General features: G+C 37.4%; 4 protein-coding genes and 1 non-coding gene across 5 annotated transcripts; 1 reads left to right on the top strand and 4 right to left on the bottom strand.

The window, feature by feature from the left end:
* Window positions 1-3,849: 3,849 nt before the first annotated feature.
* LOC110140538 (olfactory receptor 5AC1-like) lies at window positions 3,850-4,782 on the bottom strand. The gene has a single exon (XM_020899027.2). The coding sequence runs from the start codon at window positions 4,771-4,773 to the stop codon at window positions 3,850-3,852; it is 924 nt and encodes a 307-aa protein (XP_020754686.2). The 5' UTR covers window positions 4,774-4,782.
* A 12,441-nt stretch (window positions 4,783-17,223) lies between these two features.
* TRNAC-ACA (transfer RNA cysteine (anticodon ACA)) lies at window positions 17,224-17,295 on the top strand. Its single transcript has one exon. It is a non-coding gene; the product is annotated as a tRNA-Cys (tRNA).
* Window positions 17,296-19,662: 2,367 nt separating this feature from the next.
* On the bottom strand, window positions 19,663-20,592 carry LOC110128876 (olfactory receptor 5AC1-like). The gene has a single exon (XM_070455223.1). The coding sequence runs from the start codon at window positions 20,581-20,583 to the stop codon at window positions 19,663-19,665; it is 921 nt and encodes a 306-aa protein (XP_070311324.1). The 5' UTR covers window positions 20,584-20,592.
* A 10,723-nt stretch (window positions 20,593-31,315) lies between these two features.
* LOC139031098 (olfactory receptor 5AC1-like) lies at window positions 31,316-32,236 on the bottom strand. The gene has a single exon (XM_070455224.1). It carries the CDS (start codon window positions 32,234-32,236, stop codon window positions 31,316-31,318), a length of 921 nt encoding a protein of 306 aa, XP_070311325.1.
* An 8,538-nt stretch (window positions 32,237-40,774) lies between these two features.
* LOC139031099 (olfactory receptor 5AC1-like) lies at window positions 40,775-41,707 on the bottom strand. Its single transcript, XM_070455225.1, has one exon. It carries the CDS (start codon window positions 41,696-41,698, stop codon window positions 40,775-40,777), a length of 924 nt encoding a protein of 307 aa, XP_070311326.1. The 5' UTR covers window positions 41,699-41,707.
* Between the last annotated feature and the right edge of the window lie 13,775 nt (window positions 41,708-55,482).

A 55,482-nucleotide genomic window follows, 5' to 3' on the forward strand; every position in this document is an offset into this window, starting at 1 on the left:
CATACATAACAGCAACATGCCAGAGGTCTTAGATATCCAGATACCGCTTCCAAAGTCATTCTCTGAATGCAGATTGTTGCCGTGTGGCTTTTTAGTGGAGATTACTCTCTTTTGCAGTGTACAGGCTTCTCATTGTGGTGGCTTCTCTTGTTGCAGAGCAGGGGCCCTAGGGCACCTGAGCTTTAGTAGTTGTGGCACGTGGGCTTAGTTGGCATGTGGGATCTTCCTGGACCAGGGATCGAACCCGTGTCTCCTGCATAGTCCGGTGGATTATTTACCACTGCACCACCCAGGGAAACCCTCACACCCACTTTTCAGTGCAGCTGCATTCTACACAACACAGACTGTACCATACACAATTTTGAGATACTTGACATACAATATATTTAGGAACATTTCAGATCAGCAGTCAGTTTGTACCAACCCTGCCTAGAATCTAATTTATCCCAAGTTGATGCATCTCTTGAGTTGACATGACAAGGCTGTATAAATGTCAGTCCCCAGGGGGGCCATCAAACTGGAGAAAAATGCTGAAGTTTAACTTAACCTTTATTTCCAAGGTAATGTGTGGATTTTGTTGAAAACAATCCTGATAAAGCCGTGTATTACTTGTGCAGTTGTGAAGATATTAAAAGATATCATAATATATTCAGTAGTTACCCTTTATCACAGCTTCCATTACTTAAAGACAATGATGGTCTCAAAATATTAAATGATTCCCGAAATAACAATTCATAAGTTTTAAACTGTACACATTCTAAGTAGCATGATGAAATTTCACACCATCCTACTCCATCCTTCCGGGATGTGAACCATCCCTTTGCCTAGCATAGACACTATCATGCATGCTGTATACGTATACACTTCCCATCCCTAGTCACCTAGTAGCTGTCTGGATTTTCAGATTGGCTGTTGCAGTGCTTATGTTCAACTAACCCTCATTTGACTTAATGTTGGCCCTCGAACACAAGAGTAGTGATGTTGGCAATTAGGATTTGACAATGAAAAGCCATTAAGTGCTTCCTTTAAGTGAAAATATGAAAGTTCTCATAGGAAAAAATCGTATGCTGAGGTTGTTAAAATTTATGGTAAGAACGTTCATGGAAGTGTAAAGGAAGAAAAAGAAACTCTTGTTGATTTTGCTGTTGCACCTCAAACTGCAAAAGTTACAGCCACAGTGTATGATAAGAACTTAGTTAAGACTGGAAGGGCATTAAAGTTGTGGTAGAGAACAGGAAACAGAGTTCAGAACTAATAGCAGTTTCAGACATCCACAGGGGATCTTGGAATGGATTCCCCACGGATGAGGGGTGACTATTGTAGTTGTTTTTGCAAATACCTCAAATAAAACATGTTGTACCATGCACATTAAGAGATAAATGTATTTACCTGTACATAAATAATGAAAAGTATTTAAGATTTACTTTAAAAAGACCAATAGGAAATTATAGAAAAAATATTTTATTCAGAAAGAAAATTAAAATGTTAAGGAAACCAATTTAGTTTATAAAATGAGTTTTGAAGACTGAAATTGCTAAAAGTAACCTACAGGAACAGATACTTTTGGAAGTTTTTAATCATGTGGGGTGTTTTTTAAATAAGTTTTATTATTAGGGGCAAATTTGAAATTATCTTGAGACTATACAAACAAGTTGACTTTTTATAATAATATTTATATAATAAATTTAAATTATAAAAAAATTTACCACGTGCCCATATTTTAGATAATATTTTTGTATATTTATTGGAACTAAAGTGTTTTTAAAATTGAGATCGAAAGTGTTTTTAAAATACTAGAACAACAAGCATATCTATTCTTAAACAACTTAAACTTCATTCTCATTTTGTGTAACTATTTTTCCTAAATGAATGTGCTAAGAAGAAGCAGATTGTCCAAGGAACATTGTTTGCTAACAGAGGATTTGAATTATTTATGTCTATTTAATACTTTTGAAATAAACTGGAATATATATATTCCCCCCTTATCTGTGGGGAATCCATTCCAAGACCCCTGTATGTGCTTAGATACATATATGAACACATTCCAAATCGAAGTACATGAGTGGTAGGGAATTCACTGACACTAGTTTTCACCCGTATCTTTACGTACTAAACTAGGTTCTTATCTCTGATCTTGACCCCTTGCCTTCCTCCTAGTTAGCTTTACTAAACTGATAACCCTTATGGCAAAAAGTGAAGAGGAACTAAAAAGTCTCTTGATGAAAGTGAAAGAAAAGAGTGAAAAAATTGGCTTAAAGCTCAACATTCAGAAAACTAAGATCATGGCACCCGGTCCCATCACTTCATGGCAAATAGGTGGGGAAACAGTGGCTGACTTTATTTTGGGTGGCTCCAAAATCACTGCAGATGGTGATTGCAGCCATGAAAAGACACTCCTTGGAAGGAAAGTTATAACCAACCTAGACAGCATATTAAGAAGCAGAGACATTACTTTGCCAACAAAGGTCTGTCTAGTCAAGGCTATGGTTTTTCCAGTGGTCATGTATAGATGTGAGAGTTGGACTATAAAGAAAGCTGAGCACTGAAAAATTGATGCTTTTGAACTGTGGTGTTGGAGAAGACTCTTGAGAGTCCCTTGGACTGCAAGGAGATCCAACCATTCCATCCTGAAGGAGATCAGTCCTGGGTGTTCACTGGAAGGACTGATGTTGAAGCTGAAACTCCAATACTTTGGCCACCTGATGCGAAGAGTTGACTCATTGGAAAAGACCCTGATGCTGGGAGGGATTGGGGGCAGGAGGAGAAGGGACGACAGAAGATGAGATGGCTGAATGGCATCACCGACTCGATGGACATGAGTTTGAGTAGACTCCTGGAGTTGCAGATGGACAGGGAGGCCTGGCATGCTGCAATTCATGGGGTCACAAAGAGTTGGACATGAATGAGCGACTGAACTGAACCAAAACTGATAAAAACTGATAGGAATAGTAATGCAGCCAAGGCTGATCTCTTAGATTGCTTTTTATTGCACTGAAATATTCCTAAACTTTTAAGTTATTGAATATCATGCTATATTATGCTACAGGCAATATTCCTGATGAAAATAGTTATGTGGAGTTACAAGTAGGAGCTGTGGTTAATTTTGATCTTCCATTCTTTAATTCATGCCTGCTTCCATTTTTCTTTTTTTTTTTTCATTTATTTTTATTAGTTGGAGGCTAATTACTTTACAATATTGTAGTGGTTTTTGTCATACATTGACATGAATCAGCCATGGATTTACAAGTATTCCCCATCCCGATCACCCGTCCCACTTCCCTCTCCACCTAATTCCTCTGGGTCTTCCCAGTGTCCATTTTTCTTTCTAAGATCCACCACATTTTTAGAACCTTTTACTTTTTCCTAACTTTTATCACTAAACAATACATTTCTCCTCAGGAATGCATTCTGTCAAGAAGTAGACTTTTATCCATCTACTGTCGTTACTGTGTATGGAAGAGAACAGTGATGCTTTATTATCTGGCAGGGCCAGAGCAGTGAACTGGGTAAGGAACTTAGTGACGAACCCTATATTCCAGTCTCAGAGCTGTTTCTTGTAATCTGTCAATTACTATCTGGAATTTTTTAAGTCTCAGGAAAATGGCTAATTTGTGAAAGCTTAGTGTCTAGATAAAGATGGAGCACAGTGTTTCTAAATGAACTAGTTTTAGGTAAGTTACCAAACTTTCACTGGTCCCATATCCAAGTAAAAGAATAGTCAGAAGTTCACAGACCATGCTGACCTCTAGTTCTCTGATGAAATGGCAGAGCCATGGCAAATCTTTAGGAAAGGGGGCATTTTTAGAAGACAGTAAGAAAGAAACAGTTTAAAAACTGTCTAGCAACTATTCATTTCTTCATTATTCTTCTCAAAGCACTTATAACCTCTTTGTTTCTCAGGCTGTAAAGAAAAGGATTTAGTAGAGGAATTATTATTGTATAAAATAAAGAATATATTTTGTTGTGATCTTCAGAGGGGCCAGACCCAGGACGCACATACATGAAGAAGAGAGTGCCATAGAACAAGGAAACAGAGAGCAGGTGGGCACTGCACGTGGAGAAGGCTTTTCTCCTGCCCTTTTCAGACTTCTTTTTCAGGATGGCAAAGAGGACACAGGTGTAAGAGACCATGATGGTCATAAAAGTAGAAGCTTGTATAAACGCTGAAAAGATAAACACCAGAAGTGTGTTAAGTGTAGAATCAGTGCAAGAAATTTTGAACAGTTGTAAAATTTCACAGTAGAAATAATGTATTACATTGGTCCTACAGAAAGTTAATCTGAATAACAAACCCACATGAATGGCTGAATGTAGAAAACCAATGAAATATGAAATACCTATAAACTGAATACAGAGTCTGTTGGACATGACTACTGAATAAAGCAAAGGGTTGCATATGGCTGCATAGCGGTCATAGGCCATCACCACCAGGAGGAAACATTCTGTGGTGGCACTAGACCCCAAAAAATAAAATTGGGTCAGACAGTCAAAGAGAGGTATTACATGATTCTTTGATAAAAAATTTATAAACATCTTCGGAGTCACGGAAGATGAAGAACAAGCATCTGCAAAGGCTAAACTGCCTAGGAATGAGTACATGGGGGTGTGAAGATGGGGGTCCTTCCAGATGAGAAAAATCAGTCCAAGGTTGCCCGCCATGGTGGTGAGGTAGATGACCAGGAACACCAGGAACAGGGGGACCTGCAGCCCTGGGAGATCTGTGAGTCCTGTGAGAACAAACCCCGTCACCAGAGTCATATTTTCTTCTGCCATATCTGACCAGCTAATCACTAAAATGAAAGAATAAGTGAGGGAAAATTCACAAAAGAGTCATAATTGTTATGTTACTGACATATAAGACATGCTTCTCGTTTAATTAGTGATTCTTAATTTGTACCTTTACTTATCTACTTTATATATATATATATATTTCAAAATTATCTGTAATAATATTTTAAAATTAGATTAACTTAAACTGATAGGTAAATTTGCATTTACCAAATTTAAGTGCAAATCCTTTTCAATCTAGCATGAGTAACTTACAGTTTTTAGAATTGCTTGAACTCATTAAAATTCATATGGGAGAAAATAACTTCTCATTCTTCCCAAGAAAAATATAAGCATTGAGTAGTCAAGAATACCTTAGTTGATGTTGAACAATAATGTAGAGACATAGTAATAAAAACATTAAGATAGTGGCATAAGAAGAAGACAGAGGATCAGTGAAACAGAATAGAGAACTCAGAAGTAGTCCCAGTATAAATGGGAACGTAGCATGAAACAAATACGATACTTCAGTTCAGTAGGAAAAGGACAGCTGATTTAATGGGTTATGCTGACACTCTTTGCTATCTGTATGGAAGGATTAGTAAATAAGGTTAGTCTCCTACCCCACACCATAGGTATTGTCTAAGTAATAAGAAGACAATGATGTAACATAGGGAATAGAGAAATTGTCCAAGAGAAGGAAGCCAGCTTGAATGCATAGCAAAACAATAGAGTCAAAGGGTATATAATTAGTTTGGAAATATATCCTCCATGTATATGAAAGACATAGATTTATATCTATAATATAAAATAACAAGAATAGATTTAAAAAGGCAAACAATCTAATAGAAGAATGAGTAAATGAGAAGAATAAGCAAGTTTACAGATGAAGAAATCAAAATAACCAATAAATAAAATGAAAAGATGCCAAAATTTCTGTCACAAATACACACATGTGAATAAGAACAGAAACACAAAAATAGAAGGGCATTTCCTTTCTCATATATCAGAATAGCAGAAATTAAAATGAATAAAAATACTCAATGTTAAGTGAGAAAAGTGGTACTTTCATATGTTACTAGTGGAACTATGAATTGCAACAGCCTTTTTGAAAAAAAAATTACGCAATCCCATTTAAGTTTTTAAAATACATATATCTTTTCATCTATCATTTATATATATATACATATATATATATCCTAGAAATAAAAGCACTGCTATGCAAATGTAAATATACAAAGAATATTTACTTCATTATCGTTCACAGTAGCAAAGACCATGCTGTTCATGGGGTTCTCAAAATTGGAAAAGGAGTACATCAAGGCTATATATTGTCACCTTGCTTAATTAACTTATATGCAGAGTACCTCATGTGAAATGCTGGGCAGGATGACTCACAGCTGGACTCAAGATTGCTGAAGAAATATCAACAACCTCAAATATGCAGATGATACCACCCTAATGGCAGAAGCTGAAGAGGAACTAAAGAGCCTTTTGAGGAGGGTGAAAGACAAGCGTGAAAAACCTGGCTTAAAACTCAGCATTCAAAAATGTAAGATCATGGCATCCAGTCCCATCACTTCATGGCAAGTAGATGGGGAAAAAATGGAAACAGTGACAGATTTTATTTTCTTGACATTGAAAATCACTGTAGATGGTGACTGCAGTCACAAAATTAAAAGACATTTCCTCCTTGGAAAAAGAGCTATGACAAACCTAGACAGCAAAGTAAAGATATCACTATGCTAACAAAAGTTCATCTTGTCAAAGCTATGGTCTTTCCAATAGTCATTCACAGACTTGTGAGTTGGCATAAAGAAGGCTGAACACCAAAGAATTGATGTTTTCAAATTGTGGTGCTGGAGAAGACTCTTGAGAGTCCCTTGGACTTCAAGGAAATCAAACAAGTCAATCCTAAAGGAAATCACTCCTTAATATCCATTGGAAGGACTGATGCTGAAGCTGAAGTTTCAATACGTTGGCCACCTGATGAGAATAGCTGACTCATTGGAAAAGACCCTGATGCTGGAAAAGATTGAGAGCAAGAAGAGAAGGGGTTGACAGAGGATGAGATGGTTGAATGGCATCACCAACTCAGTGGACATGAGTTTGAGCAAATTCTGGGAGACAGTGAAGGACAAGGAAGGCTGGCATGCTGCAGTCCATGGGATAGCAAAGAGTTGAACATGACAGCAAAGACAAGATGCGTCAACAGTGAAATGGTTAAATAAACCAGAGTACGTTCATATTATGGAATATAATTCAATTATGAAAAAAGAGCCATTCTACCTAATTATAATTTTGGAATTTCCACAATGTATAATTATCTCAGAAAAGCAAGATCCAAAGAAGTGTAAAATCTATGGTCTCATCATTGTAAAACAAGCAATGTATTTTTTAACTCTCTCTTTTACATTGAGAAACATGAATAGACATTAAGTTTATAGCACTGGTTTTTCTGGAGTGAAAGTAGAGATGGTAATAATTGAAGTAGAGGAGAGTAAAAGTCAGAATAACAGTTCCATGAGAAAAGCAGCAAATATATATATATATATATATATCAGAAATTTTAATTGGAAATTAAGAAACTTAAGAAATACTTATCCTGCATAAATTGGCCCAACTCTTTTTAGAATCTCAAATAACTAAATCGTTGCTATCCTTACTCTAAGTTCCTATAATGTATTAATATAATTTAGACAAGAATAGTAATTTTTGTGAATTTTTTTCAAGAGTTAGATAGCACAAAGCCTTTTAAAGTTACCTTTAGTGACTTTAGTGTACATATTCATGATTCCATGAAATTAAAGAATTTTTATTATATATAATAAGCCTGAAGCCAGAATTCCCATTCTGAAAATTACAAGTAAGCTAACTTTAGGGTTCATAGCTTATGTCTCAATTTTTAAAACTTCGTATTTATAAAATAAACCTTGATTTTTTTTCTTATCACTACTATTTTTTCTATTTTTAATTCTTCTATTAAACAAAGTTTCTTATTAAGAAATATCTCAATAAATGTGTTATCTACACAGCAAAAATTCTAACAGAAATATTCATGTTTAGACAAACATTTACTTGCTTGCCCAGATTTTGTTTGCTGGCTTAAAAAAGGAAAAGGCATGTCTAGGGTTTTAATATCTTACTTAGATATTTTCTTATCATACAGACAAGTTACAAAGCTATAATAATGAAAATATGAAAATGTCTGCATCCTCACCCAACTCCTGTAAAATATGAAAAACTGAAAATGTGCTGGTTTTCTCAAAGTAACAAAAAAGGTACAGAAATGAAGCACAATTATGTATGCATTGCTTTTTCTTGGAAACACAAAACTGGAAGAATGTAACATTTCTGTCTCTTATTTGCAAACCCATTCTTAAAAAGTTTTGAAATTCCCTAATGCTTCCAAGGTTTTCCCAGTAGGTAAGATGAAGTCAAAGTTGTTCTGCTGGGCATTGTGAGCTAATCATCAAATCATCATACCCTTATAGTTATAACAATTAAAACTACTCATTGTGCCCTCAAGGTTCACTCTGGGACATGTTTAAAAGTATCACTGAACAGAATTTATAATAAGCTTGCTTTCCTTCCTCTTTTTTTTTTTTTTAATGCTGCTGTTCCCCAACTACCTACCTGACTTGCTCACTTGAAACTCCCAAAGGTACCTGAATTAACACGTCCAAATCAGAAAGTGTGGTCATCCTCTATTCCACCGTCAAATCTGGTATTCCTCCAGGGTTTCCTGTCACAGAAAATAGGGTCACAAACCAAGAGTTGCTCTACCAATGATGTCTTAAATCCAATATTTCTTTTTATGCAGTCAGGACTAAAATCTAAAATACATTCATCTCTTCCCTGGCTTATTAAATAACCTCCTAACTCTACTATCTGCATCTCCTAGCACAGTCATCCGATCTATTTTCCACACTGACACAGGACTGATTTTTATAAAATGTATACTGTTTCACTACCACACCATAACATGTGCTTGCCCCCATTTAAATGTTATTCATAATTTCTCATTGCACATAAAATGACAACGGAAATTCTTTTTTTAGCTTTTTATTTTATACTGGAGTATTGCTGATTAACAATGTTGTGTTAGTTTCAGGGATACACAAAAGTGACTCAGTTATACACATACACGTATCTCTTCTGCGGACTCTGGAGTTGCATAACTACACCCTGCAAATACTGGCTCTGCAACTGTGACGCATGGACTCTGTAATTGCGGCACGGGGGCTCGGCTGCTCCCAGCATGTGGGACCCCTGTTCCCTGCCCGGGGATCAAACCCATGTCCCCCCCATACTCCAAGGCAGACTCTCAATCACTGCACCACCAGGGAAGCTCCATCACCCATTTTAAATATAGCAGTGTGTACATATCCATCCCGGACTCCCGATCTAGCCCTCTCCCTGACCCCTAGCCCTCTGGTCACCATAAGTTCGCTCTCTAAGTCTGTGGGACTGTTTCTGTAAACAACTGAAATCCTCAAGCCTCATGTTCATGTCCCTCTACTGAGGAACAGGCCCAATAATTAGGTGGGTGCAGTTAAGGCATTTTATTGCATTGTATGTGTGTATTTTTTACAGTAACGTTAACTGAACTTACAGATATTTTTCAATATCTAAGTAAACTGACAAAATATGTTAATTTCTCATTCACGATAAATATAAATCACATGTTCCTAATTGATAGACTCTTTTACCCCAACTGATGATTCAAAGTTCTAGACTCCATCTTATCATTCAGGCATTTCCCACACATAAGTTTCAGTATTGCTTCTGCTTTAAGCCTTGGCATTTTGGCCACGAGGCGTGTGAGATCCTAGCTCTCCAGCCAGGGATTGAACCTGCATCCACTGCAGTGGAAGGTGAAGTCTTAACCACTAGACTGCCAGGGAAGTCCCCACACATAACTTTCTTCGTTGATCCAGTTCTCATCTGGATCAAGCTGGAAGGGGAAAATACACAGGGGATTCTGACTGTGAGGGGATTATGAACTAGAAATGTAAGTGATGTATATCACTTTCAATCCTAAAGTCGATCATAATACTGCAGTGTACCGAAAAGGGAGACTGTGTATCTAGGAAGAGAAGAGCATGGATTTGGTTATAGGCTAATTATTTCTTCAACTTTACTTTTTCTGATTATCATTTACCTTTTTCACCCTCCTTCTTGAGGCTCCCTCCATGGTTCAGCGAGTAAAGAATCTGCCTACAATGCAGGACACACAGGAAATCCAAGTTGGATCCCTGGCTCCGAAAGATCCCCTGAAGGAGGAAATGGAAACCCACTCCAATCTTCTTGCCTGAAAAATCCCATAGACAGAGGAGGCTTGTGGGCCACAGTCCACGGGTTCACAAATGTTGGACACAGCTGAGTGACTAAGATAATCACTGGGCAGCACCACATGGCACTCCTGAAGGGAGGTACCTAGTCCTGCGTATGGACTCCACTAGGTTAGACTAGTCTAGACCCTCCTTCTTATGTATAAAATACTCTTAGCCTTTCTTCAAGGCAGTCAAACCCAATTCTTACTTCGTCCCTAACTCAGTAAAAAGCTAGGATTTCAAGGTGATACTTTGTTCGCTCCATCAAACTAGCTATGGCACTTCCATGCATTCAGTTCAGTTCAGATGCTCAGTCCTGTCCAATAATTCACGACCCCGTGGACCACAGTCCGCCAGGCCTCCCTGTCCATCACCAGCCCTGTAGCTTACTCAAACTCATGTCCATTGAGTTGGTGATGCCATCCAACCACCTCATCCTCTGTCATCCCCTTCTCTCCTGCCCTCAATCTTTCCCAGCAACAGGGTCTTTTCAAATGAGTCAGCTCTTGGCATCAGGTGGCCAAAGTATTGGAGTTTCAGCTTCAGCATCAATCCTTCCAGTGAACAGCCAGGACTGATCTCCTTTAGGATGGACTGGTTGGATCTCCTTGCAGTCCAAGGGACTCTCAAGAGTCTTCTCCAACACCACAATTCAAAAGGATCAATTCTTCAGCACTCAGCTTTCTTTATAGTCCAACTCTCACATCCATACATGACTACTGAGAAAACCATAGCCTTGACGAGACAGACCTTTGTTGACCAAGTAATGTCTCTGTTTTTTAATATGCTGTCTAGGTTGGTCAGAACTTTCCTTCCAAGGAGCAAGAGTCTTTTAATTTCATGGCTGCAGTCACCATCTGCAGTGATTTTGGAGTCCAAAAAGATAGTCTATCACTCTTTCCACTGTTTCCATATCTACTTGCCATGAAGTGATGGGACTAGATGCCATGATCTTAGTTTTCTGAATGTTGAGCTTTAAGCCAACTTTTTCACTCTCCTCTTTCACTTTCATCAAGAGGCTCTTTAGTTCTTCACTTTCTGCCATAAGGGTGGTGTCATCAGAATATCTGAGGTTATGGATATTTCTCCTGGCAATCTTGATTCAAGCTTGTGCTTCATCCAGCCCAGCGTTTATCCTGATGTACTCTGCATATAAGCTAAATAAGCAGGGTGACAATATACAGCCTTAACATGCTCCTTTTCCCATTTGGAACCAGTCTGTTGTTCCATGTCCAGTTCTAACTGTTGCTTCCTGACCTGCATACAGGTTTCTCAAGAGGCAGGTCAGGTGATCTGGTATTCCCATCTCTTTCAGAATGTTCCACAGTTTATTGTGATCCACACAGTCAAAAGGCTTTGGCATAGTCAATAAAGCAGAAATAGATGTTTTTCTGGAACTCTCTTGCTTTTTTCATGATCCAGCAGATGTTGGCAATTTGATCTCTGGTTCCTCTGCCTTTTCTAAAGCCAGCTTGAACTCTGGAAGTTCACAGTTCACATATTGCTGAAGCCTGGCTTGGAGAATTTTGAGCATTACTTTATTAGCGTGTGAGATGAGTGCAATTGTGCAGTAATTTGAACACTCTTTGGCATTGCTTTTTAGAGATTGGAATGAAAACTGACCCTTTCTAGTCCTGTGGCCACTGCTGAGTTTTCCAAATTTGCTGGCCTATTGAGCGCAGCACTTTCACAGCATCATCTTTTAGGACTTGAAATAGCTCCACTGGAATTCCATCACCTCCACTAGCTTTGTTCGTAGAGATGCTTCCTAAGGCCCACTTGACTTCACATTCCGGGATGTTTGGTTCTAGGTGAGTGACCACACCTTCGTGATTATCTGGGTCATGAAGGTCTTTTTTGTACAGTTCTTCTGTGTATTCTGCCCACCTCTTCTTAATGTCTTCTGCTTTTGTTAGGTCTAAACCATTTCTGTCCTTTATTGAGTCCATCTTTGCATGAAATGTTCCCTTGGTATCTCTAATTTTCTTGAAGAGATCTCTAGTCTTTCCCATTCTATTGTTGTCCTCTATTTCTTTTCATTGATCACTGAGGAAGGCTTTCTTATCTTCCTTGCTATTCTTTGGAACTCTGAATTCAAATGAGTGTATCTTTCCTTTTCTCCTTTGCTTTTCACTTCTCTTCTCTTCACAGCTATTTGCTAAGGCCTCTTCAGACAGCTGTTTTGCTTTTTTGCATTTCTTTTTCTTGGTGACAGTGTTGATCCCTATCTCCTGTACAGTAGTTTGTATCAATTAATCCTATACTCCTACTCCTCCTCTACTTTCCCATATGGTAGCCATAAATTTATTTTCTATGAGTCTGCTTCTGTTTTGTATATAGATTCATTTGTATTATGTTTTAGATTCCACTTATAAGTGATATATTTGCCCTTGTCTGACCCACTTTACTCAGTATAATATACTCTAGGTCCATTTGTTGCTGCAAATGGCAAATTTTATTCTTTTTTATGGTTGAGTTATCTTCCTAAAATATGTTAAGTCAATCATATATTGATGGGCACTGTGGCAGTTATTTCCATGTCTGGACTATTGTAAAGAGTGCTGCTATGAACACCTTACCTGCCTCCTGAGAAATCTGTATGCAGGTCGAGAAGCAACAGTTAAAATTGGACATGGAACAACAGACTGGTTCCAAATGGGAAAAGGAGTATGTCAAGGCTGTATATTGTCACCCTACTTATTTAACTTATATGCAGAATACATAATGCAGAATGCCAGGCTGGATGAAGCACAAGCTGGAATCAATATTGCCAGGAGAAATATCAATAACCTCAGATACACAGATGACACCACCATCATGGCAGAAAGTGAGGAAGAACTGAAGAACCTCTTAATGAAAGTGAAAGAGGAGAGTGAACAAGTTGGCTTAAAGCTTAACATCCCAAAAACTAAGATCATGGCATCTAGTCCTATCACTTCATGGCAAATAGATAGGGAAACAGTGACAGACTATCTTTTTGGACTCCAAAATCACTGCAGATGGTGACTGCAGCCATGAAATTAAAAGACTCTTGCTCCTTGGAAGGAAAGTTCTGACCAACCTAGACAGCATATTAAAAAGCAGAGACATTACTTTGCCAACAAAGGTTCATCTAGTCAAGGCTGTGGTTTTTTCAGTGGTCATGTATGGATGTGAGAGTTGGACTACAAAGAAAGCTGAGTGCTGAAGAATTGATGCTTTTGAACTGTGGTGTTAGAGAAGACTCTTGAGAGTCCCTTGGACTGCAAGGAAATCCAACCAGTCAATCCTAAAGGAAATCAGTCCTAACTAGTCATTGGAAGGACTGATGCTGAAGCTGAAACTCCAATACTTTGGCCACCAGATGCGAAGGACTGACTCATATGAAAAGACCCTGATACTGAGAAAAATTGAGGGCAGGAGGAGAAGGGGACGACAGAGGATGAGATGGTTGGATGGCATCACCGACTCAGTGGACATGAGTTTGAGTAAGCTCCGGGAGTTCGTGATGGATAGGGAAGCCTGGAGAGCTGCAGTCCATGGGGTCACAAAGAGTCGGACACAACCAAGTAACTGAACTGAACTGAACTGATGAACACTGGGATGCACGTATGCTTTTTAATTGGAGTTTTCATCTTAAGCAGATGTATCCAGGAGTGGGATTGCTGGATCATATGGTACCTGTAGTGTTTTAAGGAAACTCCATACTCTTTTTCATAGTTGCTGCACCAGTTTACATTCCCTTCAACAGTGTACACAGGATTCCTTTTCTGTACATCCTCTCCAGCATTTACTGTTTGTATACTTTTTGATGATAACCATTTTGACCAGTGTGAGGTAATATTGCATTGTGGTTTTGATTTGCATTTCTCTAATAATTAGTAATATTGTGCATCTTTTTATGTGCCTGTTGACCATTCTCTTTGGAGAAGTGTCTATTCAAGAATTCTGTCCATTTTTTGATTGGGTTTTTTTTTTTCCAATATTGAATGTTTGAATTATTTGTATATTTTGGATAGTAACCCCTTGTTATTCACATCATTTGCAAGTATTTTCTCCCATTTTGTAGATTGTCTTTTTATTTTGTTAATAGTTTCCTTGTTATTTAAAAGCTTTGAAGTTGAATTAGGTCCCATTTGCTTATTTTTCCTTTCATTTCTTTTGCCTTGCAGAAATGATCTAAGAAAATGTTCCTATGATTTATGTCAGAGAAGGTTTTGCCTATGTTCTCTTCTAGATTTTTTGCGGCTTCATGTCTTTTTAAACAATTTTTTGATGAAGTCCCATTTGGCTATTTTTTCTTTAATTTGTTTATTTTGGCTATTGCATCTCTGTTGCTGTGCTAGCTTTTCTCTGGTTGCGGAGAGCACGGGCAACTCTCTAGTCACGGTGTGCAGGCCTCTCATTGTGGTGACTTCTCTTGTTTCAGACCATGGGCCCTAGAATGAAACTAATGGGCTTCATTGGTTTTGGCACGTGGGCTCCGTGGTTGCAGTTCCTGGGCTCTAGAGCAGAAGCTCAATAGTTGTGGTTCACTGGCTTCATTTCTTTGTGGTATGTGGGATCCTCCCAGACCAGAGATCAAACCTGTGTCTCCTGCACTGGTAGGGGGGATTCTTCACCACTAGGGAAGCTGGTTTCATGTCTCACTGTTAGGTCTTTAAACCATTTTGAGTTTATTTTTGTATATGGTGTGAGGCAGTGTTCTAACTTCATGATTCACATGTAGCTGTCCAGCTTTCCCAACACTACTTCTTGAAGAGACTATCTTTTCTCTGTTGTATACTTTTGTCTCCTTTATCAAAGATTAATTGACTGTAGGTGCGTGATTCTGTACCATTTATCTATATGTCTATTTTTGTGCCAATACTATGCTGATTTGTAGATTTGTAGTATAGCGTGAAGACTGGAGAGTTATATCTCTACCTTTCTTCTTTTTTCTCAGAGTTGCTTTGGCAGTTCTGGGTCTTTTGTGGTTCTATATAAACTTTAGGATTATTTGTTCTAGTTCTGTGAAAATGTCATGAGTATTTTGATAGGGATCACATTAAATCTGTAGATTGCTTTTGGTGGTATGGTCATTTTGACAATATTCTTCCAACACAAGTGCATGGGATGTCTTTCCATTTCTTTGAATATCTTCAATTTCCTTTGTCAATGTTTTATGGTTTTCAGCATATGTGTCTTTCACCCCCTTGGTTAAGTTTATTCCTAAGGTGTTTTGCTGATGCTTTTTAATGGGATTTTTTCACTCTCTCTTTCTGATATATATATTTACTCTCTTTCTGATATTTCATTGTTAGTGTAAAGAAATGCAAGCATATATGTGTTTTAATCTTGTATCCTGCTTCTTTGCTGAATTCATTATTAGTTCTACTAATGTTTGTGTGGAGATGTTAGGGTTCTCTACATAGCTTATCATGTCACCAAAAATGGTGACAATTTTACTTTTCCCTTCCAATTTGGATACCTTTTATTTTTTTTTCTTATTTGATTACTGTAGCTAGGACCTCTAATATTTTGTTGAATAGAAGCAGAAAAGGAAGGATCAGAGACAGGCATGATTCCTTTTCAGGCCCTAAACTGGAATTTAAACATAAGTAGCTCTTTTCTAAAACTTTTTGGGATGAACAAAATAATGCCTCCACAAAGATGTGATCCTGCAAAAATGTTATGTTGCATAGCAAAAAGGGAGTTAGTATTGCAGCAGACCTTAAAATAGGGAGATTATCTTTATTTATCTGGGTGGGTCCAGTGCAATCACAAGGGTGCTTAAAGTGGAAGAGGGAAACAGAAGGATCAGGGTCAAAAGAAAATATAAAAGTCAGGCACAGAGAGATGTAACAATGCTGACTTTGATGGTAGAGGAAGAGGCCTCTGAGCCAAAGAATGTGGACAGTCTCTAGAAGCTGGAAAAGGAAAGGAAGCAATTATTTCCCACAGAATACAGAAAGGAATTCAGCCCTACTGATATCTTTATTTTACTCCAGTGAGATCTATGTCAGATTTCTGCACTACATGCGACACTATTTACAATAGCTAGGTCATGGAAGCAACCTCGACACCCATTGACAGATGAATGGATAAAGAAGCTGTGGTCCATATATACAATGGAATATTACTCAGCCATATAAAGGGACCCATTTGAATCAATTCCAATGAGATGGATAAACACAGAGCCTATTGTACAGAGGGAATTAAGTCAGAAAGAGAAAAGTGCTGTATATAAACACATATATATGGAATCTAGAAAGATGGTACCGATGAACCTGTTTGCAAGGCAGCAGTGGTGATGTGGACATAGAGAACAGATGTGTGGACACAGTGGGGGAAGGAGAGGGAGGGACGAGTTGAGAGAGTAGCATGGAAACACATACATTACCATATGTAAAATGGGTAGCCAGTGGGAATTTGCTCCATAACACAGGGAGCTCAAACCAATGGTCCGTGGCAACCTAGACGGGTGGGACAGGGTGGGAGGTGAAGGGGCGGTTCAAAGGGAGGGGGCCTATGTATACTTATGGCCGATTCATGTTGATGTATGGCAGAAACCAACACAGTATTGTAAAGCAATTATCCTCCAATTTACAATAAATAAAATTTTTAAAAGACTTCTGCACTACAGAAAGGTAATATAATAAATTAGTATTGTTTTAAGCCACTAAGCTTTCTATGGCTTAATTTTTTCAGCCACAATGCTAATTTGTTAAAATGGCAATAGATAACACACTACTCATACACATCTAATTTTCCTCTTTACTTTCCAAATCCCCAGCCTCTCCAGATGGGGGGTTAAAACCTGCATGTCTGAGTCCTCCCCTACCATTTCATCTTCTGTTTTCCCTCATCATCCCCTAGGGCCAGATGAGGTAGACCTTCCCCCCTATTATGAAATGGTTTCCTTTTAACAGAGTACCAAGGTTAAATCCTCAAGTTTTATACAGAAAAAACAAGAAAGGTAAATTCACCAAACCTGGCATATCAACATATACCAAAGAAGGAAATAAATGAATTTAGAAACTCTACCCTTAAGAATTGCTGAAAAGCAATTGCTAGCTTTTTCCACCATGAAAAGAAACATGCTAAAAATGAGAAATTAAAATTTTATTGTTTACTTTACAAAAATATCATCCTATTGACTTCCCTGGTGGCTCAGAGGTTAAAGCGTCTGCCTACAATGCAGGAGACCCAGGTTCGATCCCTGGGTTGGGAAGATCCTCTGGAGAAGGAAATGGCAACCCACTCCAGTCCTCTTGCCTGGAAAATCCCATGGACGGAGGAGCCTGGTAGGCTACAGTTCATGGGGTCACAAAGAGTCGGACACGACTGAGCGACTTCACTTTCTTTATCCTATTGACTTTGAAACTTCCTGTGACTGGTTTTCACCAGAGGGACTGTAAGATGGCAGCCTTGACATGTAGATGGGATGATGGCAGATCCCGACATGTATCCTCATGTGCTGACAGAAGGGTTAAAAAGTAATCATCTGCCTCTAGATTGTACCCCGAATTAGTATCAGTATTTCAGAAGTGATAAAGGTATAAGGTAACAGAGAAAGTGTATATATTAACATATAGCCACCGCATGTATATGGTGGTACTAGTGGTAAAGAACTTGTCTGCCAGTGAAGCAGACACAAGAAACGCAGGTTCAATCCCTGGGTCAGGAAGATCCCCAGGAGAAGGGCATGGCAACCCCTTCCATTATTGTTGCCTGAGGAATCCCACGGACAGAGGAGCCTGGCAGGCTACAGCCCTTAGGGTCGAAAAGAGTCAGACACGACTGAAGTGATTGAGCATGATATAGCTAAGACCAGTGTATAGCACATTAAAAAAAGAGGGAGAAAACTTTGCCACTGGCCTTTGTTGGTCCTTTAATGGACCGGAACCTGGTGGTCCAGAGTCAACGATAAGAAAGTAAAAGAGAGAAAGAGGCTGATATCCCCTGGTTTATGCGGAAAGCGGGAAAGCCCTGTTCTTAGAGCTCGCGCTGCTGCACGTGGGCACCGGGCACCCTCTCGAGCGGGTGAAGGCACAGGGCGCCTTCTCGAGAGGGTCTTAGAAGCCCGGGCAAGAAAGTGAGCTCAGCGGGCCTCCGCGCTCCAAGGAGTTAGCCAGAAATAGAGAGAGAGAGAGAGAGAGAGAGAGAGACACGGGGACCCAAGCTCTGATGGCGCAAAGGTGTTTTAATCAACATGGCGTGGGCATGTTTACTGTCTTACAAGGTGATTATTCTCAGCAAAGACAAAGATTAAAATTCCAGACTTACAAAACGTAAGAGGATCCCTATCAAAGAGAGGGTTGCAGACAATCACCTTTTACCGTGTGGCTCATAAAAAGGAAGAGGGTACTTATCACCATAATGAGAAATGCCTGGATTCCTCAGCCTGGGAAAGGCGTGCCTCTCCTCTTAATTCCTGAATATTCAGGAATTAATAAGGGCCAGAGGGTTCCTGGCAGATCCAAAACAGCACACTGGAAGCCTCTTGTTAAATGCTTCCTGACAGCCTTGACTGCGGAGAGATGGGGATAGGAATTCCTAAGAAAATTAGCAAAGAGAACAACTTGCTTAAAATGAGCCCACACAGCTTTAGGCAGAGCTCAGATGCAGTGGGAGGAACCAGGGTCTGGGAAAGTGAAGGTCTGTGGACATCCTAAAGTCAGCCTTACCTACCTTGGGGCTTTTGTGTTGTATGATTCAACAGTTTATTTCTTTAAATAAAAACATAGACTAGGGGTGAGGAAAACGTATCATGTATATAGAAACATCTTTTCCTTTATTGTTCACTAGGATATTGACAAGGTCACATACAATAACGCCAGGGGAAAAAATATGTAATTGTGAGTTGAACGACTGTGCTATTTCAGGTTGTTGTCAATTCTAGGGTGGGGAACTGTATGCAGCTGGTGTATGTACACCCGGAACAAGGTACTCAATAAGATTACTTAATAAATTTTAAAAAAATGTTTTTGAAGACTAAACATTTTATTATCTTGCGGTAAAATTCATTGTTTTAACTATTTGCTAATTTAATATCTTCCATTAAATGCAAGGGAAATCTCAGGTAATTTTCAAAACTTTTAAATCTAGAAATATTCAAGTCCCTCAAGAGGAATCTATGTTGCCATGTTTAGTCTAACAGTATTTGATGTGCATATAAGTTTTCAAAAAATTACTTGTTCAAGAATTATTTTGGAGAGCATGAGTACATTTTCAAAAGAGCATTTACACAGACCATCTTCCTCTAAAAGAATATAAGTTCAAGAGTTTTAAATATGTGTATCTGGAAACACACGAGTGTTTTCATGTTACAAAGGCCTAATAATTTGGGGGATTCAGTGTCAGTTTCATCCTTGAATTTAAAACAACAAGAAAAAGTCAGTGATGACTGTTCTTATTGTTCATTAATTATTTTGATGATTAACTTATAACTAAGACAAGTATAGCTAGTGTAAATATTATTATTAATGCATTTAACAACTATTTATTCAATCCCTCCTATGTGAAAATCCACAGCCAGTCATGCTTTATTTAAAAAGAGGAAAAAGTAAAGGATAATAAAAGATTTCCTAATAAATATTTATTTGTTTATCAGTTTTCTACATGCAAGTAAAACTTCTTTGTTTCTTAGGCTATAAATAAAGGGGTTTAGCAGGGGAATTATAATCGTGTAGAACAGTGAATACATTTTATCCTGATACTGATCAGGGCCAGACCCAGGACACACATACATGAAGAAGAGAGTGCCATAGAACAAGGAAACAGAAAGAAGGTGGGCACTGCATGTGGAGAAGGCTTTGCTCTTTCCCTTTTCTGACTTCTTTCTCAGGATGGCAAAGAGGACACAGGTATAAGAAACTATGATAGTCATAAAAGTAGAAGCTTGTATAAAAGAAGCAGAAATAAAAAGCACCAAAGCATTAATAGATGGATCAGTGCAAGAAATTGTAAAAAGTGGCAAGATTTCACAGTAGAAATGATGTATTATATTGGACCTGCAGAAAGTTAATCTAACTAACAATCCTATATGAATTATAGGATGCAGAAAACCAATTGCATATGATGCACTTATCAACCAAGTGCAGAGTCTGTTGGACATCACCACTGGATAAAGCAAGGGATTGCATATGGCTGCATAGCGGTCATAGGCCATCACCACCAGGAGGAAACTTTCTGTGGTGGCACTGAAAGCAAAAACATAGAATTGAGTGATGCATTCAATGAAGGATATGTGATCCTTAGATAAAAAATTCATAAGCATCTTGGGAGTCACAGAAGATGAAGAACAAGCATCTGCAAAGGCTAAGCTGCCCAGGAATGAGTACATGGGGGTGTGAAGATGGGGGTCCTTCCAGATAAGAAGAATCAGTCCAAGGTTGCCCATCATGGTGGTGAGGTAGATGACCAGGAACACCAGGAACAGGGGGACCTGCAGCCCTGGGAGATCTGTGAGTCCTGTGAGAACAAACTTCGTCACCAGAGTCATGTTTTCTTCTGCCATATCTGACCAGCTAATCTCTAAAATGAAAAAATAAGTTAGGGAAAATTCACAGAGTCACAAAAACAGTGAATTTTTACATTACTGACATATAAGATGTGCTTCTCATTTAATTAGTTCTTAATTTGTACCTTCATTTATCTGCTTTTATAAATATTCAAAATCATCTGTGATAAAATGTTTTAAAATTATATTCACCTAAATTGACAAGTTAATTTCATGCAAATCCTTTTCCATCTAACATGGGTAACTTACAGTTTTTAGAATTAAAATTCATATGGAAGAAGTAACTTCTCATTCTGCCCGAGAAAAATATAAACATGGTCCAGAATACCTTAATTGATGTTGAACAATAATGTAGAGATGTAATAATCAAAACATTAAGATAGTGGCATAAGAAAAAGCCAGAGGATCAGGGCAACAGAATACAGAGCTCAAAAGTAGGTTCCAATATACATGGGAATGTGTCATTAAACAAATATGATATTTCAGTTCAGTAGGAAAAGGACAATTGATTTAATGGGTTATGCTGACACTGTCTGCTATCTGTCTGGAAGGATTGGTAAATAAGGTTAGTCTCCTACCCCACACCATAGATATTGTCTAAGTAATTGAGAATGTAACATAGGGAACAGAGAAATTATTGTCCAAGAGAAGAAAGCCAGTAAAATAGATAGCTTGAATGCATAGCAAAACAACATCCAACAGAATCAAAGCATATAGAATTAGTTTGGAAAGATATCTTGTATGTTTACACATGCCATAGATTTATGTCCATAATATATGACAACTTAAGTATAGATAAAAACTGGAGAAGGGAATGGCAACCCACTCCAGTGTTCTTGCCTGGAGAATCCCATGGACAGGGGAGCCTGGTGGGCTATAGTCCATGGGGTTGCAAAGAGTCAGACATGACTGAGCAACTAAGTACACAGCACATAGATTTTAAAAAAAGGCAAATAATCTAATAGAAGTATGAATAAAGGATAAAAATAAGCAAGTTTACAGATGAAGAAAATAAAATAACCAATAAATAAAATGAAAATATGCTCAAATTTCTATGTCACAAATACACAGATGTGCACGTGAACAGACACATACAAACAGGGGGATACCTCCTTTCTCATGTATCAGAATAGCGGAAATTAAAATGAATGAAAATACTCAATGTTGACTGAAGTGAGAAAAGTGGTACTTTTCATATGTTACTTGTGCAACTATGAATTACAACAGCCTTTTTGAAAAGCAATTTTATATGATCTCATGTAATTTTAAAATACATATATCCTTTCACCTGTTATTCATATATATATATATATATATTCTAGAAATAAAGGCACTGCTATGCAAAGATAAATATGCAAAGAATAGTCCATGCATTATTATTCAGAGCACCAAAGACCATGCTGTTCATGGGGTTCTCAAAATTGGGAAAGGAGTATGTCAAGACTGTATACTGTCATTCTGCTCATTTAACTTATATGCAAAGTATATCATGCAAAATACTGGGCTGGATGACTCACAGCTGGTATCAAGATTGTCAGGAGAAATAACAACAACTTCAAATATGCAGATGATACTATCTTAATGGCAGAAAATGAGAGGATCTAAAGATCCTCTTGATGAGGGTGAAAGAGGAAAGTGAAAAAAAGCTGGCTTAAAACTCAGTGTTCAAAAAAGTAAGACCATGGCATCCAGTCCATCCCTTCATGGCAAATAGATGGGGAAAAGGTAGAAACAGCGACAGATTTTATTTTCCTGGGTTCCAAAATCACTGTAGATGGTGATTGCAGCCATGAGTTAAAAGACTCTTGCTCTTTGGAAGAAAAGCTATGACAAACCTAGGCAGCTTATTAAAAAGCAAAGACATCACTTTGCCAACAAAGGTCCATCTAATCAAAGCTATGGTTTTTCTAGTAGTCATGTATGGATGTGAGAGTTGAACCATAAAATAAACTGAACGCCAAAGATCTGATGCTTTCAAATCATGGTGCTGGCGAGGACTCTTGAGAGTCCTTTGGATATCAAGGAGATCAAACCAGTCAGTCATAAAGGAAATCAACCCTTATTCATTGGAAGGACAGATACTGAAGCTGAAGCTCCAATACTTTGGCCACCTGATGTGAAGAGCTGTCTCATTGGGAAAGACCCCAATGCTGGGAAAGATTGAGGGCAAGAGGAGAAGGAGGGCCACAGAGGGCAAGATGGTTGGATGGTATCACCGACTCAATGGACATGATGGAGATAGTGAAGGTCAAGGAAGCCTGGCATGCTGCAGTTGCCTGGGATTGGAAAGAGTCACACATGACTTAGCAACTGGACAGCAACAAAGACCAGACACATCAATAATGGAATGGTTAAACAGACTGAGTACATTCATAGTAAGGAATATAACTCAGTCATGAGAAAAGAGCTATTCTACCTAATTTTAATTTTGGAATTTCCACAATATATAGTTATCTCTGAAGTGCAAGATCCAAAGAAGTATAAAATCTATGGTCTCATCATTGTAAAACAAGCAATGTGTTTTTTAAATCTTTTACATGGAGAAACATGTGAATAATAGACACTAAGTTTATAGCAGTGGTTTTCCTGGAGAGAGAGTAGAGATAGTAAATATCGAAATAGAGGAGAGTGAAAGAATAACAGTTCCATGAGAAAAGCACTATATATATATATATCTCAGAACTATTAATTGGAAATTAAGAAGCTTAAGAAATATTTGCCCTGCATATATTGACCCAAGTCCTTTTGGAACCTCAAATAACCAAGTCATTGCTATCTTTGCTTTATATTAATATAATATATTAATTATATTAATATATTTAATATATAAATATATTAAATATATTAATTTATATTAATATAATTTGGACAAAAAAGTAACTTTTATGAAATTTTTTTCTCAAGAGTTAGATAGCACAAAGAGTCTTTTGATTATCTTTAGTGACTTTAGCATACATACTCATGATTCCATGAAAGTAAAGAATTTTTGTTATATATAATAAACCTGAAGCCAGAATTCCCATTCTGAAAAATTACAAATAAGTTAACTTTGGGCTGCATAGTTTATCTCAATTTTTAAAACTTCGTATTATAAAATACACTCTGATTTTTTCTTATCACTGCTATTTTTTCTATTTATCATTATTCTATTAATAAAAGTTTATTATTTAAAAATGCCTCAACGAATGTGTTATCTATATAGCAAAAATTCTAACAAATATTCATGTTTAAACTAACATTTACTTGCTTGCTCAGGTTTTGTTTGCTGACATAAAAAAAGGGAAAGGCCTGTCTAGGATTTTACTGTCTTATTTAGATTTTTTTTATCATTAAGACAAATTGCAAATCTATAATAGTGAAAATTATGAAAACATCTGCGTCCTCACCCAGCTCCTGTAAAATATGGGAAACTGAAAATGTGCTGGTTTTCTCAAAGCAGCATAAAAGGTACAGAAATGAAGCACAATTATTTAAGCATTGCTTTTCCTTGGAAATGAAAAACTGGAAGGATATAACATTTCTGTGTCCTATTTGCAAACATATTCTTAAAAAGTTTTTAAATTCCCTTAATGCTTCCAGAATATTCCCAGTAGGTAGGATGAAGTCAAAGTTGTTCTACTGGGCATTGTAAGCTAATCATCAAATCATCATACACTTCTAGTTATAACAATTAAAACTACACATAATGTCCTCAAAGTTCACTATAGGGACATGTTTAAAAAATATCACTGAACAGAATTTAGAATAAGCTATTTTCCTTCCTCTTATTTTTTTCTAATGCTGCTGCTCCCCAGCTACCTACCTGCCTTGCTCACTTGAAACTCCCAGAGGTACCTTAGAATTAACACGTCCACATCGGAAAGTGTGGTCATCCTCTATTCCGCCCTCAAACCTGGTATTTTTCCACTGTTTCCTGTCACAGAAAATAGGATCACAAACCAAGAATTCATCTACCAAAGATGTCATAAATCCAATATTTCTTTTTATGCAGTCAGTACTAAAATCTAAAATACATTCATCTCTTGCCTGGCTTATTAAATAACCTCCTGACTATACGATCTACAACTCCTAACACAGTCATCCAATCTATTTTCCACACTGACACCAGACTGATTTTTATAAAATGTATACTGTTCAACTACCACAGCATAACACTTTTGCCCCCATTTAAATGTTATTAATAATTTCTCATTGCACATAAAATAATAACTGAAATTCTTTTTTTAGCTTTTTATTTTATATTGGAGTATTGTTGATTAACAATGTTGTGTTAGTTTCAGGCGTACAGAAAAGTGACTCAGTTATACATGTACATGTATCTATTCTTTTTCAAATTCTTTCCCCATTTAGCTTGTTAGATAGTACTGAGCAGAGTTTCCAGTGCTATATGGTAGGTCATTGCTGATTATCTGTTTAAAAAGTTTTTTTTAATTTATTTATATGACTGTGTCAGGTCTTAGGGTGGCACGCAGGATCCTCCTGTGTCATGGGGGGTCCTTTGTTGGGACACAAGGACTCTGCGGTTGTGATGCACGACTCTCTGTAGTTGTGATGCAGGGACTCTGCAGTTGTGATGCAGGGACTCTGCAGTTGTGATGCAGGGACTCTCTGCAGTTGTGACGCAGGGACTCTCTGTAGTTGTGATGCACGGACTCTCTGCAGTTGTGATGCAGGGACTCTGCAGTTGTGATGCAGGGACTCTGCAGTTGTGATGCACGGACTCTCTGCAGTTGTGATGCACGGACTCTCTGCAGTTGTGATGCACGGACTCTCTGCAGTTGTGATGCAGGGACTCTGCAGTTGTGATGCAGGGACTGTCTGTAGTTGTGATGCAGGGACTCTGCAGTTGTGATGCAGGGACTCTCTGTAGTTGTGATGCAGGGACTCTGCAGTTGTGATGCACGGACTCTCTGCAGTTGTGATGCACGGACTCTCTGCAGTTGTGATGCAGGGACTCTGCAGTTGTGATGCAGGGACTCTCTGCAGTTGTGATTCAGGGACTCTGCAGTTGTGATGCACGGACTCTCTGTAGTTGTGATGCAGGGACTCTGCAGTTGTGATGCAGGGACTCTCTGTAGTTGTGATGCAGGGACTCTGCAGTTGCGGTGCACAGGCTCAGTTGCTCCCCAGCATGTGGGACCCCTGTTTCCTGACCAAGGATGAAACCGGTGTCCCCCACACCGCAAGGTGGACTCTCAACCACTGCACCACCAGGGAAGCTCCATCACCCATTTTAAATATAGCAGTGTGTACATATCAATCCCAGACTCCCTAACTATCCCTCCCCTCCACCTAAGTCACTGGTAACCATAAGTTCACTAAGTCTGTACGTCTGTTTCTGTTAATAACTGAAATCCTTAAGCCTGATATACATGTCCCTGTATTGGGAAATATGCCCAATAATTAACTGTATGCAGTTAAGGAATTTTATTGCATTGTATGTGTGTATTACTTATCGATATTGTAACATTAGTTGAACTTATAGATAATTTTTAATATCTAAGTAACTTGACAAAATAGAAGTTAATTTCCCATTCATGGTGAGTATAAAGCACATGTTCCTAACTGATAGACTATTCTACCCCACTGGTGAAGCAGAGTCCTAGGTTCCATCTTATCATTCAGGCATTTTCCACAGATAACATTCAGTATTGCTTCTGCTTTAAGCCTTAGCCTTTTGGCCGCGAGGAGTATGGGATATTTGCTCTCCAGCCAGAGATTGAACCTGCATCCCCTGCAGTGGAAGGTGAAGTCTTAACCACTAGACTGCCAGGGAAGTCCCCACACATAACTTTCTTCAGTGATTGTGTTCTCATCTGGATCAAGCTGGAAGAGGGAAATTCACGGGGGTTTCCAACTGTGAGGTGCTTATGAGCTAGTGTGTCACTTGCAATCCTAACCTCAATCATAATACCGCAGTCAATTGAAAAGTGAGGCCATGTATCTAGGAGAAGAAAATGGTTATCTGGATTTGGTTATCAGCTAATGATTTCTTCTTCTGTACTTCTGTTTTATGATTTACCTGTTTTATCTTCCTTCCCTCTTGTAGAATACTCTCAGCCTCTCCCAACCAGAGTCAAACTAATTTAAAATTAGTCAAACCCAAATCCTATCTAGTCCCTAGCTCAATAAAAAGCTATGATTTCAAAGTAATACTTTGTTCTTTCCAGCAAACCTGGCTGTGACTCTTCTTTGTGTAGATACCAACAACTTTTAATACATATTATCTTGCCACAGGTTACAATTACACACTCCCAAAATACAATTTTTAACTTATTTGTTTTTAATTGAAGGATAATTACAAAATTGTGTTGGCTTCTGCCATACATCAACATGGCTCAGCCACAGATATACACATGTCTTCTTCCTCTTCCCTCTTGCCTCCTGCCCCATCCCACCCTGCTAGGTTGTCACAGAGTCCCATTTTGAGGTCCCTGAATCACACGGCAAATTCCCACTGGCTGTCGGTTTAACATGTATTAGCGTATATATTTCCATGCTAGTCTCTCCATTTGTCCCACCCTCTCCTTCTTACCCCACTTTGTGTCCATAAGGCTCTTCTCTATGTCTGCGTCTCCATCACTGCCCTGCAAATAGATTTATCAGTGCCATCTTTCCAAATTCCATAAATATGCATAAATATATATTTGTTTTTCTCTTTCTGACTTACTTCATTCTGTATAATAGGCTCTAGGTTCATCCATCTCATTACTACTGACTCAAATATGTTCCTTTTTATGGCTGAGTAATATTCCATTGTATATCGGTACCACAGCTTCTTTATGCATTCATCTGTCAATGGACATCTACATTGCTTCTGTGTCCTAGTTATTATAAATAGTGCTGCAATGAACACTGGGATACATGTGTCTTTTTTCAGTTATGATTTTCTCAGGATACATGCCCAGTATTGGGATTGTTGGGTCATATGATAGTTTTATTCCTAGTTTTTAAGGAATCTCCATACTGTCTTCCATACTGGCTGTATCAATTTGTATTCCCACCAACAGTGCAAGACAGTTCCCTTTTCTCCACCCAAAATGCAATTCTTATAGGATTTTTCTGGCATCCTGTGGAGCACATGAACTTTATAAAGGTACCCATAGTACTTCTCAGGTTCAATTAACATATTGTCATCAATATAATGAACCAATCTGCTGTTCAAAAAATTTTCTGGAAATAAAGTTTTCTTCATATATCCCTGGGGCAAGACCTTCAGTTTATACTTTACCCTTCCCAGATGAATATAAAATACTTCTAATCCTCATTCATGATTGGTATTGGCAGAATACATTTTGCACACATCAGTAGCACTTATCTCATACCAGATATTGTATTGAAAGTTTCTACAGGGTTGTTTCTGGTTTCTACCATTATCAACTATGCCCTATACAGTTTTTGCAAAGACTAGGATAGTAAAACAAATAAGGATGTAATGAGGATCATCACCATCTCAGCCTTTGAGTTTCTGAGAATCACACTAGTTACACCAAAAATACCTGATACACTGCTCTGAGATGCAAACTTTTCCATTGAATGAAGCTGGCAGACCCCACCATTTGCATGGGGATGCCCCTAAAGGACCAGTTGAACTGCTTGTTCTGAGGAAGTCTGTTCTAAAGAAAGTCACAGGCAATTGCAAATCCTTTAAATGCTAGAGGAAACCGAAGTCTAGCACTGTGTTTATCTGAGGTGCTTTGAATATCTGCAAGAATTGAATTATTTAAAACATGTTAAATCACAGAATCACCAGAAATAAATATATGTATTTATGCAACAACCCTCTCGAGTTGCTAAGATTTCCTCTGACAAACATTTAGGATGTGGAAATCTTGCATGAGGTGGCCTCAGGAAAGGGGCAACTGCCATTCTCTCTAAATTATCATTTATTCACTCCTTTTCATGCCAAAAAATATTCCTGCCCCTTAGCATAACAATAACTTGAAAATCATCTCCAAAGATACCACTTATGAGTATGGAGGAAATTTTCTATAGTGTTATATTTGTTTTGTAATAGTGAAACCCAGGACTAGGATTTTTCTTTTATTGACGTATATTTGATTTACATTATAGGTGTACAGCAGATTGACTCAATTATTTTTACTGATTATTTTCCATTATAAATTATTAGAAGATATTGAATACAGTTAGTTCCCATTGCTACACAGTAAATCCTCTGTGTATCTGTGTATCTATTTAATGTGTAGTAGTTTGTATCTAGGCTTCCCTGGTGGTTCAGATGGTAAAGAATCTGCAGGCAATGCAGGAGACCTGGGCTCAATCCCTGGGTCTGGAAGATCCCCTGGAGAAGGAAATTCCATACCTCTAATTTTCCTCTTCCCCCTTTACTTTCTCTATCTGGTAACCATAAATAGGTTTTTTATGTCTATGAATCTGTGTCTGTTTTGTACACAGATTCATTTGTACTGGGCTTCCATGGTGGCTCAGATGGTAAAGAATCTGCCTGCACTGCAGGAGACTCAGGTTCGATCCCTGGGTCAAGAAGATTCCCCCTGGAGAAGGGAATGGCTACCTACTCCAGTATTCTTGCCTGGAGGATTCCAAAGACATAGGAGCCTGGTGGGCTACAGTCCATGTGGCAAAGAGTTGAACATGACTGAGCAAATAGGGCTTCCCTGGCAGCTCGGATGTTAAAGAATCTGCCTGCAATGTGGGAGTCCTGGGTCCAATACCTGGGTCGGAAAGATCCCCTGGAGAAGGGATTGGCAACTCACTCTAGTATTCTTGCCTGGAGAATTCTATGGATAAAGGAGCCTGGTGGGCTACAGTCCATAGAGTCGCAAAGAGTTAGACATAACCAAGTGACTAATGCATGCATAAATATAATTTGTATTATGTTTTAGATTCCACATATAATTGATATGTAATATTTGTCTCTCTCTGTCTATAGTATAATGTTTTCTAGGTCCACTCATGTTGCTGCAAATGGATATATTTCATTCTTTTTTATGACTGATTAATATCTACATATAAATATTTTCTTAAGCCAATCATATATTGAAGGGCACTTGGGTTGTTGTTTCCATGTCTTGGCTATTGCAAATAATGCTGCTATAAACATTGGGACGCATCTGTCTTTTCTAATTTGTTTTTATCTTTTGGACATATATACCCAGGAGCAGGGTTGCTGGATCATAAAGTACCTCTACTTTAGTTCTATAAGGAAACCTCATACTGTTTTTCATAGTGGCTGCACAAATTTACATTCCCTAATTAACAGTATTCAAGGGATTTCTCTTCTCTGCATCCTGTCTAATATTTGCTATTTGTAGACTTTTTGATGATAGCCTTCTGACCAGGGCGAGGTGATATCCCATGTGGCTTTCATTTGGATTTCTCTTATGATTAGTGATATTGTATATCTGTTCATGTGCCTGTTGGCCTGGGTGTTTTCTTTGGAGAAATGTCTATTCAGGAGTTTTGCCTATTTTTGATTGGATTATTGTTTTAATATTGAATTGCATGAGCTGTTTGCACATTTTTTATTTTAACCCCTTGTGTCATTCACAAATATTTTCTCCCATTCTGTAGATTGTTATTTCATTTTCTTGATGGTTTCTGTTGCAGTGCAAAAGCTTTAAAGTTTAATCAAGTCCTATTTGTGTATTTTTACTTTACTTTCTTTCACATTGGGAGGCTGATTTATGTCAGAGAAGGTTTTGCCTATGCACTCTTCTAGGAATCTTATGGTCTTGTGTCTTATATTTAGGTCTTTAAATCATTTTGAGTTAATTTTTGTATATGGTATGAGAGCCTGATCTAATTTCATGATTTACATGTAACTGTCCTGCTTTCTCAACACTACTTCTTGAAGAGACTGTCCTTTCTCTGTTGTACACTTTTGCCTCCTTTGTCAAAGATTAATTAACATATAGCATACAAAACTCTTGTAAGAAAAATTTAATTTAAGTTAAATAATTATGAATTGAACAAAAGCACCTGCTATATCAGGTTGTTGTCAATTCTGGGGTGAGAAAATGTATTAAATTGTTATATGCATGCTAGGAACAAGGTACTCAGTAAGACTACTTACTAAACTGAAAAGGAAAACGTTTTAAAGACTCAACATTTTATTGTATTGCCAGAAAGTTCATTGTATTAACAACTATTTGCTAAATTAATCTTTCAATGAATGCAACACAGATATGTTAAGTTTCAAAATACTTTTAAATCTAGAAATATTCATTTCAAAGCCCTAAGAAGGAATGTGTGTTGTTATATTTAGTATAACAATATTAATTTGATATTCATGTTTGGCTCATTTATAAGTAGCCACTAAAGATAAGGTTTTGAAAAGCTACTTGCCCAAGGATTATTTTGGAGGGCATGAGTACCATTTCAACAGAGTATTACACAGACTGTATCTTCCTCTAAAAAAATATAAGTTCAGAAGAGTTTTAAATATGTGTATCTGGAAACACAAGAGTTCATATTGCAAAGATTTAGCAATTCGAGGATTCATTTTTCATCTTCATCCTTGAAAATTAAAACAACAAAAAAGTCAATGATGATTGTTCTTACTGTATTCATTATTTTGATGATCACATTATCTTATAACTAAGACAAGCATATCTAGACTAAATATTATTATTCATTCATTAAACAGCTATTCATGAAGCCCCTACTATGTGAAAACCCAGAGACAGTCATTATACTTTATTTAAAAGGAGTAAAATGTAAAGAAAATGAAAGATTTCCTGAAAAATATTTATTTCTTTATCAATTTTCGAAATGAACCTAAAACTTCTTTATTTCTTAAGCTATAAATAAAGGGGTTTAGCAGGGGAATTATAATCGTGTAGAACAGTGAATACATTTTATCCTGATACTGATCAGGGCCAGACCCAGGACGCACATACATGAAGAAGAGAGTGCCATAGAACAAGGAAACAGAAAGAAGGTGGGCACTGCACGTGGAGAAGGCCTTGCTCCTGCTCTTTTCAGACTTCTTTTTCAGGATGGCAAAGAGGACACAGGTGTAAGAGACCATGATGGTAATAAAAGTAGAAGCTTGTATAAAAGAGGCAAAAATAAAAAGCACCAAAGCATTAATAGATGGATCAGTGCAAGAAATTGTAAAAAGTGGCAAGATTTCACAGTAGAAATGATGAATTATATTAGACCTGCAGAAAGTTAATCTAAATAATAATCCTACATGTATCATAGGATGCAGAAAACCAATCGCATATGATGCACTTATCAACCAAGTGCAGAGTCTGTCAGACATCACCACTGGATAAAGCAAGGGATTGCATATGGCTGCATAGCGGTCATAGGCCATCACCACCAGGAGGAAACATTCCGTGGTGGCACTAAAAGCAAAACTATAAAATTGGGTGATGCATTCAATGAGGGATATATGATCCTTAGATAAAAAATTCATAAGCATCTTGGGAGTCACAGAAGATGAAGAACAAGCATCTGCAAAGGCTAAGCTGCCCAGGAATGAGTACATGGGGGTGTGAAGATGGGGGTCCTTCCAGATGAGAAAAATCAGTCCAAGGTTGCCCACCATGGTGGTGAGGTAGATGACCAGGAACACCAGGAACAGGGGGACCTGCAGCCCTGGGAGATCTGTGAGTCCTGTGAGAACAAACTCCGTCACCAGAGTCTTGTTTGCCTCCATCATATTTACTCAGGCTGATCACTGCAATGGAGAATTGAAATGAAAAATAAGGGTCATGAAAATATATTGGATGGTAATATCTTATTTATCTGTGTCAGATGCCCTAAATGAAGGTACAGAGTCTCCCTTTTGTAAAGCACACTGAAGAGTATTATAGGTATATTATAAATATTATGAATGATTTTCAGAAGTCAGTGTGTGTGTGTGTATATATATATATATATATATATATATATATATATATATAATTACTTAAAGGGTTATGGAGGAGGTTCTAGATGTCTACCAGTTAACTTAGTCCATATCTTGTCACTCATAAATACCTTAAAACTCTATGTATTGTATTAACTCTGAAAGTTTTTACAGAATTGAGTTAAAGAATGCATACTGCATTTTATGCTAAAATCTCTAAAAGTGAGACTCTGGTTCACCGTTTCATAGAAACTCTTTCATATATTTTCTATTGAACCAAGAAATAGACTATACCTTTATACTACTGATAAATATATATAATTTTTTCTTTCTAAGACATGAGTAGAGTAAGAAGACAATAAGTTAAAATCCCGTTTCTGCTGATTTCTATCTGTTATCATTATGTTGTTTGATTATATACAACTTACCCCATATTCTAATAGACTCTTTTGATTTTACATTCATCGAAAACACTCCAAATTTCAAATAGATTCTTGTTATTTAATAATTTTATCCAACAAACTCTAATTTATGATCATAATCATTCATTCTGTCATCAAACATTTTTGTTTGATGTCCTAAGCTGGAATACTGTTATTCCTGGCTCAGTCAAATATAGAACCTCTAACTCTGGTGTTATACTGAGATGCTAAAATAACCCCTCTTTTAAGAAGAAAAATAACTGTCACTAACCAGTTCATCTGCAGATTTGGGGAACATCTAAGAGATGTTGTTAAACATGCCAGGTAAACAATTATCATTCAATTAACCAGGAATGTTTTAGATATATCAAAGGTACATAATACTAAAAAAACTGTAACATTTTTTTCCTGCTATGTTTGAAATTAGAACTGGGACTTTCAAAATCAGAGTGGATTAAAATCTTACAAAAGTCACAGCAGTCAAAAAGATTAGCCACTGTTTTGGAGCTGTTTCAATTTAAATAGTGAAAATTAGTAAAAAGTAGTTTTTTTTTAAAAAAATGGTTGTTTATATCCAAATCAAATAATGAAAAAGATGAACTACATTGATAGGAAATAGCTAATATAAAGATATCTGTGGTGGGAATTAAATTGATACAGACACTAAGGAGAACAGTATGGAGATTCCTTAAAAATCTAGAAGTAAAACTACCATGTGATCTGGCAATCCCACTATTGGGCATATACCCTGAGAAAACCATAATTTAAAAAGAGATATGTACCCCAATGTTCATTACAGCACTATTTACAATAGCCATGACACGGAAGCTATCTAGCTGTCCATTGACAGATGATGGTAAAGAAGTTGTGGTACATGTACACAATGGAATATTACTCAGCCATTAAAAGGAACAAATCTGAGTCAGTTGAACTGAGGTGGATGAACTTAGAACCTGTTATACAGAGTGTTATATATAGGCTGTTACACAACCTATACTTACAGAGTGAAGTAAATCAGAAAGAGGAAAATAAACCTATATTAATGCATATAATGGAATCTAGAAAAATGGTACTGATGAACTTAATTGCAGAGCAGAAAGACAGTCAGAGATGTAGCAAACAGCCTTGCAGACACAGTGGGGGAAACGAAAGGGTGGGATGAATTGAGACAGTAGCACTGAAATATACAAATTATCATGTGTAAGATGGATAGGCAGTGAGAAGTTGTTGTATAACATAGGGAGCTCAGCCTGGGGTTCTGTGACAATCTAGAGGGGTAGGATGGGGACAGGGTGAGGGGGAAGCTCACGAGGGAGGTGATATATGTATGCTATAGCTGATTCATGCTGATATATGGCAGAAACCACTATAATATTGTAAAGCAAAATATTCTTCAAATAAAAAAAATTTTCTAAGATATCTGTGAAGCAAGTGATCCTGGGAAGCATGTAAGAAGGCTAGATCCTGTGGAAACCCAGGGGGTAAACCTAAGTCCACATCATCACAATGCATTTCATCAATGAAAAATTGTGCAGAATTCTAAACATAAAAGTTGTTTTGTATATCCAAGTCCCTGCCTGGTTTATAAAAAGGAGAGTATGGCCATTTAGAAACAGCTGATCTAAGAACATAACCCTGCAAGGGAGTACTCACAATTGTTAGATTCACAGCTCCCTGCTTTCATGGTATGTCCAGCTAAGTGGGAGTCATTCCAATGCAGATTTTTATTTCTATAACCTAGTCACCAATCCTGTACATCGTTGTTGAAGATTTCACTGCCAAGTCTCTGCTGGCCTGAAATATTTTCTCCAAGTGCCTACTTTATAATTCAAAGAGAGGACACCATGTGGAAAATTTAAGAGTTTGTGAAAAATTCAGTTCTGACAAGATTAACCTCTGAACAGTAAGTCTATAGAAGAATTGGAATATTCTACAAGAGAGGCTATGTTGAGAAAAAGTTATTCTTCATCTTCATATAGAATAGGAAAAGAGATGATTTGAGATTAATATTAGGCTTTTAAAAGTACAGAGAGTTTGTTAACTTGGCAGTGACTATTAAGTAAGCACACTGCTTACTTAAGGAGCACATTATCCTGTTTTACACTCTGCCTAGAATATAAGGTGTGACTCCAGGCAGATGTGGGCAACTCCATCTTTCTGCCTATTTCCAGAGAAGTACAAGGTAAACAAGAACCAGGATGAAGGCAAAGACAAATTCCCCTAACAGCTCCATAACCCTATGATTCTTCACTGTTGGAAAACCTTCCAGATTCTGTGAAAGCATAATAAAGGCCAGAATGAATTCCACTTTTACAGATAAAAATATTAAATAGATTAGCTCTATAACATACTATTCTAGCAAAGAAAATTGTCACAAAAATGTAACCAGTTTTCTGAAGCTAATTTTACCTCTAAATTATTAAGTGACTATACCTAAAACAATGTATGGCCTCGTTTTAAGATTCTTGTCTGTAGCGCCCTGGATTTTCTAAGGAACATCTGCCTCCAGCCTGTGAGACTGAGTCCTCTTTGCTATTTAGTCAGCAGCATAGCATTGTGGTTAAGCACACAAACTCTGCATGTAACAGCATGAATTCAAGTCTTCATTCTCCAAGTATATGGCTTTGTATCCATACAGTTCAGAGAACACGTGTATGTGTGCTTGGTCGCTCAGTCGTGTCTGACTCTTTGAGACCCCATGGATTGTAGCCTGCCAGGCTTCTCTGTCCATGGGGATTCTCCAGGCAAGAATACTGGAGTGGTTGCCATGCCCTCCTCCAGGGAATCTTCCCAACCCAGGGTTCAAGCCCAGGCATCCTGCATTGAAGGTGGATTCTTTACCGTCTGAGCCACCAAGCAAGCTGCACAGAAACCAATATATATTTAACTATTCAGTTTAGGATTGCTTTCTGTTCTGTTTTGTAGATAAATCATCTTAAAAAGTAATTCAAATATTTTGACAGCTGATGAGAGATTCTAGGTACTAAAATTAAATATATTCTATCACTTTTTATGAAAAGAATAATGACAATAAAATAAATCGTTGCATTCTCACCTAATTCATATAAGCAGATGCAGAGATGCCGTAAAATACAGACTTTCATGAAGAGCCCAGGGTATAAGAACAAAAATGTCAACAAAGATTCATCTCAAATTAATTTTCTTGGAAAATGCACTCTGAAGAGAAAGGTACTATTTATATTGTCCCATTTTCAAGTCTATTTGTGCAGGTAATATTAAAATTCCCCCAATGCCATCAGAAGATTCCCTATAGAATAGTCAACCTACTGGGCATTATACACTAATCAACAAATCATTTCAAACATATTGTTTTACAACTATTACTTTTATAGCCTGCTTCTTTCTTTTAAAAACAAAAGAATAAAAGTTTAATTATAGAAAAAAATGGAAAATGTAGGAAGTACAAAGGAAACAAATTCTTCTAATTTCACTAATCACTGATCATTGCAGCTAGCTTTTGGGGTTTTATGTATAATAACACACAGACATTATATATGCATTTATATTCACATAATTTATATAAACATTTCTACATATAAATAATATTATGGTAGTGCTATACATAGTTCTTCAAGAATAACCTCAGTTGAATAATATATTACTCACATTTTCTTATGTTATTAGTTTGAAAACCTTTTGAATTGTTTCCTTGGCTACATCATTATCATAAAAAGCTATAATTATGTATATGTACATAACCACATAATCATATTTATTTATATTAAGCTTGGAAAGATATATGCCTGGCCTATATATATTTTTGGAAAAAATATAAAATTACTGAGAGCTATAAAAATTTGTACTGTAGCATAAAGTCAAGAAGGTTGATTCCTCCAGCTCTTTTTCTTTCTCAAAATTGTTTTGGCTATTTGGGATCTTCTGTCTCCATACAAATTTTAAGATTTTTTGTTCTAGTTCTGTGAAAAATGCCATTGGTAGTTTGATAGAGATTGCACTGAATCTGTAGATTGCTTTGGGTAGTATAGTCATTTTCCAATATTGATTCTTCCAGTTCAAGAACATGGTGTATCTCTCCTTTTGCGTCATCTTTGATTGCTTTCATCAGTGTCTTATAGTTTTCTGCATAAAGGTCTTCTGTCTCCTTAGGTAAGTTTATTCCTGGTACTTCATTCTTTTTGTTGCCATGGTGAATGGCATTCTTTCTTTAATTTCTCTTTCCGAACTTCCATTGTTAGTGTGTAGGAATGCAAGCGAGTTCTGTGTATTGATTTAGTATACTGCAGGTTTACTAAATTTGTTGATTAGCTCTAGTAGTTTTCTGGTTGCATCTTTAGGATTTCCTATGTATAATATCATCACAAGTGCATATTATTACACTCATTGCACACATGAAGAAATTAAGGCACTGTCTACTGAGTTAGCCTCAAACACTCATTCTTTCTTCTCTGTATGCACTAGCAGATTTAATGGAGTTTCTTGTGATCAGGTTTAACCTCATCAGAGACTCAGGGAAAAAAAAAATAGGTCTTCTGATTTGATATCCTATGCTTTTCCACTGCTCCAGGCTGCCTCATTTGTAAATGGAGGAAATATCACCTCATTATCAATTAAGATGATTTAGATGAACACACTTTGAGAGTCTTGAACTAATAATTAAATATGAGGTCATGTGTCAGTCCATTTGGGCTGCCATAAAAGCATACTATCTAGACTGCATAACTTATGAACAGCAGAAATTTATTTCTCACATTTCTGGAGGCTGGGAAGTCCAAATGAAGGTGCCAGAATGACCGAATTCCAGTGAAGACCCTTTCCCTGGTTATTAGCCTACATATTCTCACCATGTCCTCACATGGAGAATAAAGGTAGGGATCTCTCTGAAACCACTTTTATAAGATTCTCATCCAATTCATGAGACTCCACCACATGAGACTCCACTCATCCCATTCATGTAGCTCCACCACATGGATTAAGCAACTTCCAAAACCCTACCTCTTAATACCATCATCTTTGGTGAGTGAGCAGTGAAAGTTACTCAGTTGTGTCTGATTCTTTGTGACCCCATGGCCAATAGCCCACCAGGCTCCTCTGTCCATGGAATTCTCCAGGTGACAATACAGGAGTGGGTAGTCATTCTCTTCTCCAAAGGATCTTCCTTTGACCCAGGGATCAAACCTGGGTCTCCTGCATTGCAGGCAGATTCTTTGCCTTCTGAGTCACTAGGGAAGCCATCATCTTTGGGGTTTTAATTTTCAATATATGTGTGCTGAGGTGATGCACACATTCAGACCATAGAAGGTACGCTTTCCTTTAGGAAGAAATCAGAATTCAGACTCCAACTTGCTCACCATGGATGCTTGAGCAATATTAGTCATTTGACTTTCAAAATGTTGTCCAATGCCCACAGATGCAAAGGAATCACCTGAGAATCTTCTGAATAATGCAAAACCTCAGACCCTTCCCACCAGTGATTTACTGAAACCAACAGCTGTGGGCTGATGCTCATCTAAGTTTGATAATGACAAACTCAAGTGAAAAATCTCTATATTATTGTCTTCTCTTCTGCTTAAGTGACCAAATTAAATATTATATAGAGGCTATATGCCCCAACTATATAAATTAATACCTAGTAGACTACTTCAGCTGATATTCAGTGGACTGATTTTAGTACCATATAATATGGACAGAAAATGGAGAGCTATCCAACTAAAATTAAGTACCTGCCTAAATATGAGTTTCCAATAAGGCAAGAAAAGAATTTCTTAGGGAGTAATTACAGTTAGCTTTTTGTGAATTGCTAATCATCTATCTTCATGAAAAACTTAAGTTTCACAGTTGTTTCCAGTCATTGTCAACAGTGGCTGTATGTTAGAATCACTTGGAGAGGTTTATAAAACTACCAGTGCCTGATAATGCCTCCTACAGATTCTGATTTGCTTGGTTTGGGTTGATAACCAAGAGTGAGAACCACAGTCTGTACTCTCTGGGTGAGGAAGAAGAAGATATTCAAGACCTGGTTGATGACATTTATTCATTTACTGGTTCTGTCACTTGTTATCAACAGGGTCTGACACATCAAAAGTTATTCCTTTTCATGATATGCTGTAAACTGGATTGAGCATTACCTGAAATGCCCCAGTTCTCATGGTATGTAGGTATTATGTGGATTTCAAACGACCCAATAGATATGTCAGTGACTATCTATTGACACACAGCAATTGCATAATGATCAAGCCTAAACCATCTGTGTGGCACATTATAAAAAGAAAGGTTTGCCACTGGCTTTAACTGTGAGGAGATGGAGACAGGAACTCCTACAGAGCTTCTGCATCCACAGGGAGCAACCTGCTTAGAAAGGGTCCTCACAGTGGAGGCAGAGCTCAGGTGCATCACAGGATTGAGGGTCTGAGGAAACAAATCCCAAACACACTGTGCTAAAGGCAGCCAGCCCATCTGGGGCTTTGGGGTATCTGACCCACACATTGTTTATTTCCTCAAATCAATTAATAGGCTACAGGACAGGAGATATATCATGTTCATGGGGATACCATTTCCTTTATTTTTCACTAGGGTATTCACAAGGCCAAATGTTATAAACTCAGGAGGCAGGAGGCAAAAGGGTCAGATGGAAACTATGCATAGCTTTTGTAAGGAAAACTCCATTTAAGTTATGTAATAATGATTTGATCAAGTACACCCCTCGATTCATGTAGCTGCCTATTCCTGATACACACACACACTCACAGACACACACACACACACACACACACATATGTATATATATATATATATATATATATATATATATTCAATCAGTATGTGTGTGTCAGGAAAAGAGACTCAGTAAGATTACTTAAGAAGTTTTTGAAACTCAGAACTTTCGATTATATTACAAGAAAATTATTTTAAGTATTTGTTAATTTTTTAGGAATTAAATTTGTGATACAAATCTAACTTAATTTGTAAAATTACTATTAAAACTCTTAGAAATTTTTATTTAACTGCCTCAAGTTTCATTATTTTTTAGTAGTTTAGCCGCTAAGTCATGTCAGACTCTTGCAACCCCGTGGACTGTAGACCGCCAGGCTCCTCTGTCCATAGGATTTCCCAGACAAGAATACTGGAAGTGGGTTGCAATTTCCTTCTCCAAATATTAACAAAAGAGAGAGTTTTGAAAAATTATGTGCTCAGGAATTATTTTTCAGGGCATGAGTAGTTTTTAATAGAAATTTCACGTGGACTTGAATCTTTTTTTAAAAGAATATAAGTTCATAAAAATTTTAAAACATGTGTATCTGGAAATAGAAGAGCTTATACATATCTCAAGCTTAGCAATTTGGGAACTGCAGTTTCATTTACAATAAGTGATATCTTGGGCTTCCCTGGTGGCTCAGATGGTAAAGCGTCTGCCCGCAGTGTGGGAGACCCGGGTTCGATTCCTGGGTTGGGAAGATCCCCTGGAGAAGGAAATGCCAACCTGCTCCAGTACTGTTGCCTGGAAAATTCCATGGACTGAGGAACCTGGTAGGCTACAGTCCATGGGGTCGCAAAGAGTCAGACACGACTGAGCGACTTCACTTTCACTTTTTTCAAGTGATATCTTACCCTATTCATCAGTTATTTTGAGAACCTAGGTTCACTTGTAACTAAGGCAAGCATATCTAGTCTAAATATTATTATTAATTGAATTAAAAACTTCTTAGCTGAGGTGTGTGTGTGTGTGGGCGTTGCTCAGTCATGTCCAACCCTTTTGTGACCCCATAGACTGCTGCCATCCTGGCTGCTCTGTACACGCAATTCTCCAGGCAAGAACACTGGAGTGGGTTGCCGTTCCCCCCCCCCCCATCTTAGCTGGTCCCTATGTGCAAAATCCAGGTCCAGTTATTATACTTTATGTAAATGAAGGGTAAAAAGGAAAGACTATGAATGCTTTCCTGATAAATATTTATATCTTTATTATTTTTCTAAGTGCACCTAAAACTTCCTTGTTTCTTAGGCTATAAATAAAGGGGTTTAGCAGGGGAATTATAATCGTATAGAACAGTGAATACAGTTTATCTTGATATTGATCCTGACCAGACCCAGGACGCACATACATGAAGAAGAGAGTGCCATAGAACAAGGAAACAGAGAGAAGGTGGGCACTGCACGTGGAGAAGGCTTTGCTCCTGCCTTTTTCCGACTTCTTTTTCAGGATGGCAAAGAGGACACAAGTATAGGAGACTATAATACCCATAAAAGTAAAAGCCTGTATAAAAGCAGCAAAAATAAAAACCACTAGTGCATTAATAGATGGATCAGTGCAAGAAATTGTAAAAAGTGGCAAGATTTCACAGTAGAAATGATGTATTGTATTAGACCTGCAGAAAGATAATCTAAATAATAATCCTACATGTATTATAGGATGCAGAAAACCAATTGCATATGATGCACTTATCAACCAAGTGCAGAGTCTGTTGGACATCACCACTGGGTAAAGTAAGGGGTTGCATATGGCTGCATAGCGGTCATAGGCCATCACCACCAGGAGGAAACATTCTGTGGTGGCACTGGAACCAAAAAAATAGTATTGGGCCATGCACTCAAAGAGAGACATTGTTTGACTCTTGTCTAAGGTGTTGACAAGCATCTTGGGAGTCACAGAAGATGAAGAGCAGGCATCTGCAAAGGCCAAGCTGCCCAGCAATGAGTACATAGGGATGTGAAGATGGGGGTCCTTCCAGATAAGAAGAATCAGTCCAAGGTTGCCCACCATGGTGGTGAGGTAGATGACCAGGAACACCAGGAACAGGGGGACCTGCAGCCCTGGGAGATCTGTGAGTCCTGTGAGAACAAACTCCGTCACCAGAGTCATATTTTCTTCTGCCATATCTGACCAGCTAATCTCTAAAATGAAAGAGTAAGATAGGGAGCATTCACAGAAGAGTCATAAAAACAGTGAATTTTTATGTTACAGACATGTAAGACATGCTTCTCATTTAGTTAGTAGTTCGTAGTTCGTACCTTCACTTATCTACTTTTATATACATTCAAAATTTTCTGTAATAAAATATTTTAAAATTATATTCACCTAAATTGGTAGGTAAATTTCATGCAAATTCTTTTCAGTCTAACATGGGTAACAACAGTTTTTAGATTTGCATGAATTCATCTTAAAATTGATATGGAAGAAATAACTGCTCGTTCTGCCCAAGAAATATATACACATTGAGTAGGCAAGAATACCTTAACTGATGTTGAACAATAATGTAGAGACATAGTAATCAAAACATTAATATAGTGGCATAAGAAGCCAGAGGATCAGTGCAACAGAATACAGAACTCAGAAATAAGTTCCAATATATATGGGAATGTGGCATGAAATAAATATGATAGTTCAGTAGGAACATGACAGTTGATTTAATGGGTTATGCTGACAATGTTTGCCATCTGTCTGGAAATATTACTAAGTACTGTTAATGCTTCTGCCCCACACCATAGATATTGCCTAAGTAACTGAGAAGGCAATGATGTAACATAATGAATAGAAAAATTATTATCCAAGAGAAGAAACCCAGTAAAATAGATAACTTGAATGCATAGCAAAATAATATCCAACAGAGTCAGAGTATATAATTAGTTTGGAAAGATATCTTGCATGTATATTAAAGACATAGATTTATGTCTATAATATAAAACAACTAAAATATAGAATTTTTTAAAAGCAAGGAATTTCATAGAGGAATGTAAAGGATGAAAATAAGCAAGTTTACAGATGAAGAAATCAAAATAACCAATAAATAAAATGAAAAGATGCCCAAATTTCTATGTCATAAATACACACATGTACATGAACAGACACACAAAAACAGGTGGATACCTCCTTTCTCATGTATCAGAATAGCAGAAATAAAATTAATAAAAATACTCTTTGTTGACTGAAGTGAGAAAAGTGGTACTTTCATATGTTACTTGTGGAACTGTGAATTGCAACAGCCTTTTTGAAAAACAATTTTATACAATCCCATTTAGCTTAAAATACATCTTTCCTTTCATCTATCATTATATATATATAAATATATATATATATATATATATATATATATATATATATATATACACCCTAGAGATCAATGCACTGCTATACAAAGATCAATATACAAGGAATAGTTAATGCATTATTGTTCAGAGTAGCAAAGACCATGCTGTTCATGGCGTTCTCAAAATTAGGAAAGGAGTATGTCAAGGCTGTGTACTGTCATTCTGCTTATTTAACTTATATGCAGAGTACATCATGCGAAATGCTGGACTGGATGACTCACACCTGGAAACAAGATTGCTGAAGAAATATCAACAACATCAATATGAAGATGATACCACCCTAATGGCAGAAAATGAAGAGGAACTAAAGAGCCTCTTGATGAGGGTGAAAAGGGAAAATGAAAAAGCTGGCTTAAAACTCAGCGTTCAAAAAAATAAGGTCATGGCATCTGGGCCATCACTTCATGGCAAATAGATAGGGAAAAAGAGGAAACAGCAATAGATTTTATTTTCTTAGGCTCCAAAATCACTGTAGACCGTGACTGCAGCCACGAAATTAAAAAACTCCTGCTCCTTGGAAGTAAAGCTGTGACAAACCTAGGCAGCTTATCAAAAATCAAAGACATCACTTTGCCAACAAAGGTCCATCTAGTCAAAGCTATGGTTTTTCCAGTATGGATGTGAGAGTTCAACCATAAAGTAGACTGAACGCCAAAGATCTGATGCTTTCAAATTGTGATGCTGGAAAAGATTCCTGAGAGTCCCTTGGACAGCACGGAGATCAAACCAGCCAATCCTAAAGGAAATCAACCCTAATATTCACTGGAAGGACAGATACTGAAGCTGAAGCTCCAATACTTTGGCCTCCTGATGTGAAGAGCTATCTCATTGGAAAAGACCCTGATGCTGGGAAAGATTGAGGGCAAGAGGAGAAGGGGGGCACAGAGGATGAGATGGTTGGATGACATCACCAACTCAACGGAGATGAGTTTGAGTAAACTCAGGGAGATAGTGAAGGATAAGAAAGCCTGTCATGCTGCAGACCTTGGGATCGCAGAGTCAGACACGACTTGGGAACTGAACAAGAACAGACCAGATGTGTCAATAGTGAAATGGTTAAATAAACCAGAGTACATTCATATTACAGAATATAATTCAGTCATGAAAAAAGAGCTATTCTACCTAATTTAAATTTGAAATTTCCATAATGTATAGTTATCTCAGAAGAGGAAGCTTCAAAGAAGTGTAAAATCTATGGTCTCATCATTGTAAAACAAGCAATGTATTTTTTAAATCTCTCTTTTACATGGAGGACATGTGAATAATAGACACTAAGTTTATAGTACTGGTTTTTCTGGAGCAAGAGTGGAGATAATAATCAATGAAGTAGAGAGAGTGAAAGAATAACAGTTCCATGAGTAAAGCAGCATATATATATATATATATATCAGAAATATTAATTGGAAATTAAGAACCTTAAGAAATATTTACCCTGTATAAATTGGCCCAACTCCTTTTAGAACCTCAAATAACCAAATCATTGCTAACTGTACCTTTAGTTCCTGTAATGTATTAATATAATTTGGACAAGAGTAACTTTTATGAATTTTTTTTCTCAAGAGTTAGATAACGTGAAGAGTCTTTGGAAGTTACCAAAGTCTTTAGTGACTTTAGTGTACATACCCATGATTCCATGTAATTAAATAATTTTTATTATCTGTAGTAAACCTAAAGCCAGAATTCCCATTCTGAAAACTTACAAATAAGTTAACTTTGGGCTGCAGAATTTATGTCTCAATTTTTAAAACTTCATATTATAAAATACACTCTGATTTTTTCTTATCACTACTATTTTTTTCTATTTTTCATTCTTCTATTAATCAAAGTTTAGTATTTAAAAATACCTCAACAAATGTGCTATCGACACAGTAAAAATTCTAACTGAAATTAGAATATGCTTGTTCACACAAACATTTACTTGCTTGCTCAGATTTTGTTTGCTGACTTCAAAAAGGAAAAAGCCTGTATACAGTTTTAATATCTTATTTAGATATTTTCTTATAATAGAAATTATAATGCTATAATAAAAATTATGAAAATGTCTGCATCCTTACCCAGCTCCTGTAAAATATGGGAAACTGAAAATGTGCTGCTTTTCTCAAAGGAGCATAAAATGTACAGAAATGAAGCACAATTATTTAAGCATTGCTTTTCCTTGGAAACTCAAAACTGGAAGGACATAACATTTCTTTCTCCTATTTGCAAACTCATTCTTAAAAAGTTTTGAAATTCCCTTAATGCTTCCAAAGTATTCCCAGTAGGTAGGATGAAGTCAAAGCTGTTCTACTGGGCATTGTAAGCTAATCATCAACTCATCATAACACATTTAGTTATAACAATTAAAACTAAACATAATGTCCTCAAAGTTCACTGTCAGGGCATGTTTACAAAATGTCACTGAATAGAATTTAGCTATTTTCCTTGCTCTTATTTTTCTTAATGCTGCCACTCCCCAACTACCTACCTGACTTGCTCATTTGAAACTCCCAAAGGTACCTTAGAATTAACACGTCCAGATCTGAAATTATGGTCATCATCTATTCCGCCCTCAAACCTGGTATTCTTCCAGGGTTTCCTGTGACAGGAAATAGGGTCACAAACCAAAAGTTTATCTATTAAATATGTCTTAAATCCAACTATTTCTTTTTATGCAGTCAGTACCAAAATATAAAATATATTCATCCCTTGCCTGGCTTATTGAATAACCTCCTAACTATACTATATGCATCTCCTAATACAGTCATCTGATCTATTTTCCACACCAACACCAGACTGATTCTTTCACTGTTTCAATACCACACCGTAGCACATGCTTGCTGCCATTTAAATGTTAATAATTTCTCATTGAAAATAAAATAACAGCTGAAATTCCTTTTTAGTTTTTTATTTTATATTGGAGTATACCTGATTAAAAATGTTGTGTTAGTTTTAGGCGTACAGAAACGTGATTCAGTTATACTTACCCATGTATCTGCTCTTTTTCAAATTCTGTTTCCATTTAGTTTGTTATATAATATTGAGCAGAGTTCCCTGTGCTATATAATAGGTCATCGTTGATTTTTTAAAAAAAGAAATTATTTATTTATTTGGCTATTTCAGATCTTAGTGGTGACACACGGGATCCTCCTTGGGTCATGTGGGATCTCTTGTTGTGATGCATGGGCTTTCTAGTTTTGGCCCACGACCTCCGTAGTTGTGGCACACAGACTCTAGAGCTATGGGACGTGGGCTCACTTGCTCCCCAGAATGTGGGACCCCTGTTCCCTGAGTAGAGATCAAACCCATGACCCCCACACTGCAAGGCAGACTCTCAACCACTGGACCACCAGGGAAGTTCCGTTACCCGTTTTAAATATAGCAGTGTGTACATATCAATCCTAGACTCCCTATCTATCCCTCTCCTCGACCCTATCCCCCTGGTAACCATAAGTTCACTCTCTAAGTCTGTAGGTATGTCTCTGCCAATAGCTGAAATCCTTAAGTCTCAAATACATGCCGCTATACTGAGAAATAGGCCCAATATTTAACTGTATGCAGTTAAGGACTTTTATTGCATTATATGTGTGTATCGTTTACAGTAACACTGGTTGAACTTATAGATAATTTTCAACAACTAAGTAAATTGAGAAAATAGAACATAACTTCTCATTCATGGTGAGTATAGATCACATGTTCCTGATTGTTAGATTATTCTACCCCAACTGATGATCTAGAGTCCTAGGCTCCATCTTGTCATTCAGGCATTTTCCACACATAACATTCAGTATTGCTTCTGCTTTAAGCCTTGCCCTTTTGGCCACGAGGCATGTGGGATCCTAGCTCTCCAAGCAGAGATTGAACCTGCACCCCCTGCAGTGGAAGGTGAAGTCTTAACCACTAGACTGCCAGGAAAGTCCCCACACATAACTTTCTTCAGTGATTGTGTTCTCATCTGGATCAAGCTGGAAGGGGAAAATTCACAGGGGATTCCAACTCTGAGGTGCTTATGAGCTAGTATATCACTTGCAATCCTAACCTCAATCATAATACTGCAGTCAATGGAAAAGTGAGGCCATGTATCTAGGAAGAGAACAAAATGGTTATTTGGATTTGGTTATCAGCTAATGATTTCTTCTTCTGTACTTCTTTTGTTTATGATTTACCTAGTTTATCCTCCTTTCCTCTTGTAAAACACTCTCAGCCTTTCCCAAACAGAGTCAAACTAATTGAAAAGTAGTCAAACCCAATTCCCATCTAGTCCCTGTATCGTCATTGCTCGGTCGTGTCCAACTCTTCGTGACCCCATGGACTGTAGCCTACAAGGCTCCTCCGTCCATGGGATTTTCCAGGCAAGAGTATTGGAGTGGGTTGCCATTTCCTTCTCCAGGGGATCTTCCCGACCCAGGGATTGAACCCGGGTCTCCTGCATTGCAGGCAGACGTTTTACCCTCTAAGCCACCAGGGAAGTCCAGCTCAACAAAAAGCTATGCTTTCAAGGTAATACTTTGTTCTCTCCAGCAAACCAGCTATGTCTCTTCTTTGTGTAGATACCAACAATTGTTAATACATATCATCTTGCCACATATTATAATTACACATTCCCAAAGTGCAATTTTTTAACTTGTTTTTAATTGCAAGATAATTGCAATATTGTGTTGGTCTCTGCTGAATGTCAACATGGCTCAGCCATAGGTACACATATGTCTCCTCCCTCTTGAGGCTCCCTCCTAACTCCTGTGCCATCCCACCCTGCTAGGTTGTCACAGAGTACCACTTTGAGTTCCCTGAATCACACAGCAAATTCCCATTGGCTGTCGGTTTTACATATGTTCAGTTCAGTTCAGTTCAGTTCAGTCACTCAGTCGTGTCCGACTCTTTGAAACCCTATGAATTGCAGCACGCCAGGCCTCCCTGTCCATCACCAACTCCCGGAGTCTACTCAAACTCATGTCCATCGAGTTGGTGATGCCATCCAGCCATCTTATCCTCTGTCGTCCCCTTCTCCTCCTGCCCCCAATCCCTTCCAGCATCAGGGTCTTTTCCAATGAGTCAACTCTTCGCATGAGGTGGCCAAAGTATTGGAGTTTCAGCTTCAGCATATGTTAGTGTATATATTTCCATGCCACTCTCTCCATTTGTCCCACCACCTCCTTCTTACTCCCCATTGGGTCCATAAGTTTGTTCTCTATGTCTGCATCTCCATTGCTGCCCTGCAAATAGATTTATCAGTACCATCTTTCTAGATTCCATAAATATGCATAAATATATGATATTTGTTTTTCTCTTTCTGACTTACTTCATTCTGTATAATAGGCTCTAGGTTCATCCATCTCATTATTACTGACTCAAATGTGTTCCTTTTTATGGCTGAGTAATATTCCATTGTATGTCGGTACCACAGCTTCTTTATGCATTCACCTGTTGATGGACATCTACATTGTTTCCATGTCCTAGCTGTTATAGTGCTGCAATGAACACTGGGATACATGTGTCTTTTTCAGTTATGATTTTCTCAGGGTATGTGCCCAGTATTGGGATTGTTGGGTCATATGATAGTTTTATTCCTAGTTTTTAAGGAGTCTCCATACTGTCTTCCATACTGGCTGTATCAATTCGTATTCCCACCAACAGTGCAAGACAGTTCCCTTTTCTCCACCCAAAATGCAATTCTTGTAGGATTTTTCTGGCATCCTGTGGAGCACATGAACTTTATAAAAGTACCCATAGTACTTTTCAGGTTCAATTAACATATTGTGATCAATATAATGAACCAAACTGCTATTCAAAAAAATTTCTAAAATAAAGTTTTCTTCATATATCCCTGGGGCAAGACCTTCAGTTTATACTGTTACCCTTCCCAGATGAATATAAAATACTTCTAATCCATGAATGAAAATGAAAACACAACAACCCAAAACCTATGGGACACTGTAAAAGCAGTGCTAAGGGGAAGATCCATAGCATTACAGGCCTACCTCAAGAAACAAGAAAAAAGTCAAATAAATAACCTAACTCTACACCTAAAGCAACTAGAGAAGGATGAAATGAAGAACCCCAGGGTTAGTAGAAGGAAAGAAATCTTAAAAATTAGGGCAGAAATAAATGCGAAAGAAACTAAAGAGACCATAGCAAAAATCAACTAAGCTAAAAGCTGGTTTTTTGAAAAAATAAACAAAATTGACAAACCATTCGCAAGACTCATTAAGAAACAAAGGGAGAAAAGTCAAATTAACAAAATTAGAAATGAAAATGGAGAGATCACAACAGACAACACTGAAATACAAAGGATCATAAGAGACTACTACCAGCAGCTCTATGCCAATAAAATGGACAACTTGGAAGAAATGGACAAGTTCTTAGAGAAGTTTAACTTTCCAAAACTGAACCAGGAAGAAATAGAAGATCTTAACAAACCCATCACAAGCAAGGAAATCGAAACTGTAATCAGAAATCTTCCAGCAAACAAAAGCCCAGGACCAGATGGCTTCACAGCTGAATTCTACCAAAAATTTAGAGAAGAGCTAACACCTATCTTACTCAAACTCTTCCAGAAAATTGCGGATGAAGGTAAACTTCCAAACTCATTCTATGAGGGCACCTTCACCCTAATTCCAAAACCAGACAAAGATGCCACAAAAAAAAAAACTACAGGCCAATATCACTGATGAACATAGATGCAAAAATCCTTAACAAAATTCTAGCAAACAGAATCCAACAACATATTAAAAAAATCATACACCATGACCAAGTGGGCTTTATCCCAGGAATGCAAGGATTCTTTAATATCTGCAAATCAATCAATGTGATACACCACATTAACAAATTGAAAGATAAAAACCATATGATTATCTCAATAGATGCAGAAAAAGCCTTTGACAAAATTCAACATCCATTTATGATTAAAACTCTCCAGAAAGCAGGAATAGAAGGAACATACCTCAACATAATAAAAGCTATATATGACAAACCCACAGCAAGCATTACCCTCAATGGTGAAAAATTGAAAGCATTTCCCCTGAAATCAGGAACAAGACAAGGGTGCCCACTCTTACCACTACTATTCAACATAGTTTTGGAAGTGTTGGCCACAGCAATCAGGGCAGAAAAAGAAGTAAAAGGAATCCAGATAGGAAAAGAAGAAGTGAAACTCTCACTGTTTGCAGATGACATGATCCTCTACATAGAAAACCCTAAAGACTCTACCAGAAAATTACTAGAGCTAATCAACGAATATAGTAAAGTTGCAGGATACAAAATTGACACACAGAAATCTCTTGCATTCCTATACACTAACAATGAGAAAACAGAAAGAGAAATTAAGGAAACAATACCATTCACCATTACAACAAAAAGAATAAAATACTTAGGCGTATATCTACCTAAAGAAACAAAAGACTTATACATAGAAAACTATAAATCACTGATGAAAGAAATCAAAGAGGACACAAACAGATGGAGAAATATACCGTGTTCATGGATTGGAAGAATCAATATTGTCAAAATGGCTATACTACCCAAAGCAATCTACAGATTCAATGAAATCCCTATCAAGCTACCAACGGTATTTTTCACAGAACTAGAACAAATAATTTCACAATTTGTATGGAAATACAAAAAACCTCGAATAGCCAAAGTAATCCTGAGAAAGAATAATGGAACTGGAGGAATCAACCTGCCTGACTTCAGACTATACAAAGCCACAGTCATCAAGACAGTATGATACTGGCACAAAGACAGAAATATAGATCAATGGAACAGAATAGAAAGCCCGGAGATAAATCCACAAACCTATGGGCACCTTATCTTCGACAAAGGAGGCAAGGATATACAATGGAAAAAAGACAACCTCTTTAACAAGTGGTGCTGGGAAAACTGGCCAACCACTTGTAAAAGAATGAAGCTAGAACACTTTCTAACACCATACACAAAAATAAACTCCAAATGGATTAAAGATCTAAATGTAAGACCAGAAACTATAAAACTCCTAAAGGAGAACATAGGCAAAACACTCTCTGACATAAATCACAGCAGGATCCTCTATGACCCACATCCCAGAATATTAGAAACAAAAGCAAAAATAAACAAATGGGACATAATGAAACTTAAAAGCTTTTGCCCAACAAAGGAAACTATAAGCAAGGTGAAAAGACAGCCCTCAGATTGGGAGAAAATAATAGCAAATGAAGCAACAGACAAAGGATTAATCTCAAAAATATACAAGCAATTCCTCCAGCTCAACTCCAGAAAAATAAATGACCCAATCAAAAAATGGGCCAAAGAACGAAACAGACATCTCTCCAAAGAAGACATACAGATGGCTAAAAAACACATGAAAAGATGCTCAACATCACTCATTATCAGAGAAATGCAAATCAAAACCACAATGAGGTACCATTATATGCCAGTCAGGATGGCTGCTATCCAAAAGTCTACAAGCAATAAATGCTGGAGAGGGTGTGGAGAAAAGGGAACCCTCTTACACTGTTTGTGGGAATGCAAACTAGTACAGCTGCTATGGAAAACAGTGTGGAGACTTCTTTAAAAAACTGGAAATAGAACTGCCATATGACCCAGCAATACCACTTCTAGGCATACACACTGAGGAAACCAGATCTGAAAGAGACACGTGCACCCCAATGTTCATCGCAGCACTGTTTATAATAGCCAGGACATGGAAGCAACCTAGATGTCCATCAGCAGATGAATGGATAAGGAAGCTGTGGTACATATACACCATGGAATATTACTCAGTCATTAAAAAGAATTCATTTGAATCAGTTCTAATGAGATGGATGAAACTGGAGCCCATTATATAGAGTGAAGTATGCCAGAAAGATAAAGACCATTACAGTATACTAACACATATATATGGAATTTAGAAAGATGGTAACAATAACCCTATATGCAAAACAGAAAAAGAGACACAGATGTACAGAACAGACTTTTGGACTCTGTGGGAGAAGACGAGGGTGGGATGTTTCAAGAGAACAGCATTGAAACATGTATATTATCTAGGGTGAAACAGATCACCAGCCCAGGTTGGATGCATGAAACAAGTGCTCGGACCTGGTGCACTGGGAAGACCCAGAGGGATCGGGTGGAGAGGGAGGTGGGAGGGGGGATCGGGATGGGGAATACATGTAAATCCATGGCTGATTCATGTCAATGTATGGCAAAAACCACTACAATATTATAAAGTAATTAGCCTCCAACTAATAAAAAAAAAATACTTCTAATCCTCATTCATGATTGGTATTGGCACAATACATTTTCCACACATCAGTAGCATATATCTCATACCAGATATTGTATTGAAAGTTTCTACAGGGTTGTTTCTGGTTTCCACCATTATCAGCTATGCCCTATACAGTGTTTGCAAAGACTAGGATAGTAAAACAAATAAGGATTTATTGAGGATCATCACCATCGCAGCCTTTGAGTTTCTGAGAATCACAGTGGTTACACCAAAAATGCCTGATACACTGCTCTGAGATGCGAATTTTTCCATTGAATGAAGCTGGCAGACCCCACCATTTGCATGGGGATGCCCCTAAAGGACCAGTTGAACTGCTTGTTCTGAGGAAGTCTGTTCTAAAGAAGGTCACAGGCAATCTCAAATCCTTTAAATGCTAGAGGAAACCATGGTCTAGCACTGTGTTTATCTGAGGTGTTTTGAATATCTCCAAGAATTGAATTATTTTAAAAATGTTAAATCACAGAATCACCAGAAATAAATTTATGTATTTATGCAACAACCCTCTCGGGTTGCTAAGATTTCCTCTGACAAACATTTAGGATGTGGAAATCTTGTATGAGGTGGCCTCAGGAAAGTGGCAACTTTCATTCTCTCTGAATTATTGTTTGTTCATGCCTTTTCAACCCAAAAGATGTTCCTGCCCCTTAGCATAGCAATAACTTGGAAATCACCTCCAAAGATACCACTTATGAGTATGGAGGAAATTTTCTATAGTGTTACATTTTGTTTTGCATTAGTGAAACCCAGGAATAGGGTTTTTCTTTTATTGAAGTATATTTGATTTACTTTATAGGTATACAGCAGAGTGACTCAATTATTTTTACTGATTATTTTCCATTATAAGTTATTAGAAGATATTGTATATAGTTTGTTCCCAGTGCTACACAGTAAATCCTTGTTGCTTGTATCTATTTTATGTGTAGTAGTTTGTATCTAGGCTTCCCTGATGGTTCAGATGGTAAAGAATCTGCAGGCAATGCAGGAGACCTGGGCTTGATCCCTGGGTCTGGAAGATCCCCTGGAGAAGGGAATTCCATACCTCTAATTTTCCTCTTCCCCCTTTACTTTCTCTATCTGGTAACCATAAATAGGTTTTTTATGTCTATGAATCTGTGTCTGTTTTGTACACAGATTCATTTGTACTGGGCTTCCATGGTGGCTCAGATGGTAAAGAATCTGCCTGCACTGCAGGAGACTCAGGTTCGATCCCTGTTTCAAGAAGATCCCCTGGAGAAGGGAATGGCTACCTACTCCAGTATTCTTACCTGGAGAATTCCATGGATAAAGGAGTTTGGTGGGCTATAGTCAATGGGGTTGCAAAGAGTCGGACATGACTGAGCAACTAATGCATACATACATTTGTATTATGTTTTAGATTCCACGTATAAGTGATGTGTAGCATTTGTCTCTCTCTGTCTATAATATAATGTTCTCTAGGTCCACCCATGTTGCTGCTAAAGGATTTTGGCGGGCTACAGTCCATGTGGCAAAGAGTTCAAAACGTCTGAGCAAATAGGGCTTCCCTGGTGGCTCAGATGTTAAAGAAATCTTCCTGCAATGTGGGAGGTCTGGGTTCAATACCTGGGTCGGGAAGATCTCCTGGAGAAGGGAATGGCAACCTACTCCAGTATTTTTGCCTGGAGAATTCCATGGATAAAGGAGTTTGGTGGGCTATAGTCAGTGGGGTTGCAAAGAGTCGGACATGACTGAGCAACTAATGCATACATACATTTGTATTATGTTTTAGATTCCACGTATAAGTGATGTGTAGCATTTGTCTCTCTCTGTCTATAATATAATGTTCTCTAGGTCCACCCATGTTGCTGCAAATGGCAATATTTCATTTTTTTTATGACTGATTTAATATCTACATAGAAAGATTTTGTTAAGCCAGTCACATGTTGAAGAGCACTTGGGTTGTTGTTTCCATGTCTTGGCTATTGCAAATAGTGCCACTATGAACGTTGGGATGCAACTATCTTTTTTCGTTAGTTTCCATCTTTTGGAGATATATACCAGGAGCAAGGTTGCTGGATCGTACGGTACCCCATTTTAGTTCTATAAGAAAACCCCATACTGTTTTTCATAATGGCTGCACAAATTTACATTCCCTTCAACAGTGTACAAGGGATTTATTTTCTCTGCATCCTCTAACATTTGCTATTTATAGACTTTTTGATGATAGCCTTCTGACCAGTGTGAGTTGATATCCCATGTGGTTTTCATTTGCATTTCTCTAATAATTAGTGATATTGTATATCTTTTCATGTGCCTGTTGGCCTGGGTGTTTTTTTCTGGAAAAATGTCTTTTCAAGAGTTTTGCCCATTTCTGATTGGATTTTTTTTTTAATATTGAGTTGCATGAGCTGTTTATACAGTTTGGATTTTAACCCCTTCTGTCATTCACAAATATTTTATGTAGATTGTCATTTCATTTTGTTCTGGTTTCCATTGCAGTGCAAAAGCCTTAAACTTTAATCAGGTCCTATTTGTTTGATTTTACTTTAACTTCTTTTGCATTGGGAGACAGATTTATGTCAGAGAAGGTTTTGCCTATGTTCTCTTCTAGGAATCTTACAGTCTTGTGTCTTGTATTTAGGTCTTTAAACCACTTTTAGTTTATTTTTGTGTATGGTATGAGAGCCTGTTCTAATTTCATGATTTACATATAACTGTCCTGCTTTCCCAACACTGCTTCTTGAAGAGACCGTCCTTTCTATCATATACTTTTGCCTCCTTTGTCAAAGATTAATTAACACAAAACATACAAAGCTCTTGTAAGAAAAAAAAATTTAAGTTACATAATTATGAGTTGAACAATAGCACTTGCTATATCAGGTTGTTGTCAACTCTGGGGTGGGAAAATGTATTCACTTGGTATGTGAATGCTCTGAACAAGGTACTCAGTAGGATTACTTAATAAACTGAAAAGGAAAACATTTTGAAGACTCAACATTTTATTATATTGCCAGAAAGTTCATTCTATTAAAAGCTATTTGCTAAATTAATATCTTTCAATGAATACAACACAGATATAATTAATTTTCAAAATACTTTTAAATCTAGAAATATTCATTTCAAAGCCCTCAAGAGGAATGTATGTTGTCATATTTAGTATAACAATATTAATTTGATGTTCATATATTTGGGATCATTATAAGTAGCCACTAAAGATAAAGTTTTGAAAAACTACTTGCCCAAGGATTATTTTGGAGGGCATGAGTACCTTTTCAACAGAGTATTTACACAAACTGAATCTTCCTCTAAAAGAATATAAGTTCAGAAGAGCTTTAGATATGTGTATCTGGAAACACAAGAGTCCATATTGCAAAGTTTTA

This window comes from Odocoileus virginianus, chromosome 25, assembly GCF_023699985.2.
Source record: "Odocoileus virginianus isolate 20LAN1187 ecotype Illinois chromosome 25, Ovbor_1.2, whole genome shotgun sequence".
NCBI classification, from domain to species: Eukaryota; Metazoa; Chordata; class Mammalia; order Artiodactyla; family Cervidae; genus Odocoileus; species Odocoileus virginianus.

What these genes read in the sequence shown, in the direction of transcription:
- LOC110140538 (XM_020899027.2), bottom strand. Translation starts at nt 4,773, where the DNA reads ATGGCAGAAGAAAATATGACTCTGGTGACGGGGTTTGTTCTCACAGGA.
- LOC110128876 (XM_070455223.1), bottom strand. Translation starts at nt 20,583, where the DNA reads ATGGCAGAAGAAAACATGACTCTGGTGACGAAGTTTGTTCTCACAGGA.
- LOC139031098 (XM_070455224.1), bottom strand. Translation starts at nt 32,236, where the DNA reads ATGATGGAGGCAAACAAGACTCTGGTGACGGAGTTTGTTCTCACAGGA.
- LOC139031099 (XM_070455225.1), bottom strand. Translation starts at nt 41,698, where the DNA reads ATGGCAGAAGAAAATATGACTCTGGTGACGGAGTTTGTTCTCACAGGA.